Below are 72089 nucleotides of genomic sequence, written 5' to 3'. Positions count from 1 at the left end.
AAAGCTAACCACTGTGCCACCGTGCCGCCCTTGATGAAGCAGCTAAAGATGGTTGAGCTGAGGGCACTATCCTGAGGAACTCCTGCAGTGACGTCCTGGATCTGAAATGATTGACCTCCAACCATCACAACCATCTTCCTTTGTGTCAGGTATGACTCCAAGCAGTGGAGACTTTTCTCCTGATTCCCATTGAGCCCAGTTTTGCTCGGTCCCCTTGATGCCACACTCTCACCTCTGGAGTTCGGATCTTTTGTCCATGTTTGAACTAAGGCTTTAACTAGAACATACTGCTCTAAGAAATCCACCCGAGTGCACTCTGTGAACTCATCTTCCAATCTGGCTTTGCTAATCTGATTCACAGCTGATGCAGCACAGGATTAGCAATACAGCTGGTGGAGGAGTGTATGACTGTTGGTGTGGTCCAGCCGATAAAATACAGCACATGTATGTCTGACACAACTAATACAGTACAGTAATATCAGTGTGACACAGTTGATATAAGAACAAAGAACAATACAGCACAGGAACAGGCCCTTCGGCCCTCCAAGCCCACGCCGCTCCCTGGTCCAAACTAGACCATTCTTTTGTATCCCTCCATTCCCACTCCGTTCATGTGGCTATCAAGATAAGTCTTAAACGTTCCCAGTGTGTCCGCCTCCACCACCTTGCCCGGCAGCACATTCCAGGCCCCCACCACCCTCTGTGTAAAATACATCCTTCTGATATCCGTGTTAAACCTCCCCCCCCTCACCTTGAACCTATGACATCTCGTGAACGTCACCACCGATCTGGGAAAAAGCTTCCCACCGTTCACCCTATCTATGCCTTTCATAATTTTATACACCTCTATTAGGTCACCCCTCATCCTCCGTCTTTCCAGTGAGAACAACCCCAGTTTACCCAATCTCTCCTCATAGCTAAGCCCTTCCATATCAGGCAACATCCTGGTAGACCTCCTCTGCACTCTCTCTAAAGCCTCCACGTCCTTCCGGTAGTGTGGGCAGCATGATACAGCAAATACAGTACAGCAGTGTCAGTATAATACAGCCGATTCAGTCTAGTACCTTGTACTAGTGAAGCCACATTTAGAATACTTGTGCAGTTTTGTTCTCCTTATTTAAGGAAAGATATATCATTGGAGGCAGTGCAGAAGCAGTTTACGAGGGTGATCCCAGGAATGGAGGGACTGGCATATGAGGAAAGATTGGATAGGTTAGGTTTGTACTCCTTGGAGTTGAGAAGAATGAGGGATGATTTGATAGAAACATATCAAATTCTTAGGGGATTAGACAGGGTAAATGTTGGAGGATGTTTCCACTCATGGGAGAGTGTAGGACTAGGGGGCATAGTCACAGAATAAGGGGGTGCTGATTTAAGACAGATTTGGGGAAGATTTCTTCTCTCAAAGAGTGGTGAATCTTTAGAATTATTTATCCCAGGAAGCTGTGGAGTCTGAGTCTTTGAGATAATCCTAACTCCAGTCTGCTGTGGGCTGTTAGTAGAAATCGGATCACACACACAAAAAAAAACGAATGGTTAGGAAATATGTCACCACTCATTCTTAAAAAAACAAACAAGCAATTCAGAATAACTTTTTATGACAGGCGTTGGGAGAAAAATCAGTGTGGTTTGAACTGATCCCCACCTCCTCACCACCTCCTGTCCGTATCACTTCATATCCTTCCTTAGATGAAATGCATCAAATTTTACGCTATACTCCAGTTTTGGCTGAAGCTGAATGTTGTAAAAAGTTGTCACATCCCTTTTCTTTATGGTACTCTGTTGATAAATGCCAGGCTCCTGCAAGTCTTTTTAACTACTTTCTCAACCTGCACTGCCACCTTCAACAATTTGTGCGCATTTACCACAGCTCCTCCCTCCCAAATCCTCTGCTCCTGCTCCCCCCTTCAGACTTGTGCCTATTATCTTATGTCAATTCTCCTTGATCTTTCGACCAAAGGGTATCAATTCACGTCTCCATGTAATCATTTTTATCTGTCACATGTCTGTCCATTGGGGTGGCATGGTGGCAGAGTGGTTAGCACTGCTGCCTCGCAGCGCAAGGGACCTGGGTTCGATTCTGGCTTGGGTCACTGTCTGTGTGGAGTCTGCACGTTCTCCCCGTGTCTGCGTGGGTTTCCTCCGGGTGCTCCGGTTTCCTCCCACAGTCCGAAACACGTGCTGGTTAGGTGCATTGGCCATGCTAAATTCTCTCTGTGTACCCAACCAGGTGCCCGGAGTGCGACGAGGGGATTTTCACAGTAACTTCATTGCAGTGTTAATGTAAGCCTACTTGTTATATGAATAAATAAACTTTAAAACCATTCCAGCGGCCCAGTTTATGCTCTCTTAAAGCTTCATCTTCTTCAGGTCTCACAGTACATTCAAGTTTTGTGCCATCTGCAAATTTTGAGATTGTCCCCTGCTAGGGTTGCCATCCAACCAGGACTGGCCTGGAGTCTCCAAGAATTGAGGATCCATCTCCAGGACACTGCTGTGCTCAGCCTCGGAGAAAGAAAACTTCGGGGAAAGTTTTACAAATGCTTTTCTTTGTCATTTTCTTTGAAAATTTCTTTTCACCAGAAAGGAAAAGATTTAAAATGGGATTGGGGCAGGGAGGGAGGGGGGTAGGGGGCAGTCACGAAAGGCCCTCTGGCTGACAGTCAGGCATCATCCAATTGGGTAACGGGTATTTTTACTTTCCAAGGATGGGTGTTTTGGCCAACTAATGGCTGGAACATGGGGGCAAGTCACATGATGAAACCCACCAAAGAGCTCACCAAGACTCCTCAGATAGCATCTTCCACACCCATGACTGCTACCGTCTAGAAGGACGAAGGCATTGGATGCATGGCCACACCAACACCTCCAGCTTCTCCTTCAGGTCTCTCACCATTCTGACTTGGAAATATATCAGTTGTTCCTTCACTGTTGCTGGGTCAAAATCCTGGCCTAGTGGTATTATCGCTTGACTACTAATCCAGAAACTAATATTCTGGAAACAGGTTTGAATCCTGCCACGGCAGGTGGTGGAATTTGAATTCAAGAAAAAAAATCTGGAATTAAGATTCGACTCACAATCAGGAAACCATTGTCGATTGTTGGAAAATCCCATCTGGTTCACTAATGTTCTTTAGTGGAGGAAACCTGCCGTCCTTACCCAGTCTGGCCTACATGTGACTCTAGAGCCACAGCAATGTCTGAAATTGCCTAGCAAACCACTCAGTTCAAGGACAACTAGGGATGGGCAATAAATGTTGGCCAGCCATGATGCCCATATTCCATAAATGAATAAAGGAAAAGAACAGCATTGTCGGTGTATCTATTCCTCAGGGATTGCAGCAGTTGAAGAAGGCAGCTCACCACCAACTTCTCAAGGGACAATTAGGGATGGGCAATGAATGCTGGCCTAGTTGGCAAAGTCTACATTCCTTAGAGGGAAAAAAGGCCACTCAGTTCAAGGGCAATTCAGGGTGAGCAACGAAGAATGAGGAAGAATAAAGCATCAGAATGGATGGCCGTGGAGTACGTACTTCCCCATGTGACCTCTGGCTCTTTCACCAATCAGCCTCAGTCTGTATCCCCTGATTACTCACTCTTCCACAGTTTCTCTGAACTCCTCTATTGACTCTCTGAACTTTCTCCATCCCATAGGAGAACAGCAAGTTAGGATGAATCAATAAATTTTGCTTCATGCAGGAAGTGTAGAACTTCCTGGGATTTTTCCATTCCAACCAAATCACTTTCCCGAATGAACCTACATTTCCTTCATTGCAACATGATAAATACAATACTGCATTGAACTGCCAAACATTGGAATGTCCCTGGGTTCTGTGAGCCCCTACACAAATGCAAGTCTTCCTTGAAATATATTCAATTCATAGAATCCCTACAATGCAGAAGGAAGCCATTCAGCCCATCGAGTCTGCACCAACCACAATCCCACCCAGACCCTATCCCCATAACCCCATGTATTTACCCTAGCAGGTCCCCCTGACACTAAGGGACAATTTATCATATTCAATGCTCCTAACCTGCACATCTTTGGACTGTGGGAGGAAGTCGGAGCACCCAGAAGAAATCCATGCAGACACGGGGAGAATGTTCAAAATCCACACAGTCACCTGAGGTCAGATTTGAACCCGGGTCCCTTGCTCTGTGAGGCAGCATTGCAAACCATTGTGCCGCTGTGCCGCCAAACCTAACAGGCTGGACAGACTAGATGCAGGGAGGATGTTTTCCCTGTTTGTGGAATCTAGAACCAGGGGGCACAGTCTCTGGATATGGGGTAGACCATTTAGGACTGAGATGGGGGGATATTCATTTTCACTCAAAGGGTGGAATTCTGTGGAATTCTCTGCCACAGAAGGCTGTGGAGGCCAAATCACTGAATATATTGAAGAAAAAGATAGTTTATTTTAGATTTTAATGGCATTTAGGGGCATAGGTAGAAAGGGGGAATTTGACATTAATTTGACATATGTTTTCCCCGAGAACTGACCTTCAGAGGAAGCAAATCAGGAGCAAGAGATCACTCTCCCAGAAGGACAAAGAATGTCATAAAACTTGGGAAATGACTGGTCCTTGCCTGAACTGGTCTTGTACACCCGAAAGTGGAACTCCAGTTTGGACCAGTACCAGTCATTTCCCACATTTTGCTGGTTTGTCTTTTGGGGAAGGACCCCCAGGGGAAAGGCCACTGTCTAAGGTCCTCCTATTGTGGTAGGTGGAGGGGTGAGAACCCGTGTAAAACTGTTCAGGAAGTATGTTTGACATGTGATGTTAGTGTACCTTTAAGAAAGTTTTTTTTAAAAACACGATTTCTGCAGATCTCATAGCTTCCGTGATGTCATTGTTGCCAGCTTGACTGGAAATGTCCTTTTATTGAGACTTAAGTGGCTTAAATGGGGTTGTTTGTGTTTACTCTGGGATTATTTTTACGATCCTGCATTGTTAGGAGGACGGTCATCTGTTTTTGGACAGTTTTTTTTCAGTTTGGAGCTGCAGGGTTGGGTTTTAGAAAGGATAGCAAGCTAAAAAGAAGTGTTTGTCCTCTCTCTCCGTCATTTTGAAACTTCTGTTGGTTAGCAGAAAACAAGGACCTTGATTTCCTGAAGAGTGAAATTCTGCTATTGCTGGGGGCTGGATCAGAGTCTCTCTGTCATTTTGGGAAGCTGTCTTGTCTTCGAACTGTTCTGAGTCTCAAGCACATTTGACTGCAGAATTCAACTAACAGCCTCAATCCCAGTATCACGTGAGCCTTGGTCTATGTGGTGTTGAACCTGTTTAAAGGGTTGTTTATGGAGGTTGGTTTGATTGGGACAGCTTATATATATATTCATTAAGAGTTTTACACTATTGTGGTTGTTTCATTTTTGTTTGTAATCGATAAAATCGATAAAAGGTGACCAAAGAGGTGGATGAGGGTAAAGCAGTTGATGTGGTGTATATGGATTTTAGTAAAGCGTTTGATAAGGTTCCCCACGGTAAGCTATTGCAGAAGATACGGAGGCATGGGATTAAGGGTGATTTAGTGGTTTGGATCAGAAATTGGCTAGCTGTAAGAAGACAGAGGGTGGTGGTTGATGGGAAATGTTCATCCTGGAGTTCAGTTACTAGTGGTGTACCGCAAGGATCTGTTTTGGGGCCACTGCTGTTTGTCATTTTTATAAATGACCTAGATGAGGGCGTAGAAGGATGAGTTAGTAAATTTGCAGATGACACTAAAGTCGGTGGAGTTGTGGACAGTGCAGAAGGTTGTTGCAGGTTACAGAGGGACATAGATAAGCTGCAGTGCTGGGCTGAGAGGTGGCAAATGGAGTTCAATGCGGAAAAGTGTGAGGTGATTCACTTTGGAAGGAGTAACAGGATTACAGAGTACTGGGCTAGTGGTAAGATACTTGGCAGTGTGGATGAACAGGGGGATCTCGGTGTCCATGTGCATAGATCCCTGAAAATTGGCACCTAGGTTGATAGGGTTGTTAAGAAGGCGTACGGTGTGTTAGCTTTTATTTGTAGAGGGATTGAGTTTCGGAGCCAGGAGGTCATGTTGCAGCTGTACAAAACTCTGGTGCGACCGCACTTGGAGTATTACGTACAGTTCTGGTCACCGCATTATAGGAAGGATATGGAAGCATTGGAAAGGGTGCAGAGGAGATTTACTAGGATGTTGCCTGGTATGGTGGGAAGGTCTTATGAGGAAAGGCTGAGGGAATTGAGGTTGTTTTCGTTAGAGAGAAGAAGGTTAAGAGGTGACTTAATAGAGGCATACAAGATGATCAGAGGATTAGATAGGGTGGATAGTGAGAGCCTTTTTCCTCGGATGGTGATAGCTAGCACAAGGGGACATAGCTTTAAATTGAGGGGTGATAGATATAGGACAGATGTCAGAGGTAGTTTCTTCATTCAGAGTAGTAAGGACGTGGAATGCCCTGCCTGCAGCAGTAGTGGACTCGCCAACATTAAGGGCATTTAAATGGTCATTGGATAAACATATGGATGATATTGGAATAGTGTCGGTTAGATGGGCTTTAGATTGGTTTCGCTGGTCAGCGCAACATCGAGGGCCGAAGGGCCTGTACTGCGCTGTAATGTTCTATGTTCTAAAAGTTCTAGCTAAATTTCTTACTGTACATGTTGACTATATTCTTAAAATAAACTTTGTTTAATAAAAGCTCCCTAATGGGTCATTTGAATCATACCTGAAGTGAAGCCTATCATGCTTATCCTAGCCAAATTCAAGATACAAAATTTATGACCCAGGCGGCCTCCATAAAACACTTTGGAGTTTCTGACCTGAACCATAACAGACATGAATATGTTGCAAATATAATCTATAATTGTAGTCAGGCACTTCATATTGTATTGAAAGGCATCCAATTATATTGCAAGTTAAGTATATTTTTGTATTTTACGGGATGTGTGCATCGCTGGCTCGGGCCAGTATTTATTGTCCATCCTAATTGCCCCTTGAGAAGGTGGTGGTAAGCTGCCTTCTTTAACCGCTGCAGTTCATGTGGTGTAGATACACCCACAGTCCTGTTAGGGATGGACATCCATGATTTTGACCCCGCGAAGGAATACAGTGAAGGAACAACAATATTTTTCCCAAGTCAGGATGGTGAGTGATTTGGAGGGGAACCTCCAGGTGGTGGTGTTCCCAGGTATCTGCTGCCCTTGAATTTCGAGATGGTTGTGGTTTTGGGAGGTGTTGTATAAGAAGGCTTTATGGGTTCCTGCAGCACATCTTGTAGATGGTGCACGCTGCTGCCACTGTTCCTTGGTGGGTGGTGGGGGGATTGAATGTTTGTCGATGGGGTGCCACTCCAGTGGGGCTACTTTATTCTGGATGGTGTTGGGTTTCTGGAGTGTTGTTGGAGCTGCACTCATCCAGGAAAGTGGAGAGTATCCCATCACATTCCTGACTGTGCATTGCAGTCATGATGTGGAGATGCCGGCGTTGGACTGGGGTAAGCACAGTAAGAAGTCTCACAACACCAGGTTAAAGTCCAACAGGTTTATTTGGTAGCAAATACCATAAGCTTTCGGAGTTTGCTGCTCCTTCGTCAGATGGAGTGGTCTCTGTTCTCCAACAGTGCACAGACACAGAAATCAAGTTACAGAATACTGATTAGAATGCAAATCTCTACAGCCAGCCAGGTCTTAAAGGTACAGATAATGTGGTTGGAGGGAACATTAAACACAGGTTAAAGAGATGTGTATTGTCTCCAGACAGAACAGCTGGTGAGATTATGCAAGACCAGGGGCTAGCGATAGCCAAGTTCCGCACACATGAGGACGGCCTAAACCGGGATGTTGGATTTATGTCACATTATCAGTAACCCCCACAGCTTGCCCCTGGTCTTGCAGAATCTCACCAGCTGTTCTGTCTGGAGACAATACACATCTCTTTAACCTGTGTTTAATGTTCCCTCCACCCACATTGTCTGTACCTTTTAAGACCTGGCTGGCTGTAGAGATTTGCATTCTAATTAATATTCTGTAATTTGATTTCTGTGTCTGTGCACTGTTGGAGAACAGAGACCACTCCATCTGACGAAGGAGCAGCAAGCTCCGAAAGCTTATGGTATTTGCTACCAAATAAACCTGTTGGACTTTAACCTGGTGTTGTGAGACTTCTTACTGTGCATTGCAGACAGGGGGCAGGCTGTGGGAATTCAGGAGGTGAGTTACTCCTCGCAGGATTCCTAGCGTTTGACCTGCTGTTGTAGCCACAGTATTTATATGGCTAGTCCAGTTCAGTTTTTGGTCAATGGTAACCCCTAGAATGTTGATAGTGCGGGATTCAGCGACGGTAATGCCATTGAATATCAATTGTCTTTGAGTCGGCAATGGGGATGGCCAGGCACCTTCTTGAACTGTTGCAGTCCATGTGGTGTAGGTACTCCCACAGTATTCTTAAGACATTGATACATTTGAACTGGTCGGTAATGCACTGTTACGAATTTGGTAAAGCAAAAATTAAAAACCGCTCTCCTTCCCAACTGGGTGTTATCCCCCCCAGAGACCACTTTCCCCACATCCCAAAATCGCAACACATTCACGCACTGGGCTCCATGAAACAACTGGGACAAAGTGATTATTAAACAGGTAACACTTGGGACGTGCTCTCTATCTCCTGGTTCACTGCCTTCTTTTTGCTCCCAGTTCCTCCTTTTGTTTCAACTGTCACTGCGAGAAGTAATTTATATCAACTGTCACTGCTGGAAGTAATTTATATCTGGGGCAATCGGTGACAGTTCTTGTGCTGAGTGCCTGCAGCTAACCCTGAAAATGCTCATTTTGCAAGCCAGCAAATTACCTGCTTATCTTCTGACTGTCTCTCTTTCGGATTGTCCTCCGGCAGTTCCTATCCTAATTGAAAACTATTTTTGTCTGTTGCTGTTACTGCACGTTGCGCCCAGATGTCCCGCTCACCTGCTGCTGTCTCTGAGCTAGTGGCTGTGCAATTATTTTCCATCTCCTCGCCTGTACTCGCTTCCAGCTTCTCTTGACCGCCTGTTTCTGCGATGCGGGGGGCACATTCGGAACTGGCCCGTCGGTATTCCAGAGGCTGCTGACTTGCTTCCTCTCTCTCTCAGTGACCCAGTGTTGTAGCTGCTGTTTCTTAGTAACCCAGTGCTGGGGCTCTTCTTCTGTCTCAGTAACCCAGTGTTGGAGCTCTGTCCTGTTGTGTCTCAGCACCCAGAATTGGAGTTCTGTCCTGTGTCTCTGTAACCGTGTTGGAGCTCTGTCCTGTAAGTCTCAGCAACCCAGAGTTGGAGTTCTGTCCTGTGTCTCTGTAACCCAGAGTTGGAGCTCTGTCCTACTGTGTCTTTGTAACCCAGAGTTGGAGTTCTGTCCTGTGTCTCTGTAACCCAGAGTTGGAGCTCTGTCCTACTGTGTCTTTGTAACCCAGTGTTGGAGCTCTGTCCTGTGTCTCTGTAACCCAGTGTTGGAGCTCTGTCCTACTGTGTCTTTGTAACCCAGTGTTGGAGCTCTGTCCTACTGTGTCTTTGTAACCCAGTGTTGGAGCTCTGTCCTGTGTCTCAGCAACCCAGAGTTGGAGCTCTGTCCTGTGTCTCTGTAACCCAGTGTTGGAGCTCTGTCCTGTGTCTGTGTAACCCAGTGTTGGAGCTCTGTCCTGTGTCTCTGTAACCCAGAGTTGGAGCTCTGTCCTGCTGTCTCAGTGTCGGGAACCTGTGTCCGCTGTTTCTCAGTAACCCCGCATTGGAGCTGTGTCTCAGTAACCCGGTGTCGGGGCAGACGATATGACAGACTTGGTTCCCGTTGATTCTCAGAGTACAATTTCTCGGATTAAAGCCACGCAGCGGCTCTGCCCTTATTCCACCCAGGATCAGGTAACAAGGATGTGTTCACGGGGCGTTCCGCACCGCTTAGGAGGCCGTTCTGATGAGCCGGTTGACTTGCCTCTGAGAAGCCGGTTGAACTAAAGGCATGTGGCTTGGCTCCTCACACCCAGAATGCCTGTGAGCTGGTCCAGCCTGTTCCACCTGTTGCCTCTGGCGCACAGAATGCACGCTGGCTGGCTGCCAGGAAGCTACAAGCCCAGCTCAGGTACTGTCGGAGGGGACAGGGGGATGGGCAACTGGAGAGGGAACTCACATAGTGAAGAGACATACCTGATAGTATTGGGCAGGAGGACAGCAGAGAGACGGAGCTGCTATTCTCCCTTAACAGCACAGAGACTGCACATCAGGGAAATTGTGCGAGAACTGTATAACCACCCCCTCCCCTGGTTGGGACACAATAAAAGAAAGATTTTGCAGTGTTTCTCCCTTCAGCCCATCGATGTCTCAAAGTGCTTTTGCAGACAACAAAGTACTTTTTTGAAATGCGGTCACTGTTGTAATGTCGGATAGGCAGCAACCAATTTATACACAGCCAGCTCTCGGAAACTGCATCCTGATAATGACCAGATAATCTGGATGGCACAGTGGTTTAGCACTGCTGCCTCACAGTACCAGGGACCTGGGTTTGAATCCGGCCTTGGGTTACTGTGTGAAGTCTGCACATTCTCCCCGTGTCTGCATGGGTTTCTTCCGGGTGCTCCGGTTTCCTCCCACAGTCTGAAAGACATGCTGGCTAAAGTTTAAAAAAAAAATTATTTATTAGTCACAAGTAAGGCTTACACTAACACTGCAGTGAAGTTACTGTGAAATTCCCCGAGTCGCCACACTCCAGTGTCTATCTGGGTCAATGCCCGATATTAACCTAATGTTAGGTGAATCAGCCATGCTAAATTCTCCCTCTACCTAAACAGGCACCAGAGTGTAGCGACCAGGGGATTTTCACAGTAATTTCAATGCAGTGTTAATGTAAGCCTACTTGTGACGCTAATAAATAAACTTAAACTTAAAGACTGTCTGCGTGGAGTTTGCACGTTGTCTCCATGCATTTCCTCTGGGTGCTCAGGTTTCCTCCCATACTCTAATGATGGGTGGGTTAGGTGGATTGGCCATGCTAAGTTACCCCTTAGTGTCAGGGGGATTAACAGGACAAATACATGGGGTTGCAGGGATAGGGCCAGAGTGGGATTGTGGTTGCTACAGACACAATGGGCCAAATGGCCTCCTTCTGCACTGCAGGGATTCTATTGTTCTATTCTATTATTTTGAGGGATAAATATTTTTCCAAGATGCCTCTCTGCGCCCCTTCTTCAATATCAAACCATAATGGTTGGGTTGTCTTGTGAGGAAAGGCTGGACAGGGGATAGGCTTGTATCTGCTGGAGTTTAGACGAGTAAGAGGCCACTTGATCAAAACATAAAAGATCCTGAGGCATTTGATGAAGGGTCATCCAGACTTGAAGCGTTGTCTCTGTTCTCTCTCCACAGAGGCTGTCAGACCTGCCGAGATTTTCGAGCATTTTCTGTTTATTATTTCAGATTCCAGCATCCGCAGTAATTTGCTTTTATCAAAGATCCCAAGGGGTCTTGATGGGTGAGAAGTGGAGAGGATGTTTCCTCTTGTGGGGGAATCTAGAAGTAGAGGTGACCACAGATGTAGTGGCATAATGGTGTTGTCATAGAGTCATCACGTCACGCAGTGCAGAAAAGGCCCTTTGGCCCATCGAGTCTGCATCAACAGTATCTACCACAAAAGGCGTGTCCTGTTTTCCTGCACTTGTCCCATATCCTTGAATGTTACGATGTTTCAAGTGCTCATCCAAATATTTTTTAAAGGTTGTAAGGTTTCTACCCTTGACGACCTTCCCAGGCAGTGTGAGTGAAAAAGCTTTTTCTCAAATTCCCTCTGAATCTCCTTATCCTTACCCTAAGACAATGCCTCCCTCATGATTAACCCCTCAACCAAGGGGAACAGCTGCTCCCTCCTCAACCTTTCCATATCCCTTCTGTCACTGGACTGATAATCCAGAGACCCAGGGCAAGATCCTGGGACCTGGATTAAAATCCTACCACAGCAGATGGTACTTCTGAGGATGTGGAGAGCATGGCCTTAAAGATTGACAGAGGCAGAAATCCTCACCTTAAAAAGTACTTGCAAATGTACTTGGAGTGCTCCAACCTACAAGGTTGCAGATCAAAGTCGGGTTAAACCGGATACTTCATTTTCAGCTGGCAGGGGCACAATGGGCTGAATGGCCTCCTCCTGTGCCATAAACATCTACGATTCTGATAGTACTGGACAGGATGGAGAGGGTAGTGGAACCTGTGTTACATGGCTTGGACGCTGAACTGGGTAAATAGGGGTGGCGCGATGGCACAGTGGTTAGCACTGCTGCCTCACAGTGCCAGGGACCCAGGTTCAATTCTAGCCTCGGGCCACTGTCCGTGTGGAGTTTGCACATTCTCCTCGTGTCTGCGTGGGTTTCCTCCGGGTGCTCCGGTTTCCTCCCACGCTCCAAAGCTGTGCGGGTTAGGTTGATTGGCCATGCTAAATTGGCCAATCAGTGGGATTAGCAGGGTAAATGTGTGGAGTTATGGGGGTGGGGCCTGGGTGGGAATGTGGACAGTATAGACTCGAATGGGTCGAATGGCCTCCTTCCGTACTGCAGCGATTCTAAATTGGATTGAGGTGGGGGTGTATATTGCAGAGAGATGGGAAATCTGCACAAGGGATTGGGGGGGGTAACATAGCAGAGCTGGGAATACTGGAATGGGGAGGAGGTATGGAGGGGGGGGGAGTGTTACCTTGCAAAGAGGATGAGCTGAAAACACTGGCAGTGGTGTCAGGCAGGTGACAGTACATGGGAGAGAGAGGGAGACAGAGAGACCTCAGACATGCCAACCCCACAGTCAAATGTATCAAGAAACTACTACTTAAAAATCAAGAGATGTTTTCATAAACTTCACGAGTTTCCATATCTTTCTCACATAAGCCAACATAGATTGATAGTTGGTTTTTAAGACAAGGGATGAGGAGAATTATTTTCTCTGAGGTGAGTCTCTGGAAATCTCTTCCTCAAAAGTAGAAGGTAAGCAGAGCCTTTGAATTTTTTTAAGGCAGAGTTAGATAGATTCTTGATTAACAAGGGGCTGAAAGGTTATCAGGGGTCGGCAGGAACGTGGCATTGAAGTCACATTCAGATAAACCATGACCTTATTGACTGGCAGAATAGGGGTGAGGGGCTGAGGGCCTACTCCTGCTCCTAACTCGTATGTTCATATCGTTTCGCTCAAGGTAGATGCAACATGTGATTCATAGTATGCATATGTTATGCAAAAGTTGGGCACAGGGAAATGTATAAACTATTTGTTATTATAATACTGCAACTATTAGGGTGGTTAGTGGTTAGCACTGCCTCACAGTGCCAGAGACCTGGGTTCGATTCCACCTCGGCTGACTGCCCGTGTGGAGTTTACACGTTCTCCTCATGTCTGCGTGGGTTTCCTTCGGTTTCCTCCCACACTCTAAAGATGTGTGTGTTCAATTGATTGGCCATGCTGAATTGCCCCTCAGTGTCAGAGGATTAGCAGGGTAAATGCGTGAGGTTGTGGGGATAGGGCCTAGGTGGGATTGTTGTCAGTGCAGGCTAGATGGGCTGAATGGCCTCCTTCTGCACTGTAGGGGTTCGATGATTCTATTAATTTGAATAGTCTTTCTACAAAAGAAGGAAATCTTTTTTCTATCACTCCCATTGTGTGAATTGAATGTTGATTTTCCTGCAAAACTGTAATGGTTACACCTTGTAAAGTTATCAACAGCGTGAACCATCCCAAAAGCAAACAAGGCACTATATTCTTTCTGCATTTGTTTTGCATAACGATATGAATTTTGTTTGTAAAGAACATGGAAGGTATTTTGGCCAAATGGTGAAACAGGTTGATCAGGAATGAACAAAGGAACATAGGAAGGTAGAATTTAGGAGCAGGAGTTGCCCTTCGAGCCTGCTCCGCCATTCAATGAGATCATAGCAGATCTGGTTGTGGTCATAAATCCACTTTATCGTCTGCGTCCCCCATAACCTCTGATTCCCTTATCATTGAAAAATCTAACTCTGCCTTGAATAAATACAATGACTCAGTCTCCATTACTTTCAGTCGAAGGGAATTCCACACGTTAATGATAGACCTCTTAATTGCAAGTGGAAATACCCTTCTGGTATCTAGCCTTGCAAATCCCCTCAGGATCTTATATGTTTTAACATGATTACCTCCTCATCTAAATTCCAATGGGTATAGGCCAAACCTGCCTGACCTTCTTTCTCAAGACAAGCCCCTCCTCCCAGCAATCAGTCAAGTGTACCTTCTCTGTACTGCTTATAAGTTTTATAAATTTATTTATTAGTGTCATGAGTAGGCTTATATTAACACTGCAATGAAGTTACTGTGAAAATCCCCTAGTCGCCACACTCCGGCACCTGTTCGGGAATACTGAGGGAGAATTTAGCATGACCAATGCACCTAACCAGCACGTCTTTCAGACTGTGGGAGGAAACCAGAGCACCCGGAGGAAACCCAAACAGACACAGGGAGAACGTGCAAACTCCACACAGACAGTGACCCAGACCGGGACTCAAACCTGGGTCCTGGAGCTGTGAGGCAGCAGTGCTAACCGCTGTGCCACTGCGCTGCATTGCTTCTTATGCAATTAAATGTTTTTCAAAGTAGAAGACCAAAGCTGGCCACAGTATTCCAAATGTGGTCTCACCAAGTTCCTGTACAGTTGTAGTAAAACCTTCTTAGTTTTATATTCCATTTTCCTTGCAATAAAGCCCAATGTTTCATTTGCCTTCCTGATTACTTGCTGTACGGCATACTAACTTTTTGCAGTTCATGTACCAGGACACCCAGATGCCTCTGTACCACAGAGTTCTGCAATCCCTCTCTGTTTATATGAACATAGGCAGGAGTAGGCCACTCAGCCCCATGAACCTGGTTTGCCATTCAATAAAATCTAAACTACAAGGCCGTATTCCTGCCTACCCCTGATAATCAATCACTCCCTTGTTAATGAAGTATCTATCTATCTCTGACTTAAAAATATTCAAAGACTCTGCTTCCACTGCCTTTTGAGGAAGAGAGTTCCAGAGTTCCACCACCTTCTGAGGGAAAATAGTTTCTTCTGGTTTAAATGCGGTCTTGGGCAGAGCCGGAGTCAGACCAAGCTGTGATACAACCAGAAAGAATGCTTTCCATGGTGCATCTGTAAAAGTTGGTGAGAGTCGTAGCTGACATGCCAAATTTCCTTAGTCTTCTGAGAAAGTAGAGGCGTTCGTGGGCTTTCTTAACTATAGTGCTGTCATGGGGAGACCAGGATAGGTTGTTGGAGATCTGGACACCTAAAAACTTGAAGCTCTTGAGCCTTTCTACTTCATCCCTGTTGATGTAGACAGAGGTGTGTTCTCCTTTACGCTTCCTGAAGTCGATGACAATCTCCTTCATTTTGTTGACATTCAGGGAGAAATTATTGTCGCCACACGGGCGACACGGTAGCACAGTGGTTAGCACTGCTGCTTCACAGCTCCAGGGACCTGGGTTTGATTCCTGGCTTGGGTCACTGTCTGTGTGGAGTTTGCACATTCTCCTCGTGTCTGCGTGGGTTTCCTCCGGGTGCTCCGGTTTCCTCCCACAGTCCAAAGATGTGCGGATTAGGTTGATTGGCCATGCTAAAATTGCCCCTTAGTGTCCTGAGATGCGTAGGTTAGCGGGATATGGGGATAGGGCCTGGGTGGGATTGTGGTCGGTGCTGCCTCGATGGGCCAGATGGCCTCTTTCTGCACTGTAGGGTTTCTATGATTCACACCAGTTCACCAGAATCTCTATCTCATTCCTGTACTCTGTCTCATCATTGTTTGAGATCTGACCCACTACGGTGGTGTCGTCAACAAACTTGAAAATCGAGTTGGAGAGGAATTTGGCCGCACGGTCATAGGTGTATAAGGAGTACAGTAGGGGGCTGAGAACATAGCATTGTGGGATACCGGTGTTGAGGATGATCATGGAGGAGGTGTTGTTGTCTATCCTTACTGATTGTGGTCTGTGGGTTAAGAAGTTCAGGATCCAGTCACAGGGGGAGGAGTCGAGGCCCAGGCCACGGAGTTTGGAGATGAGTTTTGTAGGAACAATGGTGTTGAAGGCTGAGCTATAGTTAATAAATAGGAGTCTGACATAGATGTCCTTGTTATCTAGGTGTTCCAGGGTTGAGTGCAGGGCCAGGGAGATGGCATCTGCTGTGGACCTGTTGCGGTGGTAGCGAACTAGGCGGTAGGCGATCCAGGCAATCCGGGAGGCTGGAATTGATTCGTGCCATGACTAACCTTTCAAAGCACTTCATAATGATGGATGTCAGAGCCACTGGACAATAGTCATTAAAGCACGCTGCTTAGCTTTTCTTTGGTACTGGGATGATGGTCGTCTTCTTGAAGCAGATAGTGACTTCAGATTGTTGTAAACAGAGGTTAAGGATGTCTGCGAATACCCCCACTAGTTGATCCGCACAGGATCTGAGAGCTCATCCAGGTACCCCATCCGGGTCAGTCGCTTTCCGTGGATTGACTTTTGAGAAAGCTGCTTTGACATCTGTAATGGTGACCTCAGATACAGGCTCATCCAAGGCTTCCAGGGTGGAGGGCATGCTCTCGCTGACCTCTTTCTCAAAACGGGCATAGAATACATTGAGCTCATGAGGGAGCTGTGCGTTGGAGCCAGCGATTTTACATGCCTTCATCTTATAGCCTGTTATGTCTTGCAGACCTTGCCATAGTCGGCAGGGCAAACCATCACGCAAACCAGCCTCCCATCTATTGACTCTGTCTACACTTCCCGCTGCCTCGATAAAGCAGCCAGCGTAATTAATGACCCCACGCACCCCGGACATTCTCTCTTCCATCTTCTTCCGTCGGGAAAAAGATACAAAGGTCTGAGGTCACGTACCAACCGACTCAAGAACAGCTTCTTCCCTGCTGCTGTCAGACTTTTGAATCGACCTACCTTGCATTAAGTTGATCTTCTTCTACACCCGAGCTTTGACTGTAACACTACATTCTGCACTCTCTCATTTCCTTCTCTATGAACGGTATGCTTTGTCTGTATAGCACGCAAGAAGCAATACTTTTCACTGTATGTTAATACATGTGACAATAATAAATCAAATCAAATCAGGATGGTGCCTTATTTTTAAACAGTGACCCTTAGTTCTTGATTCTCCCATAAGAGGAAACATCCTCTCCCCATCCACCCTGTCAACAGCCCTCAGGATCTTAAAGTTAAATATGTACAGCTTTGCTCGTCTTCCTGCCAATTTGAAAGTCTGGATTTAGTGTACAATGTTTGAGCTAATTGATGGTTACCATGATTTGAATACCGGTTTTGCACTCATGTGCAGATTACAAAGACCCTATTATCATGGAGCAGTACATGTGGGCTTCTTGCAGCCACTTCCACTGATCGTGGCATGACATTCAGTGATGCCTGGGTTAGGGAGCCAAAGAGAGGATGCAGAGGTTCTCAGATGTGGTGCCAGAGGTCCTTGTGGAGGAGGTCCAGAGTGGGAGGTATTTCCAGTGCTTACGGCCATTATCTTCTTCCCTTCATTCTCTCCTGAAGCAACTGGTGCTGCTTTGTTGCTTAGTCTCACGTCCTCTTTCCATTTTTTTCCCTGCAATAATATACTTTATTCGTAAAATACCCAAAAGAACATTATAACATTTTTCAAAATGGCCATCACACAAAGTGTGATGATTCTTAAGTATTGCACAGACATCATGTTACACTCTGTGGTACTTCAGTGCAATCAGAGGAACAATACTGACAAAATGGGCGTTATAAATCATAGAATCCCTACAGTGCAGAAGGAGGCCATTTGGCCCATCAAGCCTGCTCCGACAACAACCCCACCCAGACTTAATCCACGTAACCCCACGTATTTACCCTACTAATCCCCCAAACCTCCACATCTGGGGACACTAAGGGGCAATTTAGTGTGGGCAATCAACCTAACTTGCATATCTTTGGCCTGTGGGAGGAAACCGGAGCACCCGGAGGAAACTCACGCAGGTATGGGAAGAATGTGCAAACTCCACACAGTCACCCGAGGCTGGAATTGAACCAGGGCCCCTGGCGCTGAGAAGCAGCAGTGCCAGCCACTGTGCCGGTGCAAAATTAGTTGTCTACAAAGATCAAGTTGCACTCTGAGGTGCTTCAATACAATTGTGGTACATGTGATATTCACCGCATACATTCATAGAAACATAGAAACCCTACAGTGCAGAAGGAGGCCATTCGGCCCATCGAGTCTGCACCGACCACAATCCCACCCAGGCCCTACCCCCACATATTTTACCCGCTAATCCCTCTAACCTACGCATCCCAGGACTCTAAGGGACAATTTTTAACCTGGCCAATCAGCCTAACCCACACATCTTTGGACTGTGGGAGGAAACCGGAGCACCCGGAGGAAACCCACGCAGACACGAGGAGAATGTGCAAACTCCACACAGACAGTGACCTGAGCCGGGAATCGAACCCGGGACCCTGGAGCTGTGAAGCAGCAGTGCTAACCACTGTGCTACCGTGCTGCCATGTGAGTCATACAGCCCGAGGGGGTTCTGTACAATTCCCCTGACCTCAGTTCACTGTGGTTGAGAGGTCTTAGACAGCGACCTTCCCCATTGCACCTCTGTGGCAGCTGCTCCAAGCTTTAGTGCGTCCCTCAGCATGTAGTCCTCGAATGTGTCAGTCTACAACACTCAGCTGGCGACAATTGCTTGCACTGGAAGACCAACAAGCTTCAGGCAAAGCGAAGAGCGTCTTTCACCGAGTTGACGATCGTCTAGCAGCAGCTGATGCTTGTCTCGGTGTATGTATCCATTTCCCATTCCTTGATAACACAAAGGGAGTCCCCGAGCAAGATACACCATGACCAACCACCTCCTCCTTTCTCCTGCAAACTCCTAGAAGGTATCCAGTAAGGTGGAGTAAAGTTAAAGTTTATTTATTAGTGTCACAAGTAGGCTTATATTAACACTGCAATGAAGTTGCTGTGAAAATCCCCTAGTCACCACACTCCGGCGCCTGTTCAGGTACACTGAGGGAGAATTTAGCATGGCCCAATGCACCTAACCAGCACGTCTTTCAGACTGCGGGAGGGAACCAAGCACACAAAGGAAACCCACGCAGACATGGGGAGAACGTGCAGACTTGGCATCGACAGTGACCCAAGTCAGGAATCGAACCCAGGCACTGTGAGGCAGCATAGAATCCTACAGTGCAGAAGGAAGCCATTCAGCCCATCGAGTCTGCACCGACCACAATCCCACCCAGGCCCTGTCCCCATAACCCCATGCATTTACCCTAGCTAGTCCCCCTGACACTAAGGGGCAATTTAGCATGGCGAATCCACCTAACCTGCACATCTTTGGACGGTGGGAGGAAACCGGAGCACCCGGAGGAAACCCACGCAGACATGGGGAGAACATGCAAACTCCACAAAGACAGCAACCCAAGCCGGGAATCGAACCCGCCCCCGGTGTTGTGAGGCAGCAGTGCTAACCACTGTGCCACCGTGCTGCCCAAGCATAGGCCTCACTCATTTTTCATAAAGTCCTAACAAAGTTTCTTAGAAAGTCTCTTGCTGTGCTTCTGAAGCCCACTTCATTCTTTTGGAGCAATGTTAATAATAAAATGGTGAGTATCCCTTTAATTTGGTGTCATTTTGAGTGTTGCTTGAAATCGCCTTCAAGGTTGTGTTTACTCACAAACAGTCAGCCTACTGTTAAGAAGACGAGGGTTACTTGAAGTGTAACCGCCACTAAAATGCTGTACAACCTCTTTAATGAAAAAATAATATTTTCCTCCATTCTTAAAGACACACTCACACACTCTCACACACACCTCAGCTTAGCATCCCTTGCTGTCCAACTCTGTCCAACTTTACTGCTTAAATTATTTGGCAGAAAACCGCACTGTACGGTCCAACAGCCTATCCTCGGAACAGAATATTGGAAAGGGTGGCTCACGATGAGCAGATAGATTTGTGCATGGCAGACACAGGCCACATCAAACTCCACAATGGGAGTCGGGTTGCCAGCTCTGGTTTGATGTATTCCTAGTAGTATCATTACATGACCCTCTCGCCTATAACCGCTCCACTCCACCACTCAATTATTGGTCTCCCGACACACCATCTTCACGCACTTCCATCCTCCTATGGCCATTTGGAAAATAACTGTATTCTACTTTGCCTAACTGGCTGGTTCTTCACTGCCTGTGAAGCAACTATTTGCCACGTCTTTAATTTTTTTTGCAACAAAAACATGTTTGTTGATACCGCAATCCATTTCTTTTGCTGGAAGCAGTATCCTGGAGACAACCTCTCGTGGCTTAGTGGTATTGTCACTGGACATATAATCCTGAGACCCAGGGTGATGGTCGAGAGACCCCGGTTCGACTCCCACCATGGCAGGTGGTGGAATTTGAATTCAATAAAAAATATCTGCAATTAAAAATTTAATGATGACAATGGAACCATTGCTGTTTGTTGTAAAAATTCCATCAGGTTCACTAATGCCCCTTTAAGGAAAGAAATCTGCCGTCCTTACCCGGTCTAGGTGGCACAACTGCTGCCTTACAGCACCACGGACCCGGGTTCAATTCCGGCCTCTGCTCACTCTGTGTGTGGAGTTTGCATGTTCTCCCCGTGTCTGTGTGGGTTTCCTCCGGGTGCTCCGGTTTCTTCCCACAGTCCAAAGGTGTGTGGGTTAGGTTGATTGCCCCGAATGTCAGGGGGGTTCATAGGGTAAATATGTGGGGTTATGGAAGAGGGCCTGGTGGGATTGTGGTCGATGCAGACTCGATGAATCGAATGGCCGCCATCTGCACTACTGGGATTCTATTCTATTCTATACATGTGACTCCAGTCCCACAAGAATGTGGTTGACTCTTAACTGCCACTCAGTTCAAGGGCGACTAGGGATGGGTAACAAATGCTGTTCTTGCCAGCTATGCCCACATGCCATGAAAAAACAAAGAGGAAAAACTCAAGTGGGTGCAAGATAAACAAGGTGTAATGGGAGACAGTGACATGAAGAGCATGTGAAAATCTTGTAAGAGGCTTTTTTGGGGGGGGAAGTCGTCAGCAGGAAGCCTGGTCAAGCCTTGAAAAGGCTCAGTTAGTAACACTGCCATCTCTTTTGATTTGATTTATTTATTATTGTCATGTGTATTGGCATATAGTGAAAAGTTTTGTTTTCTGCGTGATATATAGAGATGAAGCATACTGTTCATAGAATACATAGGGGAGAAGGAGAAGGTGCAGAATGTAGTGTCACAGTCATAGCTAGGATGTAGAAAAAGGTCACCTTAATATAAGGTAGGTCCATTCATTTACAGTAGTGAGGGAGTGATGGTTTGTCAAGAGATACTGAAAAAAGAATCCCGTCTGCCCTCTCGGATGGATGCAAAACAGCCCAGGCCCCATTTGGAACAAAAGTGGGGGATATCTCCGGGTGTCCTGTCTAATAAAAGAGGTGACGTTGTCATAGTCCCAGGTGACAATAGGCTGCTCTCCCCTTTGAGGGGGAGAGCTGACTGGTAGTGAGTTAACCCAACAATCACACACCTCAGGTGAGGGGCAAGGTTGAGAAAGCAGGGCCTTCATGAATAACACGTAGGGCCGTCTTGTGCCTCAGTCAGCTGCTGCATTTCTCGACATGACAACAACAAGTATGCTTCAAAAGATTAATTTGTTGGATGCAAAGTGTTGCAGGGTATCCTAGAGTCGTAAAAGGTGCCATGGGAAGAGCTCTGTTGAGAAATAGAAAAAGGCAAAGTTTCCTGATTTTTAATTGCTGCTTTTACATCATAACCCTGCAGCAAATTCCAAGTACAGGAATGATAATAAGGATAGATTATTTCCCTTGCGGGGGATTCATTTTCGTGAGCATGCATCATCCTTTAAATACCACAGACCTTGGTCTCGATAAGAAAGAATGGTTCAAATTTTACCATCGCTATGGCAGCGAGGCCATCAGCTTTCACCATTATTAAGGAGTAGACAGATACTTCTTGAATCCTGATGCACGCGGCTAAATAAAAGGAAAGACTTGCACTTACATAGCAGCCATCGTGACCTCAGGTTGGCGCAAAGCATTTTGCAGTCAATAAGTACCTTGGAAATGTAATCACTGTTGCAATTTAGGAAATGCAGCAGCCAATTTATGTAAAGCAAGTCCTCACAAAATAAATGTGATAACCATATAGAACATAGAACATAGAACATAGAACAGTACAGCACAGAACAGGCCCTTTGGCCCACGATGTTGTGCCGAGCTTTATCTGAAACCAAGATCAAGCTATCCCACTCCCTATCATCCTGGTGTGCTCCATAATCTGTTTTTAATTAAATTTATTACGAGATTGATATTGGTCAGGACTCCATGGATTCTACAGGCACCTGGTGCGGAGGAGAGCGGGGAAGGCGGAAGACCTCCTCGTGAACCTACTCCTGGGCCTGGCTAAACTTGCCATAAACAGGTCCAGGCAGCATGCGACCGAGGGGGGTCGTCTGATCTGATTGTCTGCCCCTCTATCGTGGCTACATTCGCAGCCGGGTGTCCCTGGAGATGGAGTATGTGGTGTCCGAGGGCACTGTGGATATCTTCCGTGCCCGCTGGGCACTGCAGGAATTGGGGTATATTATCGGCCATTTTAATCACATTTTAGTTTGATGTTTTAAGTTTCCTTTCTACTTTGATTTTGTTTTGGGCCGTTCCCTTCTCTTTGGGCGGCACGGTAGCGCAGTGGTTAGCACTGCTGCTTCACAGCTCCAGGGACCTGGGTTCAGTTCCCGGCTTGGGTCACTGTCTGTGTGGAGTTTGCACATTCTCCTCGTGTCTGCGTGAGTCTCCTCTGGGTGCTCCGGTTTCCTCCCACACTCCAAAGATGTGCGGGTTAGGTTGACTGGCCATGCTTAAATTGCCCCTTAGTGTCCTGAGATGTGTAGGTTAGAGGGATTAGTGGGTAAATATATAGGGATATGGGGGTAGGGCCTGGGTGGGATTGTGGTCGGTGCAGACTCGATGGGCCGAATGGCCTCTTTCTGTACTGTAGGGTTTCTATGATTTCTATGATTTCTTTGGGGGCTACCCCTTTTAATTTGTCCCTCAGTTAATTTGATTTCATTGACTTGTTTAGTCAGAAAGATTGGCTTCAGGGATAATTTACTTTTTGCTATCCTTTCTCAGGATGTGGGCGTCACTGCAAAGCCTGCATTTGTTGCCCATCCCTAATTGCCCTTGAAAGGAATATTTCCGAGGGCATTTAAGAGTCAGCTGTGGGCCTGGAGTCCTGAAATCAAGAAGCAGCTCTCTCCAACTTGCCCTATTCCTCCACCAGCTTCAGTGAGCTGAGTGACTCAGCATGGAGGCACATGAAGTTGCAGTAGTTACTGATTGAACCCCCACTAAAAAGAGGACAAAAGTTAGGGCTGGTCCTTCTGAGTGCACGTTTCGCACTGTGATAAGGCTGGCACTGAAAATTAAATTTCACAAGTGTGCAGCTGCATTCCTTCAGTTTTTAAATATTGTTGATGATTTAAAAAAATAAAGTTTACTATTTCTTTCAGTCTCTTTTAGCTCCCTCTCATTATCCCACTTTTCATTCTTGTTCCTTATTTGCCTTTTGTCTGTGATCTAACACTGAGATAACTATTTCAAATTACACTTCCTGGTTCCAGGTATTTATATATCAATGAGAGTTTTTCAATCTGATTGGTGGAGGAGCCATGCTGTTGCTTGCCCTGCTCTCTCTCGTCCACATGGACAGACATACACACACACACACACACACTTGCCCACGTTCACACCCCACACACTCACAAACACACATTCACACATGTGGCAGGCGTCATGGTGGCACATTGGTTAGCACTGCTGCGTCACAGCACCAGGGACCTGGGTTTGATTCTGGTCTTGGGCGACAGTGTGGAGTCTGCATGTTCTCCCCGTGTCTGCATGGGTTTCCTCTGGATGCTCCGGTATCCTCCCACAGTCCGAAAGGCCTGCTGGTTAGGTGCATTGACCATGCTAAATTCTCCCTCAGTATACCTGATCAGGCACCGGAGTGTGGCAACTAGGGTATTTTCACAGTAACTTCATAGCAGTGTTAATGTAAACCTACTTGTGACACTAATACATAAACTATTAAAAAACACAGTTCAAAGATGTGCAGGTTAGGTGGATTGGCCATGCTAAATTGTCCCTTATTGTCCCAAAGTGTGTAGATTAAGGGGATTAGCAGGTAAATACATGGGATTACAGGGATAGGGCCTGGGTGGGATACTCCGTCAGAGAGTCAGTGCAGACCCTTTGAGCTGAATGGCCTCTTTCTGCACTGTAAGACATTCTCACACATACAGACACACACACACATTCACATACGCACCCACACACAGACACATCAACTCATAAACACACATTCAGAAACACAGCAGGCGGCATGGTGACACAGTGGTTAGCACTGCTGCCTCACAGCGCTAGGGACATGGGTTTGTTTCCCGGCTTGGGTCACTGTCTGTGCCGAGTCTGCATATTCTCCTCACGTCTGCGTGGGTTTCCTCCAGGTGTTCCAGTTTCCTCCCACAGTCCAAAAGACATGCTGGTTAAGTTCTCTGACCATGCTAAATTCTCCCTCAGTGTACCTGAACAGGTGCCGGAGTGTGGCGACTTGGGGATTTTCACAGTAACTTCATTGCAGTGTTAAGGTAAGCCTACTTGTGACACTAATAAAAAAAAACGTAAAAATACATATGTATACACCAATACACTGTAGAGGGCACAGCACCGTTTCAAACTCCTGATGACAGTAAGTTGCTGCACAAAGCTGATGAAAAGTCTGTGGGCAGTTTTAAACATGGTGAACGGTGTGTGTTCTTACTTTGACACTAGCAGCAATACTTTGGTCAATGTCTTTCTCAACACATATTTCTAAAATGTCATAACGTTAGAAACGCATAGTGTTGCACCTTTTGAAGTAGCTCAGATTTCAAACCCTGGGCCTCGACTCCTGTTATACAACCCGCACCATATTCAGTTTTGTTGACATCAATAGCAGTGCGTATCAGGCATGTGGAATGACAGGCATGAGACCCAGACAATGTTCAGACTTGGGCTGGTAAGTGGCAAATAACATTCGTACCACAGAAGTGCTAGGCCACGACCAACTCCAACAAGGGAGAATCTTAACCACATCCCGTGACTTAATGAATAAAATCACAGAATGCCTACCATGCAGAAGAAGGCCATTCGGCCCATCGAGTCTGTACTGACTCTCCGACAGTACATCACATCCAGGCCCACCCCCCGCCCTATCTCCGTAACCCCACGCATTTGCTATGGCCAATCCACCTAACCTGCACATCTTTGGACTGAATAAAAATGAAAAGAAATTCTGATTTTTGAGGTTGAGGGATAAAAATTGCTCCCGGTTCTTATTCGGCAGAATGCCATGAGGATCTTTTACATTCACCCAAGTGGACAAATAGGGACTCAGTTTAGCATCTCATCCAAAAAGGCTGCAACGCTGACAGTGCAGTACTCCTTCCATATTGCCCTGGTACGTCAGCCTTGATTTTTATCCTCAAACTCTGGAATGAGACCTGAATCTTGTCACTGAGTGGCACAGTAGCACAGTGGTTAGCCCTGTTGCCTCACAGCACCAAGGATCTGGGTTCAGTTCCGGCCTTGGGTCACTGTCTGTTTGGAGCTTGTACGTTCTCCCTATGTCTGCGTGGGTTTCTTCCGGATGCTCTGGTTTCCTCCCACAGTCCGAAAGACGTGTTGGTTAGATGCATTGGCCATGCTAAATTCTCCCTCAGTGTACCCGAACAGGCGTCGCAGTGTGGCAACCAGGGGATTTTCGCAGTAACTTCATTGCAGTGTTAATGTAAGCCTACCGGTGACACTAATAAATAAACTTTGAAACTAAACTCAGCCGTGTGAGTGTGACCAACTGAGCCATGGCCAACAGTGGTCTGGCCAGTCATGTGGAAGGGCGGAATGTCTGATGTTTCCGTGGGTAAACAGTTAGCGGTTGATCTTCCACTCTTTCTTTGACAAGCCATATGTGAAATAATACTCTTGGGCGCACACAAATGATTATTGTATTCGCACGCAGGAGTATTGTTTGTATGTGTGAGAGAATGACAAAGGAGGTGTTTATTGACTGATAAAATTGAACATAAGTAAATGCACGTTGACTAATACCAAACAGTTAGATAGGAGTGGTCATTAGACTTAAATTGCAAATCAGCAAATTCTAGTGTTCAACACTTACTCAAACAAACCTTATATTTTGTCCTGCCCATTCCTACTTCACAATACATTAGGCGAGCCATGAATAGAAAGCATAGACATTGAGAGTACCATGTGCAGTTTTGGTCTCCTTACTTAAGTGGTACAGATTACATTGTAACCAGTTCAGAGACCATTCACTAAGCTGATTCCTGGATGATGAAATGTTGAGCAGGTTAAAGTCTGTATCCATTGGAGATTGAAAGAAAGAAAGGTGATCTTATTGAAACATGAAAAAGCTTCTGAGAGGGCTTGGCAGGGCAGATACTGAGAGGATGTTTCCCCTCCTTGGGTATCTAGAACTACGGGATGCAGTTTCAAAATGAGGGCCTCTCATTTAAGACGGAGATGAGGAGGAATTTCTTCTCTCAGAGGGTCATTAATCTTTAGAATTCTCTACTCCAGAAAGCAATGGAGGTTGGATCATTGAATATATTCAGGGTAAAATGGACTTTTGTTTAACAAAGGAGTGTGTGCGTTTGTGTGTGTGTGTGTGTGTGTGGGGGGGGGGGGGGGGGGGAGGGGGGCTGTGTGTGCGTGTGTGGGGAGGGGATGGAGATGAGGGGTTTGTAGGGGGCATATAGGTTCAAGGTGTGAGGGGCAAGATTTAAAGGAGATATACAAGGCAAGTTGTTTACACAGAGGGTGGTGGGTGCCTGGAACGCGCTGCCAGGAGAGATAGTGGAAGCAGATACGATAGTGACTTTTAAGGGGTGTTTTGACAAATACATGAATAGGATGGGAATAGAGGGATATGGTCCCCAGAAGGGTAGGGGGGTTTTAGTTCCTGTGCTGTAATTCTGTAGTTCCTGTGCTGTGAAATTCTTTGATGGTAGGCAGAATGGAGGCCACAGTCAGATCAGTCAAGATCTTATTAAATGGTGGAGAAGGTGCAAAGGCCAAATAGCCTACTTCTGCTCCCATTTCTTAGGAAATTATACAACCTTAAGTGAGACCTATGCAGACTGTGGTGGTAAAAGAAACAATTACATCTGCACAAATTGTCAATCTAACCTAAGGTCCTCCTGCAATAGCCCACGCCAAATAAGGATTTCCTAATTGAGAGATATGGACTTTAGTTAACGCTGACTTCATGAAATGGTGAAAATGCTGTTCAAGGTGGCTGTTAAGGATTGGGTGACCTTTTCTGAATTTTAGATAGACAAAGGATTAACGCATGTCTGAACATGTCTCTGTAAGTGATGGTGGGTGGAATGGTCTCCCTTGAATGGACATGCCTTGTCTTTCATCCACCCTCGCTCCGAGGGTTGGCCGCATGGTGAACAATCTTCTTCCACTGATTTCTAATCTCCCCTACCCTCGCTGCGAATCCCATTGAGAGTCCAGTCCATGTTTTAATATTATCCATCCGTGCGTCTTGGGTCTTGCTCAATGTTCAGCACCATTCACGACGTCTCAGATACTGATGGAGTCCATGCCCAAATGCAGCAAGTTCTGGTCAATATCTAGGCTTGGGCTGACAAGTGACAAGTAACGTTTGTGCTACACAAATACCAGGCATTGACCATCTCCAATCGGTGAGAATCTAACCATCTCCCCATAACATTCAATGGCATTACCATTGCTCAATCCCTCAATGTCATCATCCTGGGGATACCACTGACTAGGAATTGAAATTGAATAACAATATAAATACTGTGGTGAGAAGGGCAGCTCAGAGGCTAGGAACCCTGTGGTAAATTCACCTCCTGACTCCTCAAAACTTGTCCACCATCTACGGGCAAACGTGTTGGAATATTCTCCACTTGCCTGGATGAGTGCAGCTCCAACAACACTCAAACAGCTTGACACCATCCAGGACAAAGTAGCCTATTGGTTTGGCACCCGATCCAAAAACATTCACTTCTTCCACCACTGATGCACAGTGGCAGCCATGTGTACAATTTACAAGTTACACTGCTGGAACTCACCAAGGCTCATTCGACACCACCTTCCAAACCCACCTAGGAGGATAAGGGCAGCAGACACATGGGAATACCACCACCTAGAAGCTCTCCTCCAAGCAACACACCATCCTGACTTTGAACCATATCACTGCTGTTCCTTCACTGTGTTTTGTCTATTCATTTGTGGGATGTTGCCACCATTTGGCCAAATCAGCATCCCTTTCCCATCACCAATTGCCCTTGAGAAGATGGTGGTGAGCTGCCTTCTTGAACTGCTACAGTTCATGTGGTGTAGGTGTACCAGCGTGCTGTTAGGGAGGGAGGGAATTCCAGGATTTTAACCCTGCAACAGTGAAGGAATGGCTGATAAATTTCCAAGTCAGGATGGTGAGTTACTTGGAAGGCAGCTTCCAGGTGGTGGTGTTCCCATGCGTCTGCTGCCCTTAATTCTAGATGATGGCAGTTGGGGGTTTGTAGGGTGCTGAGGAGACTTTGGTGAGTTCCTGCAGTGCATCTTGTAGATAGTACACGCTGCTGTCACTATGCATCAGTGGTGGAGGGAATGAATGTTTGTAGATACAATGCCAATCAAGTGGGCTGCATTGTCCTGGATGGTGTTGAGGGTCTTGAGCATTGTTGGAGCTGTACTCATCAAGATAATTGGAGGGGATTCATTACACTCCTGACTTGTGCCTTGTGGACAGGCCTTGGGGAGTCAGAGGTGACTCACCACAGGAACCTTAGCCACTGATCTGTTCTTGTAGGACAGTATTTAGATTGCTAGTTTAGTTTAGTTTCTGGTCAATAGTAACCCCCAGGATGGTGGGAGTGAGGGATTCAGCGATGGTAGTGCCATTGAATATTGAGTGGTGATGGTTAGCCAGCACCAGGAACCCAGGTTCAATACCCGGCTTGGGTCAAAGAACAAAGAACAAAGAAAATCACAGCGCAGGAACAGGCCCTTCGGCCCTCCAAGCCTGCACCGACCATGATGCCCGACGTAACTAAAACCCTCTACCCTTCGGGGACCATATCCCTCTATTCCCATCCTATTCATGCATTTGTCAAGACACCCCTTAAAAGTCACTACCATATCCGCTTCCACTACCTCCCCTGGCAACAAGTTCCAGGCACCCACTACTCTCTGTGTAAAATATCTGCCTCATATATCTCCTTTAAACCTTGCCCCTCACACCTTAAACCTGTGCCCCCTAGTAATTGACTCTTCCATCCTGGGAAAAAGCTTCTGACTATCCACTCTGTCCATGCCTCTCATAATCTTGTAGACTTCTATCAGGTCACCCCTTAACCTCCGTCGTTCCAGTGAGAACAAACCAAGTTTCTCCAACCTCTCCTCATAGCTAATGCCCTCCATACCAGGTAACATCTTGGTAAATCTTTTCTGTACCTTCTCCAAAGCCTCCACATCCTTCTGGTAGTGTGGCGACCAGAATTGAACACTACATTCCAAGTGCGACCTAACTAAGGTTCTATAAAGCTGCAACATGACTTGCCAATTTTTAAACTCAATGCCCCAGCCAATGAAGGCAAGCATGCCGTATGCCTTCTTGACTACCTTCTCCACGTGCATTGCCACTTTCAGTGACCTGTGTACCTGTACACGCAGATCCCTTTGCCTATCAATACTCTTAAGGGTTCTGCCATTTACTGTATATTTCCTATCTTTATTAGACCTTCCAAAATGCATTACCTCACATTTGGCTGTATTAAACTCCATTTGCCATCTCTCCGCCCAAGTCTCCAACCGATCTATATCCTGCTGTATCCTCTGATGGTCCTCATCGCTATCTGCAAATCCACCAACCTTTGTGTCGTCCGCAAACTTACTAATCAAACCAGTTAAATTTTCCTCCAAATCATTTTCCTCCAAATCCCAGCACTGATCCCTGAGGAACGCCACTTGTCACAGCCCTCCATTCAGTAACGCACCCTTCCACTGCTACCGTCTGTCTTCTTTGACCGAGTCAGTTTTATATCCACCTTTCCAGCTCACTTCTGATCCCATGCGACTTCACCTTCTGCACCAGTCTGACATGAGGGACCTTGTCAAAGGCCTTACTGAAGTCCATGTAGACAACATTCACTGCCGTACCCTCATCAATGATCTTCGTCACGTCCTCGAAAAACTTGATCAAGTTCGTGAGACATGACCTCCCCTTCACAAAACCATGTTGCCTCTCACCAATACGTCCACTTATTTCCAAGTGGGAATAAATCCTGTCTTGAAGAATCCTCTCCAATAATTTCCCTACCACTGATGTAAGGCTCACCGGCCTGTAATTACCTGGAGTATTCTTGCTACCCTTCTTAAACAAAGGAACAACATTGGCTATTGTTCTCCGTCACTGTCTGTGCGGAGTCTACACGTTTCCCTTTGTCTGCATGGGTTTCCTCCGGGTGCCCCCGTTTCCTCCCAGAGTCTGAAAGACATGCTGGTTAGGTGCATTGGCTATGCTAAATTCTCTCAGTGTACCTGAACAGGAATGTGGCGACTGGGGGATTTTCACAGTGACTTCATTGCCTACTTGTGAAACTACCAAGTAAACTTTAAACTGAGGCTTTGCTGCAGTCGGGGTGACAGTGTTTCTGACGAAATGTTAAACCAAAGGCCCATTTCGTCTCTCAGGCGCACATAAAAGTTTCCATGGTAGTACTTTCAGTAAGAGCATCTGAGGACCCGGCCAATACTGTTGCTTCAAAACATCACTTTATAGTCTGTGGGACATTGCCGAATGCATATTGGCCACTGTTTTTCTGGCATTACAACATCAACTGTACTGCGAAAATGAATTCTTCAGGTTCTTCTTTGGGAAGTCCAGAGCCCATGAAAGGCACTACAGAAATGCAACTACTTCCTTTCCTTAAGGAGGTAGGTATTCGCTGTCCCCGGTTTTCATGGACAAATACGTGGACCCTCAGATCTTAATATTAGTCAATAAATTGGGTTTCAGTTGAATTGATTAAACCACCTTTGGATGTTACAAAAGTCACTGAATATATTAAAGTCACACAAAGCAAAAAGCTGCCTGGAAATGAGATAAGGGATAGAATCTAATAGCGGTGCAGTGAAAACACTTGGAAACCAGGTGGGGGAGATGACAGAAAAGAAAGGGAAGACTGTCAGGTATAACTTAAATTGAAGTCCTTAATATGATACTTATTCCATTTGTGAACTTCTGGACTGGTTTCGATGGCCCGAGAGTGTTGGAAAGGAATTTTGCTCTTTATATTTTGGGTTTGCCTCTTTCCAGAGATATGTCTGCAAGAGAGTTACATGTGGGTTGTTTGCTAACACTAATGTGAAGTACGTTGGACCACTTTGACTATCTTACACACTATATCTAAATACAACTAGCCGTTATTGTGTGAGGGTTGCGGTGGTGGTGGGTGGATTGGTGTGGAGGGGGGTTGATAAAGGGGTCAGTTGTGATCATTTAGCCATCATGGGGTGAGGCAGGCTTGATGGACCGACTGATCTTTTCATCTCCTCCCTAACCTTGTAACATCTGTGCTGAGTAGATACTCCAAACTTGCGGTTTCCCAATGCGGAAGGAACGTCAGGAGAGATCCGAATTATCGCGGAGCATTTCATTGGAAAAACGAGCACCATCTCTCAAAAAGGTTCAGGTCTAAGTATAGTCTAAGGGTACAGGGTCATAATCTAAGGATAGGGGATAAACCTTTTGGAACTAAGATGAGGAGAAATTTCTTCACCCAGAGCGTGGTGAGCCTGTGGAATTCACTACAGAAAGCAGTTGAGGGCAAAATATTGTATGTTTTCAAGAAGGAGGACATAGCACTTGGGCAAAAGCGATCAAAAGATATAGGAGGGGAAGGTGGGGTCAGGCTATTGAGTTGGATGATCAGCCATAATCATAATGAATGGTGGAGCAGGCTCGGAGAGCCGAATAGCCTACTCCTGTTCCGAATTTCTGTTTCTATGTCTCTCAGTGGGCTGTAATCACACAGGAGAGTGAAGTCGGGGAGTAATTGGTCAATGAGGAAGCTTCTGGTGTAAATCGAATGATAATCTTATGATATTCAGGGGAAATGATAAGTTGGACACAGAGTAACTACTTCTGTCGTGTTGAGTCCAGGACTATGGAACGTGGACATAAGTCAGAGCCAAGACTGTCAGGAGTTAGCGTGAGAATTTGTACATACAAAAGGTGGTAGAATTTTTCAACTCTCTTCTGTAAACGGTGATTGATGGAAGGCCAGCTGTCAATTTTAAAACTAATATTGATGAGAGTTTTGTTAACCAAAGGTATGAAGGAATATAGAGCAAAAGTGGGTATAGGAACTTGGGTAACAGATCAGCCATGATTTCAATGAATCATGAAACAAGCTAGGGGGTCTCCTCCTGTTCCTATATTATCATAGAATGGTAGAATCCCTACAGTGAAGGAGGAGGCCATTTGGACCAATGAGTATGTAACCAGGCCCATCCCTCCCCATAACCCCTCGCATTTTACAATGGTGAATCCACTTAATGTACACATCTTTAGACATTAAGGGGCAATTTAGCATTGCCAATCCACCTAACCTGCACATCCTCCCGTACTTGAGGATGGATGTAGTTAAATTGGAAGCTGTTCAGAGGCGGCTCACTAGATTGATTCCAGAGATGAGGGGTTTGCCTTATGAAGAGAGGTTGATCACTTTAGGCTTATACTCCTTGGAGTTTAGGAGAATGAGAGATCAAATTGAGGTGTACAAGACGATAAGGGGGAATTGATAAAGTAGACGTGGAGAGGATGTTTCCTCTTGTGGGGCAATCTAGAACAAGTGGTCATGGTTTTAGGATAAGAGGTGGCAGATTTAAAACAGAAGAGAGGAAATTACTCCTCTCAAAGGGTGGTGAGTCTGTGGAATTCACTACCCCAGAGTGTGGTGGATTGAGTAAATTTAAGGAAGAGGTAGACAGCTTTTTAATTAGTAATGGGTTTGAAGGGCTATGATGAACAGGCAGGTAAGTGGAGTTGAGTTCAGCCATGATCGTATTAAATGGTGGAGCAGGCTCGAGGGGTCTACTCCTGCTCCTAGTTCTTGTGATGACCTTTGGACTGTGGCTGGAAACCTGGGCACCCGGAGGAAATACACAGGGAGAACGTGCGAACTTCACACAGTCACCCAAGGCCGGAATTGAACCCGGGTCCCTGGCGCTATGAGGCAGCAGTGCTAACCACTGTACCACCATACTGCTCTTACACTTGTGATTTTCTCACATCCTCTGAAACCTGTTTAATCAGTAACCTGCAACGTAACAAAGTCTTCTCCATTTTATTTCTTTGTCCTCAAATGAAGTTCTTGGTAAAGGTTTTCTGAAACCCCTGTTTTAAAGAATTCTCTGTGAAATTACACAGTACGCTATTGAAGCAACATCGTCAGCAAACAAAGAAGAACACCCCTTCATACATTTATCAACAGCACCTTGGCACTCCAGTAGTTAATTCACTAACTGAAGCAATTTCAGGCAATGTGACATCAGGCACTATCTCAAGGCGATCATTTATTTTCCAAAACATAAGCATTTTTCTTATAAAAGAATTAAAAAGAAATTATGTCACAATTTCAAACATGCCATTTTATAACACTGAGTGGAACTGAATTGTCCGTATACTGTTCCCTTCCCAGGGAAGGATTTATCAAACTCAATTTGATGTGTGGTCATCACAGTTGTCACTTGGACGATCTTCACTGACACCTCAGGTCAAAGACAGGCACCCCTATCCGGGCAAAATTGGGGAACAGATACCCCTCCCTTGTTGCATTTGTCCTAACTCACTGGAATCTCTGACTGAGTCACACTTCACTCAGACACCACAGACGTTTATTCTGTGAAAACTTTCTGATTCGAGATCGCCTCATTTGGAAAGGCTGAAATCTTTTTCTCTCGGACTCTTGCATGTAACTTGTTCAGGACATTTAAATGTGGTTCCTAGCTGGCATGGGACTTTACAACTGAAATTGCCCCAAATCTGGCACTTTAATGTTTGTGAAACGCCACGGGATAGCTGGCAATGGAGCGTGACATTTTGGATACCGAACGCGATGGAACATTTTGAAATGGAACACAATATATTGAGAATGGAAAGTCAAGGCATTGGTGTAGTAGGAAGCTGCCCATAAAACGTTGGTTGGAATAGATTTGGTAATTTCACTCAAGGCAGTCCATAGTGTGGCATAGCAAAGTGATACAGTGGTGGTGGTCATAGAATCATAGAATACCTATAGTGCAGAAGGAGGCCTTTCAGCCCATTGAGCCCACATCGACAACAATCCCACCCAGGCCCTATACCCGTAACTCAACACCTGCTAATCCCCCTGACACTAAGGGGCAATTTAGCAGGGCCAATCCACCTAACCCGCACATGTTTGGACTGTCAGAGGAAACCAGAGTACCTGAAGGAAATCCATGCAGACATGGGAAGAATGTGCAAACTCCCCATTCACCCGAGGCCAGAATTGAACCTGGGTCCCTGATGCTGTGAGGCAGCAGTGCTAACCACTGTGCCACTGTGACATGGTGTAGGTGGGCAGTTTGGAAGGTTGTTCGAGTGGGGGAGGGGTGGAGGGGTGAGTGAGGGGGGTCTTCTGAAGTTGGGGCAAAGGCACTTTGTTGGGGCAGAATAAATGTCGCCTCGCCCCATATCTGACCTTCGTGATGCCCAAGTGACGTGATCTGAGTTGCAGCAGAGAAGGAAGGTGGCACGTTTCCCATGCTAACCATTTTAGCAAACGTGAAATATATTTCAAGTTCTTTCAAAACAACCCAAACTGATCTGTGGCAGGGTTAAAGTTCACCACAGCACCCATGCGATTACGAGCTACAGTGCAGTTAGTGAAGCGACGATCGATCCGGCAGGTTCTCGGCTGGGCACCAGCCTGGGTAGCTACTCCCGGTGCTCGGTGGGTTCTCGGACGCCGTTGCGAGCTGTGAGGTGGGTGTAGGCACTCTCCTCCCGGGAGAAGATCTCAAACTTCTTGTTGAGCTGCGAGCGCAGGTAGCGATAGTCCTGCTGGTCCAGGCTGTGGCCACAGATCATGTAGAGGGTGAGGGTGGTGGACAGCAGCAGGCGGTCGAGGGACAGGCTGGGCAGCACCCACAGGATGACCAGGAACTCCAGGAAGACCGGGTGGCGCAGGTGACAGTACAAGCGCTGGGCTTTCTGTGATTTCAGTACCATGGGGTCCCCAAGAGCGAGACAGCAGTAATACACCTGCGGGACAGAAGGGAGGGGATCAACAAAGTCAGGCAGTGGCATAATAACCTAACATTTTGAAGTCGATGCAGAATAATGTATAACAGGGTGCAAAGCCAGTGTACAAATAATCTTCATTGGTTTTCGGGTTTAATTAATGTCAGCGCACCACCCCCACAGTGTTTTTGGATCTTCTGCGACCCATCTTGTCTCAACTTTCAATTAACGACAACGCTCTTACTAGTCAAGAAATTATTCAGGAGAAATTTGTGCAACCAAGATTCTTTTCATTAGAACTAAGCAAGAGGACGAGATTATATGGGATATAGAGGGATATGGGCCAAACGCAGGCAATTGGGACTAGCTTTGGGGTTTAAAAAAAAGAGTGGTATGGACAAGTTGGGTCGAAGGGCCTGTTTCCATGCTGTAAACCTCTATGACTCTATGTGACAGAAGACCTCAAACCTCGTGAGTGGCCTTGATGTACTGGGCCAGGAAAATTCCACTGGGCGGTGACTTGGAATGACTTGAGGTGAAATTCTGACCAGCAGCAAATGAACAAAGTTTGAAATGATTATTTATTTTATTCTGTACAGGGTTGTTCGGATGCTCAACGTTTCCAGAAACAGAGTCGGAAACAAAATGCCATGTAGCTGTTTATAAGAAAACGGATAAATGATTGACAAAGTAAAATTTATTGATGAAAGGGGAGGGGAATGAGACTAATGAATAGCTTATTCTTAGAGAGGAGCCAAGTCGCCTCCCTCTGTATTGTAAAAGTCTAAGATTCCATTTTCATTAGAATCATAAATGAGATTAGAAAGCCACCCTGCCCATTGAGCCTGCTCTGTTAGAAGACCATGGCTGAGCTGATTGCATCCTTAACTCCACTTTCCTGCTGTCCCCCAAAACACTGAATCCACTCTGACAGAGTCTCAGACACGGAATCCACCCTGACCGCGTCTCAGAGGCTGGTGTTTTAGTGGCTGACTTCCCCATGGTCAAGGGTAATAAGAGATGGCCGATAAAGTCTGGATTTTATGGGCGACACCCAAGTCCCAGTAAACAAAATGTTTTAAAAATTGGCAGTGCCCACATCGATGTGTTTGTTTCGGGCACTAACTGGCCTTATGAAAGGGAAAGTTGTTAAACAGCCTCAGCATCTGCACAGTTGCTCTGCTGTTTGCTGTTTGGGACCACAATCTGGCCTCTCAATCTGCTGGTTTCTTGTTACTACTTAGAATAAAGCCCTGAGAAGATTGAACAATAATGTAGGAATGGAATTGTTTACCACATTTCTGAATGTCACCGCAGTCGCACGGGAGCCTTAACGGAAATAGAAAACATAGACAAGAGGAGCAGGAGTAGGCCATTCAATCCTTTGAGCTTGCTCTGTCATTTAATATGATCATAGCTGATTCTCTCTATCGCAACGTCATACTCCCCTTGATACCGTTAAGAGTCTGGAAATCTATCTATCCCCTTCTTAAATATATTCAGTGACTTGACCTCCACAGTCTTCGAATCATACAATGCAGAAGAGGCCCTTTGGCCCATCGAGTCTGCACCGACACATTAGAAACACCTGAACTCCCACCTAATCCCATCTACCAGCACTTGGCCCATAGCCCTGAATGTCATGACGTGCATGCAGTAGGGAATTCCACAGGTTCACTGCCCTGTGAGTGAAGATGTTTCTCCACATCTCAGTCCTAAGACGTGCTGGTTAGGTGCATTGGCCATGCTAAATTCTCCCTCAGTCTACCCGAACAGGAGTCTGGCGACTAGGGGATTTTCACAGTAACTTCATTGCTGTATTAATGTAAGCCTACTTGTGACACTAATAAATAAACTTTAAAACTAAATGGCCTCCCCTATATCCTGAGACTGTAACCCCTTGTTCCAGGCCCACCAGCCAGAGGAAACAACATCCCTGCATTCAGTCTGTCCAGCCCTGTCAGAAACACCATAGTGGGTCGGATCTCAAACAATGACGAGACAGAATACAGGAATGAGATAGAGAATCAGATGCAGCAACAATAATCTCTCCCTCAATGTCAACAAAACGAGGGAGATTGTCATCGACTTCAGGAAGCGTAAAGGAGAACATGCCCCTGTCTACATCAATGAGGATGAAGTAGAAAGGGTTGTGGGCTTCAGGTTTTTAGGTGTCCAGATCACCAACAACCTGTCCTGGTCTCCCCATGCCGACACTATAGTTAAGAAAGCCCATCAACTTTCTCAGAAGACTAAGGAAATTTGGCACGTCAGCTACGACTCTCACCAACTTTTCAGATGCTCCAAAGAAAGTATTCTTTCTGGTTGTATCGCAGCTTGGTATGGCTCCTGCTCTGCCCAAGACCGCAAGGAACTACAAAACGTCATGAATGTAGCCCAAACCATCATGCAAACCAGTCTCCCATCCACTGACTCGGTCTAAACATCCCGTTGCCTCGGCAAAGTAGCCAGCATAATTAAGGACCCCACGCACCCTGGACATTCTCTCTTCCACCTTCTTCTGTCGGGAAAAAGATACAAAAGTCTGAGGTTATGTACCAACCGACTCAAGAACAGCTTCTTCCCTGCTGCTGTCAGACTTTTGATGGACTTATCTTGCATTAAGTTGACCTTTCTCTACACCCTAGCTATGACTGTAACACTATATTCTGCACTCTCTCGTTGCCTTCTCTATGAATGGTATGCTTTATCTGTAGTGCGCAAGAAACAATACTTTTCACTGTATACTAATACATATGACAATAATAAATCAAATTTTATGTTTCAGTGAGATGCCCACTCATTCTTCTAAATTCCAGTGAATTCAGGCCCAATCTCTCCTCACACGACAATCCTGCCATCCCAGGAATTAGTCTGGTGAACCTTCGCTGCACTCCCTCTATGGCAAGTATATCTTTTCTTAAATAAGGAGACCAAAACTGCACACAATACCCCAGGTGTGGTCTCAACAAGGCCTTGTACAGCTGGAGCAAGACATCATTGCGCCTATACGGAAGTCCTCTTAACAGTGAGGTCAACATACCATTTGCCTTCCTAAGTGCTTGCTGTACCTGGCACGCTAGCTTTCAGTGACTGGTGTACAAGGACAACCCAAGTCTCTTTGTATGCTGACATTATCCAATCAATCAGTATTCTCAGCCCGAAGTGGATAACTTCACACTTATCCATGTTATATTGCATCTGCCATGTGTTTGCCCACTCACTCAACTTGTCCAAATCACCTTGAAGCCTCTTAATATCATCCTCACCACCAAGTTTCGTGTTGTCAACAAACCTGGAAATATTAAATTTGCTTCTTTCATCCAAATTTTTGATGCATATCGCGAATAGCTGGGTGTCAAGCACTGATCCCTGTGGGACCCCCACTAATCACTGCCTGTCACTTTGAGTAAAGTCATGCCTCATACCTTCATTGTTCCCTTTGTTTATTTTAAGTTTATTTATTTTATTTATCAGTCACAAGTAGTCTTACATTAACATTGCAATGAAGTTACTATGAAAATCCCCTAGTCTCCACACTCCGGCGCCTGTTCGGGGTAAGGGTTTCGATTTAGGGCCTAAGTTTTAGATTGGACTTCTTCACTTTACATCCTGATGAAGAATTCTACCATGTTATGATCACTGTTCCCTAAAGGACCCCGCATACTAAGATTATTTATTAACCCATTCTCATTGCATAATACCAAATCTAAGTTAGCGTGTTCCCTTTTTGGCTGCTTGATCTACTGGCTACAAAAACCATCTCGTTCACACGTCAGGAATTCATCCGCCACAGTATTGTTGCTAATTTGGTTTGCCCAATCTGCGTGCAAGTTAGAATCTCCATTAACTATGATAGCACACTTCTCACATGCTTCTCTAATTCCGGCCTAATGCCATCTCCTACCTTACACGACTGTTGGAAGAAGACAACTCCCACTAATGTTTTCCACCTCTTGTTGCTTGTTAGTTCCATCAAGATTGATTCTACACCTGGATTTTTTGAGCCAATATCCTCTCTCACTTTTGCACTGATTTCATGGTTAACAATGCCACCATACCTCATTTCTCTTTTTGCCTGTCCTCCCGAAATATCGAATACTCTTGGATATTCAGTTCCCAGCTTTGGTCACCCTGAAGCCATGTCTCCATAATGGCAATCGTATCATACCGATTTATATCAATTTGTGCTGTGTACTTTATTGCGGATGCTCCATGCATTCAGATACAGTGCCTTTAGACTTGCCTTTTTTACATTTTTACACATGGTGTTTTGGACCATGGCCCTATTTGCTGCTAGCCCTCATCTCCTCTCGCTTCCACTTTTGCTTTATACTTTTTTGTCTCCCATTTCCAGTTCTGTTTCCCTCTTTTGTGTCTCTCTGCTCAGTCTGACTGCGCTCCTGTTCCTCGCTGCCTGTCTGGCTCCCTCTCTCCCCTGCACCTTCTCCAGAATGAATGGTTCTGCTGAATTGAAGTCCGACAACTGGACAAAGTTGACCACCTCCCACTCGGCAAGGAGGCCGAGACTCACCTGCTTGAGACCCATGAGCTCAGCATAGTCGAAGATGAGGATAATACTGAAGATGATGAGCCAGGCGATGACGTGAATGATGAAACAGACCAATGGGAAGCAGGAAATCCAGGGCTCCCTGGACACGCTCCACAGGAAGGGAGCAGCATGGATAGGTTGCCAGTAGCGCATCAACAGCTGAGGAAAGAGGAGAACCATTTAGACCAGGGAGGTGCCAAGTGGGAAGACAAGAGATTGATGGAGAAATAGAGGGAACAGTCTCTTCAACAAAAAGAAGAGAACCATTCAGTCTGGAGAGGGTACAAGGGATAAAAGACGGGGGAGAAAGAGAAGAGAGAGAGACAGACAGAGACAACGAGAAACAGCATCCCAACTGTGGGAGGAGTGAATCATTTATGCAGAGAGACAAAATGACAAGTGAGGAGAATGAACAGAATCAGTAACCAGAGCAAGATGATAATCACTCAGACTGTGGAAATACAGCAGAAAGGGAAGAGAGAGGAACAAGTCAGAGACAGGTAGAGGGAGAGGAGACAGAGAGGTAGAAGCAGAATAGAGAGCGAGGTACAGAGAAACATACATAGAAAATAGAAGCAGGAGTTGACCATCCGGCCTTTCGAGCCTGCTCTGCCATTCATTTCAATCATGGCTGATCAACAGTTTCAATACCCTGATCCAAGTCAAGATACTACCAGCAATCCCATGCCCTTTAACTTTACATATTAATCTGCTTTGAGAGACCTTGTGAAAACCTTCAGAAAGTATAAATAAACCATATCCAGCAGGTAGAGGGAGATGAGAAAGAGACATTGAAGAGAATCAAGGTCCAGGGAGAGGGGAGAGTGAGGTCCAGGGAGAGGGGGGAGAGTGAGGTCCAGGGAGAGGGGGGAGAGTGAGGTCCAGGGAGAGGTCCAGGGAGAGGGGGGAGAGTGAGGTCCAGGGAGAGGGGGGAGAGTGAGGTCCAGGGAGAGGGGGGAGAGTGAGGTCCAGGGAGAGGGGGGAGAGTGAGGTCCAGGGAGAGGGGGGAGAGTGAGGTCCAGGGAGAGGGGGGAGAGTGAGGTCCAGGGAGAGGGGGGAGAGTGAGGTCCAGGGAGAGGGGGGAGAGTGAGGTCCAGGGAGAGGGGGGAGAGTGAGGTCCAGGGAGAGGGGGGAGAGTGAGGTCCAGGGAGAGGGGGGAGAGTGAGGTCCAGGGAGAGGGGGGAGAGTGAGGTCCAGGGAGAGGGGGGACAGTGAGGTCCAGGGAGAGGGGGGAGAGTGAGGTCCAGGGAGAGGGGGGAGAGTGAGGTCCAGGGAGAGGGGGGAGAGTGAGGTCCAGGGAGAGGGGGGAGAGTGAGGTCCAGGGAGAGGGGGGAGAGTGAGGTCCAGGGAGAGGGGGGAGAGTGAGGTCCAGGGAGAGGGGGGAGAGTGAGGTCCAGGGAGAGGGGGGAGAGTGAGGTCCAGGGAGAGGGGGGAGAGTGAGGTCCAGGGAGAGGGGGGAGAGTGAGGTCCAGGGAGAGGGGGGAGAGTGAGGTCCAGGGAGAGGGGGGAGAGTGAGGTCCAGGGAGAGGGGGGAGAGTGAGGTCCAGGGAGAGGGGGGAGAGTGAGGTCCAGGGAGAGGGGGGAGAGTGAGGTCCAGGGAGAGGGGCGAGAGGTCCAGGGAGAGGTCCAGGGAGAGGGGGGAGAGGTCCAGGGAGAGGTCCAGGGAGAGGCGGGAGAGGTCCAGGGAGAGGCGGGAGAGGTCCAGGGAGAGGCGGGAGAGGTCCAGGGAGAGGTCCAGGGAGAGGCGGGAGAGGTCCAGGGAGAGGCGGGAGAGGTCCAGGGAGAGGCGGGAGAGGTCCAGGGAGAGGCGGGAGAGGTCCAGGGAGAGGGGGGAGAGGTCCAGGGAGAGGGGGGAGAGGTCCAGGGAGAGGGGGGAGAGGTCCAGGGAGAGGGGGGAGAGGTCCAGGGAGAGGGGGGAGAGGTCCAGGGAGAGGGGGGAGAGGTCCAGGGAGAGGGGGGAGAGGTCCAGGGAGAGGGGGGAGAGGTCCAGGGAGAGGGGGGAGAGGTCCAGGGAGAGGGGGGAGAGGTCCAGGGAGAGGGGGGAGAGGTCCAGGGAGAGGGGGGAGAGGTCCAGGGAGAGGGGGGAGAGGTCCAGGGAGAGGGGGGAGAGGTCCAGGGAGAGGGGGGAGAGGTCCAGGGAGAGGGGGGAGAGGTCCAGGGAGAGGGGGGAGAGGTCCAGGGAGAGGGGGGAGAGGTCCAGGGAGAGGGGGGAGAGGTCCAGGGAGAGGGGGGAGAGGTCCAGGGAGAGGGGGGAGAGGTCCAGGGAGAGGGGGGAGAGGTCCAGGGAGAGGGGGGAGAGGTCCAGGGAGAGGGGGGAGAGGTCCAGGGAGAGGGGGGAGAGGTCCAGGGAGAGGGGGGAGAGGTCCAGGGAGAGGGGGGAGAGGTCCAGGGAGAGGGGGGAGAGGTCCAGGGAGAGGGGGGAGAGGTCCAGGGAGAGGGGGGAGAGGTCCAGGGAGAGGGGGGAGAGGTCCAGGGAGAGGGGGGAGAGGTCCAGGGAGAGGGGGGAGAGGTCCAGGGAGAGGGGGGAGAGGTCCAGGGAGAGGGGGGAGAGGTCCAGGGAGAGGGGGGAGAGGTCCAGGGAGAGGGGGGAGAGGTCCAGGGAGAGGGGGGAGAGGTCCAGGGAGAGGGGGGAGAGGTCCAGGGAGAGGGGGGGAGAGGTCCAGGGAGAGGGGGGAGAGGTCCGGGGAGAGGGGGGAGAGGTCCGGGGAGAGGGGGGAGAGGTCCGGGGAGAGGGGGGAGAGGTCCGGGGAGAGGGGGGAGAGGTCCGGGGAGAGGGGGGAGAGGTCCGGGGAGAGGGGGGAGAGGTCCGGGGAGAGGGGGGAGAGGTCCGGGGAGAGGGGGGAGAGGTCCGGGGAGAGGGGGGAGAGGTCCGGGGAGAGGGGGGAGAGGTCCGGGGAGAGGGGGGAGAGGTCCGGGGAGAGGGGGGAGAGGTCCGGGGAGAGGGGGGAGAGGTCCGGGGAGAGGGGGGAGAGGTCCGGGGAGAGGGGGGAGAGGTCCAGGGAGAGGGGGGAGAGGTCCAGGGAGAGGGGGGAGAGGTCCAGGGAGAGGGGGGGGAGAGGTCCAGGGAGAGGGGGGAGAGGTCCAGGGAGAGGGGGGGAGAGGTCCAGGGATTGAGATACAGGCAGAGGGTTAACATACAGTGAGAGGGGAGAGATACAGGGAGAGAGGTACAGGGAGAGGGGTAGAGATACAGTGAGAGTGGAACAAAACACAGGTATCAGGAGATTCAGGGAGAATGGGGAGAGATACAGGGAAAGGAGGACAGATACAGAGAGAGTGGACAGATACAGGGAGAGTGGGGAGAGGTACATGGAGAAGGGAGAGGCACAGGGAGAGAGATATTTATATATAGGGACAGGGGAGGCATATACAACGAGATGAGAGAAAGCAATAGGCAGACATAATAATATATCATTCCTTATTTAACAACCTGTAATATTGGAGAGATCAATTTTTCATGTCTACGTAACAGTTTGAACTGAGACTGTGTAATGTTCCAGCTGTCTAACACACTGATATGTGACAGTGTAATATTCCAGTGTCTCACACTCTGATATGGAACAATGTCATATTCCAGTGTGTAACAATCTGATATGGGACAGTGTGATACTCCAGTGTCTAACAATCTGATGTGGGACAGTGTGATATTCCAGTGTGTAACAATCTGATATGGGACAGTGTGATATTCCAGTGTGTAGCACTCTGATATGGGACAGTGTGATATTCCAGTGTGTAACAATCTGATACGGGACAGTGTGATATTCCAGTGTGTAACACTCTGATATGGGACAGTGGGATATTCCAGTGTGTAACACTCTGATATGGGACAGTGTGATATTCCTGTGTGTAACACTCTGATATGGGACAGTGTGATATTCCTGTGTGTAACAATCTGATATGGGACAGTGTGATATTCCAGTGTGTAACACTCTGATATGGGACAGTGGGATATTCCAGTGTGTAACACTCTGATATGGGACAGTGTGATATTCCTGTGTGTAACAATCTGATATGGGACAGTGCGATATTCCAGTGTGTAACAATCTGATATGGGACAGTGTGATATTCCAGTGTCTGACACTGATATCCAGACTCTTTCGAGCAGAATGTAATCTGCGTTAGAAGTTTTGATTCCAGTTATCACAAGGATTGATTTTTGCGTTTCTTTCCTTACCTGGAGAAAGGCGGATGTGCAGAACACGTAGACAGATCGCTGGAGGACCCCGAAGCAGGCTTGGGTCCATCCCCTCACTGTCTCCGTTGCCATGAGGCTGTGTTGCAGAATGAAGAATGCGAGTAGTGCCAGGTTGCAGAGGAGAGCCTGCTGTATCTTCGTGTCTCTGAAGGCTGACTGCCATTCCATGTGCACGTGAACATCTATTAAAATAGCGAGCTCAGTCAGGCAAGCAACATGACACTCTTCTCAGCAGGAGACAATTTAGAAAAGGGATGCAAGATTACACCAATAGTATGGCTAACAACTGGCAGAAGCAAACCCATGGCACCTGGTTTAATAATGCCCTGCAGGGGAAGGAATCTGCTGTCCTCCCCCAGTCTGGTCTGTGTGTGACTCCAGATCCACAGAAATGTGGTTGATTCCCAAGTGTCATTCCAAGTTGCTTAGAAAGCCACCTTGTTGTATCAAATAATTATTAAAAATTGGAAGAATAAAATTGGATGGCCCTCCCGGTATTGACCCAGTCTGTTGGGAATTGCCCTGAGTGTCCTCATCATTGATGGCAAATTCCCTTAAGTCTCATGGCAACGGGTCAAAAATGAGCAAGGAAACCTCCTGCTGATTATCGCCTACCACCCTGTTTCAGCTCTCCCCAAAGCCTGTCCACCATCTACAAGGCATAAGTCAGGAGTGTGATGGAATACTCTTCACTTGCTTGGGTCACTGCACCTTCAACAACACTCAAGAATTTCGACACCATATGGGACAAGTGGTGTCCAAGCTTGATTGCTCTCCATCCACAAACATTCACTCCTTCCACCACCGAAGTACAGTGGAAGCAGGGTGTGCCATATACAGGTTGCACTGCAGCAAGCCGCCAAGGCTCCTTCGACAATGCCTTCAACACTCGAGACTGCTCTCACCTCAAAGGACCAGGGCCATGGGAACAGCAACATGTGCAACCATTGTCGATTGTCATAAAAACCTATCTGGTTCATGAATATCCTTTCGGGAAGGAAATCTGCCATCCTTACACGGTCCGGCCTACATGTGACTCCAGATCCACAGCAATGCTGTTGACTCTGAAATGTCCCCTGAAATGGAGGGCAGTCAGGGATGGGCAATAAATGTTGTCCCAGCTGGCGATGCCCACATCCCGTAACTGAAATAACAAAAAGGCTCCCCTCCAATGACTGGGAATTATATTGCCGTTCCTTCACTGTTGCTGGTTCAAAATCCTGGAACGTTCAGACAGTATTGTGGATGTAGCTGCGGTCCAAGAATGGCAATTAGGGATGGGCAACAAATGCTGAACTATAAAACGATCATGTGAAAGAAAGATTTAAAAAAAACAATGAACCAATAACACTCCATGATGAACAGCTCTTGGAAGAACACTGAGGTTAGCTATGGAACCGAATGTTGTTTGGATGGTGACTTCAATTTCCATCACAAAGAGTGGCTCAATAGCACCACTTCTACCTGAACTGGCCAGACCAGGCTGGAGCCAGCTGGTTAGAGAACAAACAAGACTGAAAAACCTACTAGACCCTGTCAGTGGTTCCCAAAGGTGCGGCACCCCACACTGGTGCGGCGAGAGAGGATGGCGGGAAGGTTCAAGGGCAATCAAAGAAACATTTAAACATTCATGTATAGAAACACGTAGAAGTTTCCAGATTTCATGCCATTTCTCTTTGTGTTAAGACTTAACACCAGTGTGGTGCGCCGCACCCTTTGGGAACCACTGGAAGTTGCAGATCCATTGTCCATGACAGTATTGGTAGGAGTTACCACCACACAGTCCTTGTGGAGATAAAGTCCCATCCTCACACTGAGCACTCCCTCTAGTACGCTGTGTGGAACTCCCAAAGTGCTGAACGTTCACTCCCTTTACCACTGACGCACAGTGGCAGCCATGTGTACCATCTACAAGATGCACTGCAACAACTCACCAAGGCTCCTTTGACAGCACTTTCCAAACCCACGATCACTACCATTTGGAAGGACAAGGGCAGCAGATACATGGGAACACCACCAACTGGAGGTTCCCCTCCAAGTCACTCACCATCCTGACTTGGAAATATATCAACCGTTTCTTCACTGTCACTGGGTCAAAATTCTGGAACTGCCTCCTGAACAGCACTGTGGGCGCACCGACACATGGACTGCAGTGGTTCAAGAAATCGGCTCACCACCACATTCTCAAAGACAATGAGGCATGTGCAATAAATGCTGGCCTAGCCAGTGACACCCACATCCCATAAATTAATTTAAAAAACGTATTAGTTCACACTCTGTACCACCCAACAATAATAACCTACAATGTGCACAAACTGGTAGTAACAGTCTGCACTCTGTACAATCTGGGAGTAATAATCTACACTCTGTACTCCCCGGGTGTAATAATCTACACTCTGTACTCCCCGGGTGTAATAATCTACACTCTGTACTCCCCGGGTGTAATAATCTACACTCTGTACTCCCCGGGTGTAATAATCTACACTCTGTACTCCCCGGGTGTAATAATCTACACTCTGTACTCCCCGGGTGTAATAATCTACACTCTGTACCACCTCAGTGTAATAATTAACACCTTGTAATATCCGACAGTAACAGTCTATGCTCTCTACCGCAAGACAGTAATGGTCCTCGTGCAATGTGACTCCTGAATGTCTCATTCCCTGGAGTATATCTGAATTGTAACAGTGTACATTCAGCATCATTAGCCAGACATCTCCATGGCTACACTCGTCCTTTCCCACTTTCTCACTGAAACATCAATGCCAAGTATTAGAATTCCGGGGGGGTTAAATGTCATTAATAAAAGACGATTTGGCAGCCTAGATATGTCCCTGCGTTGGCCACCTGGAGGTTGTGAGCTACAGTTCCATTTTGGGATAAAGAGAAACCAAAGTGAATAAATCATTCACTTTATGAGCTGGCCCCAGATAGAATGACCATGAACAGCAAGTTTTGTTGTGCCTTTGACAGAGGGACGCGAGGGCCATATGGATACAGTAGGTCAGGTGCCCTAAAAGCTCAGTCAAAAGGCAGGTTTGAAGGAGCGTCATAAAGGAGGAGGGAGAAGGAGAGGGACAGAAAAGGTTAAGGAGGGAAGCTTAGAGCCTTGGCAGGTGAAGGTACAGCCACCCACTAAGGAATGGAGAGACCTTGGTGGGTTGGGGAGATTACCAAGATAAGGTTCCGCAAAACCACAGGGAAGTCTTGGACCAGAGGTGGGCCACATGAGTGGGCCTCCTTCATCTCAGTGGGCCAGACTGAAATCGGGCTTGTTCACTAACCATCTACCCGATGAATAAGATTAAATATGTTTAACACATGCCAAATATTTCGTAACAAGCTATAGAAAATGCTTAAGCATTTATATATTAATAGAACTATGAACTGTAAATGGTAAAAACAAAATAAATATTTATTTTGGACACAGAGGGAGTGCACGGCTCACACAGTCAATGTTGTGAGCAATCAGCACGCACCTCACCGCTTGCCCTTGTTTTACATGTGTTCCACTTCAGTCCTCACAGTCAGAAAAACACTATGCGGACGGAACCCAGTGGAAGGTGGCAGCCCTGCGTGTGGGCAATGGCACAAAATGTCTTGTGGGCTGCACTCAGAACCCAGCATTGGCCCCCGGGCTGCAGGTTGCCCACCACTGGTTTGGACACCAGGCTCAGAATTTTAAATTCAAGGCATTATTGAAATCTGCTATAGATAAATGACTTGGACGTGGGAATAGAGTAAAACTGTAAACTTTTGATACCAAGCTTGGAGTAAACAATGAGAACAGTACTAACTGACTGCAGCAAGATTCAGACAGGCCGGCAGAATGGGCAAACAAGTGGCAGATGGAATTTCAGACAGAGAAGTCTGATCAATAGGAGTCTGACACCTATGTCAGACTCCTATTTATTGACTACAGCTCAGCCTTCAATATTATTATTCCCTCGAAACTCATCTCCAAACTCCGTGACCTGGTCCTCGGCACCTCCCTCTGCGACTGGATCCTGAACTTTCTAACACACAGACCACCATCAGTAAGGATAGGCAACAACACCTCCTCCATGATCATCCTCAACACTGGTGCCCCACAAGGCTGTGTTCTCAGCACCCTACTATACTCCTTATACACCTATGACTGTGTGGCCAAATTCCCCTCCAATTCGATTTTCAAGTTTGCTGACGACACCATCGTAGTGGGTTGGATCTCAAACAATGACGAGACAGAGTACAGGAATGAGATAGAGAATCTGGTGAACTGGTGCGGCAAAAATAATCTCTCCCTCAATGTCAACAAAACGAAGGAGATTGTCATCGACTTCAGGAAGCGTAAAGGAGAACACGTCCCTGTCTACATCAACGGGGACAAAGTAAAAAGGGTCGAGAGCTTCAGATTTTTAGGTGTCCAAATCACCAACAACCTGTCCTGGTCCCCCATGCCGACACTATAGTTAAGAAAGCCCACCAACGCCTCTACTTTCTCACAAGACTAAGGAATTTTGGCATGTCAGCTGCGACTCTCACCAACTTTTACAGATGCACCAAAGAAAGCATTCTTTCTGGTTGTATCACAGCTTGGTCTGGCTCCTGCTCTCCCAAGACCGCAAGGAACTACAAAAGGCCGTGAATGTAGCCCAATCCATCACGGAAACCAGCCTCCCATCCATTAACTCTGTCTACACTTACCGCTGTCTCGGCAAAGCAGCCAGCATAATTAAAGACCCCATGCATCCCGGACATTTCTCTTCCACCTTCTTCCTTCGGGAAAAAGACACAAAAGTCTGAGGTCACATACCAACCGACTCAACAACAGCTTCTTCCCTGCTGCCATCAGACTTTTGAATGGACTTACCCTGCATTAAGTTGATCTTTCTCTACGTCCTAGCTATGACTGTAACACTACATTTTGCACTCTGTGGGGAGTGCCAGATATCCCGGCGATTGAATAGAAAAGCAGGGAAGTAATGCCGAACCTTCTGGATCTTTGAGAGGGTGCAGAGGAGATTCACCAGAGTGGTTCCAGGGATGAGGGATGTTAGCTATGAGCTTTGGCTGGAGAAACTGTGGGAGGGAGGGAGGTGGGGGTGGGGGGGAATGTTCTCCTTGGAGCAAAGGAAGTCGTGGGGAGATTCGATATCATAGAATCATAGAAACCCTACAGTGCTGAAAGAGGCCATTTGGCCCATCGAGTCTGCACCGACAACAATCCCACCCAGGCCCTATCCCCATATCCCCACATATTTACCTGCTAACCCCTCTAACCTATGCATCTCAGGACTCTAAGGGGCAATTTTTAGCATGGCCAATCAATCTAACCCGCACATCTTTGGACTGTGGGAGGAAACTGGAGCACCCGGAGGAAACCCACGCAGACACGAGGAGAATGTGCAAACTCCACACAGACAGTGACCCAAGCCGGGAATCGAACCCAGGACCCTGGAGCTGTGAAGCAGCAGTGCTAACCACTGTGCCACTGTGCTGCTGATATAGTGAATGAGGTGTCACATGTAGACCAGACCGGGTAAGGATGGCAGATTTCCTTCCCTAAAGGACATTAGTGAACTAGATTGGATTTTACGACAATGGTTTCATGGTCACCATTACTAAAGCTGGTTTTATTAATTGAATTCAAATCCCACCACTGCTTTGGTGGGATTTGAGCCCGGGTCCCCAGACCATTAGCCATGGGCCCTCTGGATTACTAGTCCAGTGACAATACCACGAGGTCATCATCTTCCCTGTAGGTAGACAAAGAAAAGCTGTTTCCATGAGGCATTGTACAAGGACTAGTGGATACAGATTGAATGTTCTGGTTAAGAGATACGGGTGGGTGTGAGGAAGAACGTTTTTACACAGTGACTGGTAATGGCTTGGAACTCGTTGCCCATGAGACATGGAACTCGCGGCCCATCAGAGTGGTGGAAACAGAGATGATCAATGATTTCAAAAGGAGAATATTTTCTTGAAGGAAATAAAGTTCAGTGCTCAGGGAATAGAGTGGGGCGATGGGGCGAACTGGGTTGTTGGGGGGGTGGGTGGGCGTGGAGGAGGGCTGGCATGAACTTGATGGGCTGAATGGCCTCTTTTTGTGTTGGACAGGCAGCTTGACAACACAGGGGTAATAGACGGGTTAAGTCAGAGAGTGGTAATTTCGATCTAGAGGTCTTGTGGCAAAGTGGGTAGTGTCCCAGCCTCTGAGCCAAATGCTCTGAGTTTGGGTCCCATCCCATGACATTTCCTAGAATCTACAGTACAGAAGGAGGTCATTTGGCTCTGACAACAATCCCACCCAGGTCCTGTCCTAGCCCTGAAGAGTCAAAGAGGTTTACAGCATGGAAACAGGCCCTTCGGCCCAACTTGTCCACGCGCCCTTCTTTTTTTTAAAACCCCTAAGCTAATACCAATTGCCCACATTTGGCCCATATCCCTCTATATCCATCGTACCCATGTAACTATCTAAATGCTTTTTAAAAGATAAAATTGTACCCGCCTCTACTACTACCTCTGGCAGCTTGTTCCAGACACTCACCACCCTGTGTGTGAAAGAATTGCCCCTCTGGACACTTTTGTATCTCTCCCCTCTCACCCTAAACCCATGCCCTCTAGTTTTAGACTCCCCTACCTTTGGGAAAAGATATTGACTATCTACCTTATCTATGCCCCTCATTATTTTATAGACCTCTATAAGATCACCCCTCAGCCTCCTACGCTCCAGAGAAAAAAGTCCCAGTCTATTCAGCCTCTTCTTATAACTCAATCCATCAAATCCCGGTAGCATCCTAGTAAATCTTTTATGCACTCTTTCTAGTTTAATAATATCCTTTCTATAATAGGGTGACCAGAATTGCACACAGTATTCCAAGTGTGGCCTTACCAATGTCTTGTACAACTTCAACAAGATGTCCCAACTCCTGTATTCAATGTTCTGACCGATGAAACCAAGCATGCCGAATGCCTTCTTCACCACTCTGTCCACCTGTGACTCCACTTTCAAAGAGCTATGAACATGTACCCCTAGATCTCTTTGTTCTGTAACTCTCCCCAATGCCCTACCATTAACTGAGTAAATCCTGCCCTGGTTCAATCTACCAAAATGCATCACCTCGCATTTGTCTAAATTAAACTCCATCTGCCATTCGTCAACCCACTGGCCCAATTGATCAAGATCACATTGCAATTGGAGATAACTTTCTTCACTGTCCACCATGCCACCAATCTTGGTGTCATCTGCAAACTTACTAACCATGCCTCCTATATTCTCATCAAATCATTAATATAAATGACAAATAACAGTGGACCCAGCACGGATCCCTGAGGCACACCGCTGGTCACAGGCCCCCAGTTTGAAAAACAACTCTCTACAACCGCCCTCTGGCTTCTGTCAAGAAGCCAATTTTGTATTCATTTAGATACCTCACCCTGGATCCCATGAGATTTAACTTTATGCAACCACCAAAGGCCTTGCTAAAGTCCATGTAGGCAACATCAACTGCACTGCCCTCACTTACCTTCTTGGTTACCCCTTCAAAAAACTCAATTAAATTTGTGAGACATGATCTTCCACTCACAAAGCCATGCTGATTGTCCCTAATCAATCCTTACATCTCTAAATGCCTGTAGATCCTGTCTCTCAAAATACCTTCCAACAATTTACCCACCGATGTGAACCTGGCTAACTGGCCTGTGGTTCCCAGGCTTTTCCCTGCAGCCCTTTTTAAACAAAGGCACAACATTTGCCACTCTCCAATCTTCAGGCACCTCACCCGTGACTATCGATGATTCAAATATCTCGGCTAGGGGACCCGCAATTTCCTCCCCAGCCTCCCACAACGTCCTGGGATATACCTCATCAGGTCCCGGCGATTTATCTACTTTGATGCGCTTTAAGACTTCCAGCACCTCCTTCTCTGTAATATGTACACTCTTCAAGACATCACTATTTATTTCCCCAAGTTCCCTAACATCCATGCTTTTCTCAACAGTAAATACTGATGAGAAATATTCATTTAGGATCTCACCCATCTGTTGTGGACCCGCACATAGATGTCCTTGCAACCCCATATATTTACCCTCCTAATCCCCCTGACATTAAGGGATGAGTTATCACAACCAATCAACCTAATCCGCACATATTTGGAGTGTGGGAGGAAACCAGAGCACCCCGGAGGAAACCCACGCAGATACGGGGAAAATGTGCAGACTCCACACAGACAGTGACCCAAGGCCAGAACTGAACCCAGGCCCCTGGCACTGAGAGGCAGCAGTGCTAACCACTGTGCCACCCCTGATGGCCAAGGAAGGTGCATTCACAATGCGATCAAATAGGTTGAATGTCAACCTCCAAATCATCCCAAATACATCAATGGCTGGTGGCAAGAGTGGGAGAGCCTCTTGGTCAGCCATGCTTGATGTGGAGTGGCGCCCCTCAAGCTAGTGACAGACTCGCGACATATCCTAGAAATGACTAGCTATGGAAATGGACAAAAGTCTGCCTTAGTGTACCACAGGTGCAGGAAGAGAATTGGAATTGGAATGTCGACATCTGGAGGTTGACATGTTTTTGCGCAATTTCCTGAGGGTCAGGATGTGGCTGAGAAAGAGGGGTGGGGGGGAGCGGTAACCAAAAACAGATCATTGAGGTACTCCAGTGGTAACGTTGCGGGAGGAAGAGGGGCCTTTGTAGGTGCTCTTTGGGTTACAACTGAATGGTTAAGATGTCGGTGAGGGGGTAGCACTTGGCTGGACAACAAACGAGAGGGGGTTGGAGAAGGATGGTGTGGTGAACTGCAGAGATAGACTGAGGAAGGACAGGGCATCAAGGTCACGGCCAAGTAGGGTGTCATTTGTGCCTTCGACTGGGGCTGTTTGGATGTCTTGGCAGTGACGGGAAACCTGATTGGATAGGTTTAAACATGGATTTGGGAGTTGACTAGATTGTCACAAAATTCCAGCTGGCTCACTAATGCCTTGAGGGAAAGGATGCTGCCCGCACTTTGGCTCGAATTGCACAGGACTCCATTGCCACACTAATATGGACTGACGCTTAAAGCCTGAGGTCAACCTGACAAGCAATAAATATTGCCTTGCCGCAGTGTTGCAGACAGCCCAGGAATGAATTACAAATGAAGCCTTTCGAAATCATGTACGTTTGTGAGATGAGATGAGGTTTGTTAGATTTCGCCATGGCATCACACAAATTGCTTCGATTCCACCAGGCGCCTGGATAGAAATGAAGGGTAAGCCTGTGAGTGTGGGCCCTTACATAGTTAAGAGCAGAATATGCAAGGACAACGGAGTGTCGAACAGCAGAGAGGGGGGAGCGAGAGGAAGAAACAGGGAGAAGAGGGATCCAATTGCCTGCAATCTTTCCAATTCCGCGTCCATCTTTGTCTCATCAAATTGCGCAAACAGAGCCTTAAAATGTAGGAAAATGAAGAGGTAGGGTTTTTGGTTTTATAAATGGAGGAAGAGAGTTTCGAAACAAAGCCAGCAAGTTATGCTAAACCTTTATAAAATAGCAGTTAGGTCCCAGCTGGGGAATTGTGTCTAATTCTGGGCACCGCACTCTAAGCACATAAAGGCATTGGAGAGGGTACGGAGGAGATTTGGTGAAACAGTTGCAGGGATGAGGGATTACAGTTAGGAGGGAGAAGCTGAGGTTGTTCTTTTTTGATCAGAGAGGGTGAAGTGGGGATCTGATTGAGGTTTTCAACAGGGTTTAGACAGAGTAAATGAAGAAGAATAAAATGGCTGAAGGATTCAAAACCAAAGGTTTGAAGTGAACCTGAGATGACGTGAGGTTAAAAAATTATTTCATGTGAATGCACTGCCTGATCGGGCGGTGGATACAGGTTCAATAGTCATCTTCAAAAGGGAACTGGATAAGCAACTGAAGTATAAGAAAACAAATGACCGAGATATGGGGAAAGAATTGGATTACTCTTCGAAGTTGGGCTGAATGGTCTCCTTCTGTGCAGTTCTAGTCTCTGATTCTCGGAGCATCAGTTAAAGTCCCTTTGGAAACGTAGAAGGATTTTGAAAGGTGGACAGATAAGTGGAGATTGTTTTTTTGGGGGGCAGTGGGGGAGGCCAAGAGAGTGGGCCAAGGTGCTGTCACCAACGGTGGGATGAAGCAGTGTGTGTGATATACAGAAGACTGGAGTCAGATATTGCTCAGGAGGAGCATGAGGAATTATTTTTTTTATTCATTCGAGGGATGTGAGCTTTGCTGGCCAGGCAGGTATTTATTGCCCATTCCTGGTTGCCCCTTCAGAAGGTGATGGTGAGCTTTCTTCTTGAACTGCTACGGATCACGTGGTGTAGTGCTAGTGCCATTAGGGACAGAGTCCCAGATTTTGATCCAACGACAGTGAAGGAACGGCCGATATATTTCCAAGTCAGGATGGTGAGTGACTTGGAGGTAAACTTCCAGGTATGATGTTCCCATGTGTCTGCTGCCCTTGTCTTTCTACATGGTAGTGTTTGTGGGTTTCGAAGGGACTACCTAAGGAGCCTTGGTGAGTTCCTGCAGTGCATCTTGTAGATGGTACACACTGTGTGTCAATGGTGGAGGGAGTGAATGTTCGTTGGTGAGACGGTAATCAAGTAGGCTGCTTTCTTCTGGATGGGGTCGAGCTTCTTGAGCGTTGTTGGAGCTGCACCCATCCAGGCAAGTGGAGAGTATTCAGTCACACTCCTAACTTGTGGACTGTGAACAAGCTTTGGGCAGTCAGGAGGTGAGTTTCTCGCAGCAGGATTCCTAGCCTCTGACCTACTATAGCCACAGTATTTATATGGCTAGTCCAGTTCAGTTTCTGGTCAATGGTAACCCCCAGGATGTCAATAGTGGATATTCAGCAATGGTAATGCCACTGAATGTCATGGGACAGTGGTTAGATCCTCTCTTGTTGGAGATGGTCATGTGGAATGAATGTTACTTGCCACTTGTCAGACCAAGCCTGGACATTGTCCAGGTCATGTTGCATTTGGACATAGACTGCTTCAGTTTCTGAGGAGTCGTGAATGGTACTGAACATGGTTCAATCATCAGCAAACATCCCCACTTTCTGACCTTATGATGGAAGGAAGGTCAGTGATGAAGCAGCTGACGTTGGTTGGGCCTAGGACACATAGAAACTAGAAGCTGGAGTAGGCCATTTGGCCCTTCAAGCCTGCTCCGCCATTCATGTTGATCATGGTTGATCATCAAATTCAATATCCTGATCTTGCCTTCCCCACCCATATCCCTTGATCTGTTTAGAATCCCTGAGGAATTGCTGCAGGGATGTCCTGGGGCTGAGATGATTGGCCTGAAGTGATTGACAACCATTTTCCTTTATGCCAAGTCTGAATCCAACTGGCAGGCAATTTTCCCGATTCCCACTGACTCCAGTTTAGCTCAGGCTCTTTGATGTGGTCAAACGATGCGTTGATGTCGAGGGCAGTCCCTCTCACCTCACCCCTCTGGAGTTCAGCTCTTCTGTTCATGTTTGAATCAAGACTGTAACGAGGTCAGGAGCGTATTAGCCCTGGTAGAACCCAAACCAAGCTTCTGTGAGCAGGAAGTCAAAATAAGTAAGGGATGGGCTAGGTTCTGGAGAGATTTGAATGTGAGTTTTAAACTCAAGTGTGCTGGCGGGATTTGGTGGGTGTGTTGGGGAGGGGGGATTTGGTGAATGCGCTGGGGGGGATTTGGTGAGTGTTGGTGGGCAAGGTGTCAATTCAGTTCCGAGGGGAGAGGCACTGAGTGCAAAATTCGATCTGGGCGGTCCTGGGAATAAGTTGCAAGCTCAGTTCAGGAATGTGCTTCGAGCCTGCTGCTTTCCTCCAAGCTATGGTTAGCAAGAGGAACTGGGTTTCAGTTTAATTGCTTGCTGCCAGTAATGCGTGGTTGGGAAAGTACCTTCGACACTGAAGGAAACAAAGCATTCCACGTACTAACCGGGGTGAAATTCCTAAAATCCTACAGTGCAGAAGGAGATCATTCGGCCCACCGTGCTTGTGTTTCAAAGACCTATTGGTTGGTCTCACTACCCCCACCCTTCTCCCACATCTCTGCACTCTTTTATTTTCAGTGCCTTCTGAAAATCGTACAGAATCCCCACAAATCCAGTGTCAGACCCCAGGCCTGTCGGTCTTTTGGAGGGTCTGGGTTCCTCGCCCAGTTCCTTGTGTTCAAATGGCATTAGGTAGAAAATTACAGCTGAGAGAGAGGCCATTTGTCCCAAATGACCTCATGCTGATGGATTAGGTTGGGGAGGAAGCCCACATATCAGAAATGTCCTTCCAATCCTTCCTCCCTTGCACTTCCCCAGCTTCCATCCTCAAATACATGAATATTTCTTGTCTCATTAGGCCAACAGTATGAGCTTTATTATTGGGACATAGATTTAAAGGTTTTGGACAGAATGGCGAGGGGGATGGTGGTGGTTGGGGAGGGAGGTGGTGGCGAGGGGGGAAGAAGGGACATGGGGAGGGAAGAGGGGGCATTGGGGCTGGAGGGGATGTGAGGCAGATTTTTTTAACACAGCAAATGGTCATGTCATGGAATTTGCTGCCTACAAGGCTGGTGGAAGCGGAATCAAGGACCTCGAAAGGAAATTGGATGGGCACTTCAGGGAAATACACTTGCAGGGCTACAGGGAGAGAGTGGGTAAATGTGACTGGCTGGACAACAGAGAGCCGGCATAGACCCGACTGGCCTCTGTGCCATTCCTCTGTGCAGCAGCAAGTTCCCCACTCTCTGGCTGAAGAAGTTTCTGCTGATTTATTACTGACTCCTGGGTATTTCTGGCCTTCAGTTTTTGACCCATCCCTCCCCGCCCCCCCCCTCCTCCACAGGTAGAAACATCTCCCCTCCTCCTGCTCTAGCCAAACCCTTTCAGATTTAAAAGGAGGGTTACAAGAATGTTACCAAGAAAAGTGTAGCTACGAGGAGAGATTGGATAGGTTGGGGTTATTTTCCTTGGAACAAAGAAGGCTGAGGGGTGACTTGTCAGAGGTGTACAAAATGATGAGGGAAAGAGATAGATTGGACAGGATAAAATTGTTACTCTCGGTGGAGAATTCTAGAACCAGGGAACATAGATTCAAGATAAGTGGCAGGTGTGAGGGGTGGGGGGGGTGGTGGAGAACATGAGGAAGAACTTTTTTCTATGCAGAGGAGCTCAGTGTCTGGAATTCGCTGTCCAACTTGGTGGTGGAGGCAGAGACGCTAAACTCTTGTAAAAAGTACCTGGAACTGCACCTTAAATGCTGTAAGCTATAGGGGTGTGGGGTGGGTGTCGGACGGTGGGATTTAAAGGACATCTGGGTGTCCTTGGGCTGGCATGGACAAGGTGGGCCGAATTGCCTCATTCTGTGCTCTGGCTTTTCTGTGGTTTTACACGTTCAAAAACTTCCAGCTTCACTTTCTCAGAGAAATGAGGTCCAGACTGTTCTGTCTTTTCAAATGGTGACAAGACCACAGTTCTGCTGTGACCCCTTGCAGTTTACTTTGTGACTTTCTGTATGCATTCCTCATTTATATGTTTTAGATTTATTGAAATGAATGCGGATTGACTGTGCTGCAGTTGACCTTTGATAATAACTGGAGCTGTTGATTGCTGCCACCATTTACCCCCCCTTCCCCTGCCTGTGGCCAGTGTCGGGTCCTATGGTCAGTGCTTTTGTATGCATCTGCTTGGCGCTGCCGTGTGGACTGGGGGAGGGGGCAGCACGTGGCACAGTGGTTAGCACTGTTGCCTCACAGTGCCAGGGACCCAGGTTCAATTCTGGTGTGGGGATCACTGTCTGTGTGGAGTTTGCACATTCTCCCCGTGTCTGCGTGGGTTTCCTCCCACAGTCCAAAGATGTGCGGGTTAGGCTGATTGGCCATGCTAAATTGCCCCCTTGTGTCAAGGGGATTAGCAGGGTAAATATGTGGGGTTACGGGAATAAGGCCTGGGTGGGATTGAGAACAGTGCAGACTCGATGGGCCGAATGGCCTCCTTCTGTAGTGTAGGGATTCTATGAATGCTGGCAGGCAGCGCCGTGCTGGATTTGTAAATACACTGTGCTGCCTGCCCCTCCCACACCCAGAGGGGCAAGATTTTAAATCCATTTGTAGTCTCACATCTCAGCTCTGTGGTGCTGCCCCTCCCTAAAGGCCTTTGATACCCTCTTCTTAAAATTCATCTCTTTGCCCCAACGTTTTGATCCAGCTACCCCCTCCCACTGCACCCCCACCTCTTGTTTATTTCGTGTGACGTGAGTGTCATAGTCAACACCAGCAACTGTTGTCCCCCCCCTTCCCCCTCTTCCCACTCCCCAATTGTCCCTTCAGAACGTGGTGCTGGGCTGCCTCCTTAAACCACTGCAATCCAGGTCGTGTCGGTACAACACCATTTGGAAGGGAGTACCCGGACTTTAACCCAGCGACAGTAAAGGTACGCTGATATATTTTGCAGTTAAGATTGTGTGCGACCAGGAGGGGAACCTCCAGGTGGTGGTGCTCTCATACGCCTACTGTCCTTTCCTTTCTAGATGGGATAGGTCACGGGCTTGGAAGGTGCTGTCAAAGGAGCCTGTGTGAGTTGCTGCAGTGTATCTAAATAGTACACACAGCTGTCACTGCGCGTTGGTGGTGGAGGGAGTGAATGTTTAAGGTGTATGGAGTGGCAATCAAGCCAGTTGCTTTGTCCAGAATAATGAGCTTCTCGAGTGCCTCTGAAACCCATTTCTTGGCCTGGTGTCTTTTTGTTTTGGGTTACAGTGAGGTTGATTGTGTCGTTCTTCTCTGTTAAAGATGTAATATAAACACCCGTAATTGTTGTTGGAAACAACAGTTCAGAATGTGTCCAGTGTTCCCTTTGCAACAGCAGCGTTGGCTCAATATCAGACTAATGCTGCCCCTTGTAGTATTTCCAGCTCATTGTCTCCCATGATACTCGAGAGACTGAGTCTGGCACCTGCTCAGTGTTGCCCCCTGTAGTGCTGGAATGTAACTGTTTGGAAACTGCTCAGTGTCTCCCTCTACAGTGCTGAAGGGTCAGTTTCTTGTATCTGCTCAGTGTCTCCCCCTGCAGCGCTGGAGGATGACTGTCTGATATCTGTTCAGTGTCTCTCCCTGCAGTACTGGTGGGTCGGTGTCTGGTATCTGCTCAGTGTCTCCCCATGCAGTACTGTAGGGTCGGTGTCTGGTGTCTGCTCAGTGACTCCCCTTGCAGTACTGGAAGTCAGTTACCGGTTTGTGCTCAGTGTCTCCCTCCGCAGTGCTGGAGGGTCAGTGTCTGGTATCTGCTCAGTGTTGCCCCCTGCAGTGCTGAGGGTCAGCTCAGTGTCTCCCCTTGCTGTACTGGAGATTTGGTGTCTGGGAGCTGCTCAGTGTCTCCTCCTGCAGTACTGGAGGGTCAGTGTCTGGAACCTGCTCAGTGATGCCCCCTGCAGTGCTGGAAGGTCAGTGTCTGGTATCTACTCAGTGTTTCCCCCTGCAGTGCTGGAGGCTCAGTGTCAGGTATCTACTCAGTGTCTCACGTAACAGACTACTACGTACAGTGAAAGCACATGGGATTGCAGGTAATGTCTTGAGATGGATAGAAAGTTGGTTAGCAGATAGGAAGCAAAGAGTTGGCATAAATGGGTCCTTTTCTGATTGGCAGTCAGTGACGAGTGGGGTTCCGCAGGGATCTGCGCCAGGACCCCAACTGTTCACATTATATATTAATGATTTGGAAGAGGGAACTGAATGTATTATCTCCAAATTTGCAGATGATACAAAGTTGGGTGGGAGGGTGAGAAGGATGCAGAGATGCTTCAGCGCGATTTGGAAAGGCTGAGTGTGTGGGCACCTGCATGGCAGATGCAGTATAATGTGGATAAATATGAGGTTATCCACTTTGGTAGCAATAATAGAAGACAGATTATTACTTGAATGGGCGTAAATTGAGAGGTGAATACTCAACGAGACCTTGATGTCATGCATCAGTCGCTGAAAGTAAGCGTGCAGGTACAGCAGGCAGTAAAGAAGGCGAATGGTATGTTGGTCTTCATAGCGAGAGGATTTGAGTGTAAGGATAAGGATGTTTTGCTGCAACTGTATAGGGCATTGGTGAGGCCACACCTGGAATATTGTGTGCAGTTTTGGTGTCCGTATCGGAGGATGTCCTCACTACAGAAGGAGTACAGTGAAGGTTTACCAGTCTGATTCCTGGGATGGCAGGTCTGTCATGTGAGGAGAGAATAAGTCGATTAGGATTATATTCACTAGAGTTAAGAAGAGTGAGAAGGGATCTCAGAAAATTTGAACAGGGTTAGACAGGGTAGATTTGGAAAGAATGTTCCCAATGGTGGGGGCATCCAGAATTAGGGGTCATAGTTTGAGGATAAGGGGTAAACCTTCTGGAACTGAGGTGAAGAGAAATTTCTTCACCCAGAGGGTGGTGAATGTGTGGAATTCACTACTACCGAATGTAGTTGAGGCCAAAACATTGTCTGATTTCAAGAAGAAATTAGATATAGCTCTTAGGGCTAAAGGAATCAGGGGACATGGGAGGAAGGGGGAAATCAGGATATTGAATTCAATGATTAGCCATGATCAAAATGAATAGCTGAGCAGGCTCAAAGGGCCACATGGCATACTCCTACTTCTAGTTTCTATGTCTCCCCTTGCAGTATTGGAGGTTCAGTATCTGGATTCAACTCAGTGTCTCCCCCTGCAGTACCGGAGGTTCAGTATCTGGATTCAACTCAGTGTCTCCCCCTGCAGTGCTGGAGGGTCAGTATCCGGTATCCACTCAGTGTCTCCCCCTGCAGTGCTGGAGGGTCAGTATCTGTGTCTCCCACCCGCCGCAGTGTGCAGTTCCGCCGGGCCGTGCTCGCGTCTCCAGGCCCCAGTCCCCCTTCCTAGCCCAGTCTTACCTGCTGGCTCCGGCCTGCGGCTCTCCCGGTAAATCTGCCGAAGGGAAACAAACGCCACGAACTCGGCCGCGCTCCACGAGACGAAGACGAAGTTGGCCAACGACACCGCCACCAGCGCGGCGGAACGGACAACCGCCATGGCAACGGCCCAGCAGCACTACCGGGTTACCAGGTCGGCCGCAGTGCGCAGGCGCCACGGTGGCGGATCGGGCCCGCAATGCGCAGGCGCAGCGCTGGCGGATCGGGCCCGCAATGCGCAGGCGCAACGTTGGAGGATTGGGCCCACAGAGCGCAGGTGCAGCGCTGGCTGATAGAGCGCTTTTACCCTCGCCGTGCATTCTGGGAGCTAGCCCTCTCAAATATCCCGTGCTGGGCGGGCGGCAGAGAAAGCGCCTTGGACAGATTTACCAATGTGCCCACCTGTGTATATGATTATGCATTTAGCCTTTTTTTTTGCTTGCCTTCTTCAGCCGGGGCATTGAGTTTAAAAATTGGCAAGTCATGTTGCAACTTTATAGAGCCTTAGTTAGGCGGCATTTGGAATATAGTGTTCAATTCTGGTCGCCACACTATCGGAAGGGTGTGGAGGCTTTGGAGATGGTACAGAAAAGATTTACCAGGTTGTTGCCTGGTAATAAGGGCATTAGCTATGAGGAGAGGTTGGGGAAACTTGGTTTGTTCTCACTGGAACAGTGGAGGTTGAGGGGCGACCTGATAGAAGTAGACAAGGGGCCATAAGTTTAAGGTGCGAAGGGCAAGTTTTAAAAGAGATGTACGAGGAAAGTTTTTTACACAGGGTGGTGGGTGCCTGGAACTCGCTGCTGGGGGAGGTAGTGGAAGTTGATACGATAGTAACTTTTAAGGGGCGTCTGGACAAATACATGAATAGGATGGGAACTTAGGGATATGGTCCCTGGAAGGGTAGGGGTTTTTAGTTCATTCGGACAGCATGGTAAGTGCAGGTTTGGAAGGCCGAAGGGCCTGCTCCTATGCTGTAATTTTCTTTGTTCTTTTACATGCCAGCTGGTACCCTCTGACTGCTGTTAAGAACAAAGAACAATACAGCACAGGAACAGGCCCTTCGGCCCTCCAAGCCTGCGCCGCTCCCTGGTCCAAACTAGACCATTCTTTTGTATCCCTCCATTCCCACTCCATTCATGTGGCTATCTAGATAAGTCTTAAACATTCCCAGTGTGTCTGCCTCCACCACCTTGCCCGGCAGCGCATTCCAGGCCCCCACCACCCTCTGTGTAAAATACGTGCTTCTGATATCCGTGTTAAACCTCCCCGCCTCACCTTGAACCTATGACCCCTCGTGAACGTCACCACCGACGTGGGAAAAAGCTTCCCAGAGGCACTCTAAAAGAAGAGTAAACCTATGAACATTGCACTCTCATATCAGTATGTGTTTATGTACTCTCACACCTGAATGTCAAGGCATTATTCAGCAGAATGGAAATTTCACCTTTAAAGTTTAAAGTTTATTTAGAGAGAAAATGCTGGAAAATCTCAGCCGGTCTGGCAGCATCTGTAAGGGTCTTCTGGATTCGAAATGTCAGCTCTTTCCTCACAGATGCTGCCAGACCTGCTGTGATTTTCCAGCATTTTCTCTTTTGGTTTCAGATTCCATCATCCACAGTAATTTGCTTTATTAAAGTTTATTTATTTTTGTCACAAGTAGGCTTACATTAACACTGTAATGAAATTACTGTGAAAATCTCCAAGTCGCTACACTCCGGCACCAGTTCGGGTACACTGAGGGAGAATTTTAGCACGGCCAAAGCACCTAACTGGCACGTCTTTTGGACTGTGGGAGGAAATCGGAGCACCTGGAGGAAACCCACGCAGATACAGGGAGAACATACATCCTCCGCACAGAGAGTGACCCACACGGGAATGGAACCCGGGTCCGTGCTGTGAGGCAGCGAGGCTGGGAGGGAGGATTTTATCATTATGCTTTAACGGGAGGTGGGTCTCTCTGTGCCAATTCCTCATTGCCTTTGAGCTGAACTGCTTGCTAGGTTATTTCAGAGGGCAGTTAAGAGTCAAACCCATTTCTGTGAAGTTCAACTCTCATGTTAGCCAGATTGCGTAAGGAGGGTAGATTTCCTTTGCTGGAAGTTTTGGTTGTGGCAAAGGTGAGCTTTTTCAAGGAAAGAACTAAGTGATGAAAAATAAGGAAGAAGAAGCTGAAGACTTACTAAAAACAATAAGAAGTCTCACAACACCAGGTTAAAGTCCAACAGGTTTATTTGGTAGCACAAGCCACAAGCTTTCAGAGCACTGCCCCTTCGTCAGGTGAGTGGGAGTTGTGTTCACAAACAGGGCATATATAGACACAAACTCAATTTGCAAAATAATGGTTGGAATGCGAGTTTTTACAGGTAGTCAAGTCTTAAAGGTACAGACAATGTGAGTGGCGAGAGGGTTAAGCACAGGTTAAAGAGATGTGTATTGTCTCCAGCCAAGACAGTTAGTGAGATTTTGCAAGCCCAGGCAAGTCATGGGGGTTACAGATAGTGTGACATGAACCCAAGATCCCGGTTGAGGCCGTCCTCATGTGGCGGAACTTGGCTATCAGTTTCTGCTCAGCGGTTCTGCATTGTCGTGTATCATGAAGGCCGCCTTGGAGAACGCTTACCCGAACATCAGAGGCTGAATGCCCGTGACCGCTGAAGTGTTCCCCAACGGGAAGAGAACACTCCTGCCTGGTGATTGTCGAGCGGTGTTCATTCATCCGTTGTCGTAGCATCTGCATGGTCTCCCTAATGTACCATGCCTCGGGACATACCTTCCCGCAGCGTATCAACGTTGGCCGAGTGCAAGAGTATGTACTGTGTACCTGGTAGATGGTGTTCTCAAATGAGATGATGGCATCCGTGTTGATGATCCGGCACGTCTTGCAGAGGTTGCTGTGGCAGGATTGTGTGGTGTCGTGGTCACTGTTCTCCTGAAGGCTGGGTAGTTTGCTGCGGACAATGGTCTGTTTGAGGTTGTGCGGTTGTTTGAAGGCAAGAAGTGGGGGTGTGGGGATGGCCTTGGCGAGATGTTCGTCTTCATCGATGACATGTTGTAGGCTCCGGAGAAGATGTCGTAGCTTCTCCACTCCGGGAAAGCACTGGACGATGAACGGTATTCTGTCCGCCGTGTCCCGTGTTGTCTTCTGAGGAGGTCAGTGCGGTTTTTTGCTGTGGCGCGTCGGAACTGTCGATCGATGAGTCGAGCGCCATATCCTGTTCTTATGAGGGCATCTTTCAGCGTCTGGAGGTGTCTGTTGCGATCTCCCTCTTCTGAGCAGATCCTGTCTATACAGAGGGCTTGTCCATAGGGGATGGCTTCTTTAGCATGTTTAGGGTGGAAGCTGGAGAAGTGGAGCATCATGAGGGTATCTGTGGGCTTGTGGTACAGTGAAGTGCTGAGGTCACCGTCCTTGATGGAGATGCGTGTGTCCAAGAATGCAACCGATTCCGGAGAGTAGTCCATGGTGAATCTGATGGTGGGATGGAACTTGTTGATGTCATCATATAGTTGTTTCAGTAATTGTTCACCATGAGTCTAAAGGAAGAAAATGTCATCGATGTATCTAGTGTATAGCATCAGTTGAAGGTCCTGTGCGGTGAAGAAGTCTTGTTCGAACCTGTGCATGAAGAGGTTGGCATATTAAGGTGCGAATGTGGTCCCCATGGCTATTCTGTGTGTCTGGATGAAGAACTGGTTGTTGAAGGTGAAGACATTGTGGTCCAGGATGAAGGGGATGAGTTGTAAAATGGCACCTGGAGATTGGCAGTCATCGGCATTGAGTATTGAGGCAGTTGCATACAACCCTGCCACAGCAACCTCTGCAAGACGTGCCGGATCATCGACATGGATGCCATCATCTCACATGAGAACACCATCCACCAGGTACATGGTACATACTCTTGCAACTCAGCCAACGTTGTCTACCTGATACGCTGCAGGAAAGGGTGTCCCGAGGCATGGTACATTGGGGAGACCATGCAGATGCTACGACAACGGATGAATGGACACCACTCGACAATCACCAGGCAGGAGTGTTCTCTTCCTGTTGGGGAACATTTCAGCAGTCACGGGCATTCAGCCTCTGATCTTCGGGTAAGCATTCTCCAAGGCGGCCTTCACGACACACGACAACGCAGAATTGCTGAGCAGAAACTGATTGCCAAGTTCCGCACACATGAGGACGGCCTCAACCGGGATCTTGGGTTCATGTCACACTATCTGTAACCCCCATGATTTGCCTGGGCTCACAAAATCTCACTAACTGTCCTGGCTGGAGACAATACATAGAACATAGAACATTACAGCGCAGAACAGGCCCTTCGGCCCACGATGTTGCACCGACCAGTTAAAAAAAAAAACTGTGACCCTCCAACCTAAACCAATTTCTTTTCGTCCATGAACCTATCTACGGATCTCTTAAACGCCCCCAAACTAGGCGCATTTACTACTGATGCTGGCAGGGCATTCCAATCCCTCACCACCCTCTGGGTAAAGAACCTACCCCTGACATCGGTTCTATAACTACCCCCCCTCAATTTAAAGCCATGCCCCCTCGTGCTGGATTTCTCCATCAGAGGAAAAAGGCTATCACTATCCACCCTATCTAAACCTCTAATCATCTTATATGTTTCAATAAGATCCCCTCTTAGCCGCCGCCTTTCCAGCGAAAACAATCCCAAATCCCTCAGCCTCTCCTCATAGGATCTCCCCTCCATACCAGGCAACATCCTGGTAAACCTCCTCTGCACCCTCTCCAAAGCCTCCACATCCTTCCTGTAATGTGGGGACCAGAACTGCACACAGTACTCCAAGTGCGGCCGCACCAGAGTTGTGTACAGTTGCAACATAACGCTACGACTCCTAAATTCAATCCCCCTACCAATAAACGCCAAGACACCATATGCCTTCTTAACAACCTTATCTACTTGATTCCCAACTTTCAGGGATCTATGCACACATACACCTAGATCCCTCTGCTCCTCCACACTATTCAAAGTCCTCCCGTTAGCCCTATACTCAACACATCTGTTATTCCTACCAAAGTGAATTACCTCACACTTCTCCGCATTAAACTCCATCCGCCACCTCTCGGCCCAACTTTGCAACCTGTCTAAGTCTTCCTGCAAACTACGACACCCTTCCTCACTGTCTACCACACCACCGACTTTGGTGTCATCAGCAAATTTGCTAATCCACCCAACTATACCCTCATCCAGATCATTAATAAATATTACAAACAGCAGTGGCCCCAAAACAGATCCCTGAGGTACACCACTTGTAACCGCACTCCATGATGAATATTTACTATCAACCACCACCCTCTGTTTCCTATCCGCTAGCCAATTCCTGATCCAATTTCCTAGATCACCCCCAATCCCATACATCTGCATTTTCTGCAGAAGCCTACCATGGTGAACCTTATCAAACGCCTTACTAAAATCCATATATACCACGTCCACTGCCTTGCCCCCATCCACCTCCTTGGTCACTTTCTCAAAAAACTCAATAAGGTTAGTAAGGCACGACCTACCTGCCACAAAACCATGCTGACTATCACCTATCAATTCATTACTCTCCAAATAACTATAAATCCTATCCCTTATAATTTTTTCCAACATCTTGCCGACAACAGAAGTGAGACTCACCGGTCTATAATTCCCGGGGAAGTCTCTGTTCCCCTTCTTAAACAATGGGACAACATTCGCTAACCTCCAATCTTCTGGTACTATACCAGAGGCCAACGACGACCTGAAGATCAGAGCCAGAGGCTCTGCAATCACTTCTCTTGCCTCCCAGAGAATCCTTGGATAAATCCCATCCGGACCAGGGGATTTATCTATTTTCAGACCCTCCAGAATATCCTGCACATCCTCCTTATCAACTGTAATACTGTCTATTCTACTCCCTTGCAACCCAGTGTCCTCCTCAGCTATATTCATGTCCCCTTGCGTGAACACCGAAGAGAAATATTGGTTCAATGCTTCACCAATCTCCTCCGGTTCCACACATAACTTCCCTCTGCCATCTATAACTGGCCCTAAACTTGCCCTAACCAACCTTCTGTTCTTGACATACCTATAGAACGCCTTAGGATTCTCTTTAACCCTATCCGCCAAAGTCTTCTCATGTCCCCTTTTAGCCCTTCTAAGCTCGCTCTTCAACTCCCTCTTAGCCAATCTAAAGCTTTCTAGTGCACTACCCGAGTGCTCACGTCTCATCCGAACATAAGCCTCCTTTTTCTTTTTAACCAACAAAGAAACTTTTTTGGTGCACCACGGTTCCCTAGCCCTACCAATTCCTCCTTGCCTGACAGGGACATACCTATCACAGACTCGCAGTAGCTGCTCCTTGAAAAAACTCCACATGTCGGACGTTCCCAGTCCCTGTAATCTCCTAGTCCAACCTATGTTTCCTAATTCTCTCCTAATAGCCTCATAATTACCCTTCCCCCAGCTAAAACCACTGGCCCGAGGTTCATGCCTATCCCTTTCCATCACTAAGGTGAACGTAACCGAATTGTGGTCACTATCACCAAAATGCACACCAACTTCCAAGTCTAGCACCTGGTCTGGCTCATTTCCCAGCACCAGATCCAATATAGCCTCACCTCTAGTTGGCCTGTCTACATACTGAGTCAAAAAACCTTCCTGCACGCTTTGAACAAAAACTGACCCCTCTAACGAGCTAGAGCTATAACAATTCCAGTCAATATTAGTCAAGTTAAAATCCCCCATAACAATTGCCCTATTACTTTCACTCCTAAGCAGGATTGACTCCGCAATCCTTTCCTCAACCTCTCTAGAACTTTTAGGAGGTCTATAAAAGACTCCCAACAGGGTGACCTCTCCTCTCCTATTTCTAATCTCCGCCCATACTACCTCAACAGATAAGTCCTCATCAAACCTCCTCTCTGACACTGTGATACAATCTCTGACCAATAATGCTACCCCTCCCCCTCTTCTACCTCCTTCCCTACTTCGACTAAAACATTTGAACCCCGGGACCTGCAGCATCCATTCCTGCCCCTGCTCTATCCATGTCTCTGAAATAGCCACAACATCGAAGTCCCAGGTACTGATCCACGCTGCAAGTTCACCCACTTTATTGCGAATACTCCTGGCATTGAAGTATACACATTTCAAACCCTGCTCCACCCCACCTCTGCAATGCCGTGCATTGCAGTCCCCATCCATGCATCCCTCACTTTCAGCCCCACTACTCAGGATCCCTCCCCCCCCCCCCCCCCGAGTCAGTTTAAACCTCCCTGCATGGCCTTAGCAAATTTACCCCCCAGGATATTGGTCCCCTTCTGATTAAGGTGTAGACCATCCTTCTCATAGAGGTCACACCTTCCCCAGTACGAGCCCCAATTGCTTAAGTACCTGAACCCCTCCCTCCTGCACATCTCTTTAACCTGTGCTTCACCCTCTCTCCGCTCACATTGTCTGTACCTTTAAGACTTGATTACCTGTAAAAACTCGCTTTCCAACCATTATCTTGCAAATTGAGTTTGTGTCTATATATATCCTGTTTGTAAACACAAATCCCACTCACCTGATGAAGGGGCAGTGCTCCGAAAGCTTGTGGCTTGTGCTACCAAGTAAACCTGTTGGACTTTACCCTGGTGTTGTGAGACTTCTAACTGTGTTTACCCCAGTCCAACGCTGGCATTTTCACATCATGACTTACTAAGAACACAGGGAACAGGAAGTGCAGTGGGCATTTTGGATATTAAAGCTTGCTCCACCATTCATTACATTGGCAAGTTGATCTTCTACCTCAACCCCAACTTTACTTGCCAGCTCCATATGTCTGATCTTCCTTAGTGGCCCCGAAATCGATGGAGATCCATCCAGAATATGCTGAATACCCACAGCTCTCTTGGGTCGAGAATTCCAAAGATCCACAACCCCATTGAAGGAGAAACTTCTCTTCATGTATGTCTGAATGGGTGATCCCACTCTGAATTTCCGAAGTATGTTCCAATACTGAAAAACTATTGTCTCCAGTAGGAATGCCCAAAACAAGGAGGCATGACGAAATGAGAGTAAAGTTGTTCAGCTGTGATATTAGGACATGTCTCAGTTCAAGGGCAAATAAGGATGGCCAACAACAGCTGGCCCTGCCAGCAATGCCCACATTCAATGAAAGATTTAAAAAAAAATGCTTGTACTGAGAGTAGGGCCTCCACCACTTCACTTTCAGGGTCGTTTCTGACTACCAGTCTTGTATACAACACAGAATGCATTTGGAGGTGTAATCAAGCAGTTTTTATTAAGGCAAGCACAGAGCAATGTTATCAGCTACATACACACACTTCATGCAGAGTAAACAACCTTGTACTATGCAGGTACGTTGCTTTGTTACATGTGCTGATCAGTGCAATATCCACAGCAAGACTCAGGCTTGCATCAGAGCATCGGGTCGACCTAATCACACTCACTGAGCAGCTGATAGCTACAAAGTCAGAGTGAAGGAACTGTACAACAACATTTTAACAAGTCCACAGGCAGGAAAGATCTTTTCATTTATGTTCCCAGATGGTAGGTTTTGTCTACTCGAGTCGTGGATTGAACATGCCTTTCTTTCCCCAAGCAGAGGCTGAATGTTACAAGGTGTGGGTGTTACCCTGTGCCATGTGAACAGCCATGCTTAAATTCCCTGCTCCCTTTGAGGACCTACAGTCACAAACAGCAAGGGCTGGAGATAAGGAGGTGGTGGGGGGGTTGGTGCTGGTGGTGAGGGGTGCGCGACGGTGGTGTGCATTTAAATTCAGCTGATAATTGCGAAACACACCTGATTGTTGGGAATGCCAGATTAAAACATCACCCGATATTGCTCTCAGTGTGTACCCAACACTGAATCAAATTTTGTTAGTTTCCCAATGGGCTGGTTGTGTTATCTTCACCCAAGGTGGGCTACAACATTGTTACTCTGGGGGCGATGGCCCAGTGGCACTGCTGCCGGAATAGTAATCTAGGGACTCAGGTTCACATACTGCCATGCTGGGATTTGAATTCATTTAAAATTGTGGAATTTAGAAGCAAATGATGACCATGAAACAATTGTCCTAAAACGCCATTTGGTTGACTAATGTCCTTCTGGGAAGGAAATCTGCCGTCCTTACCTGGTCTGGCCTGCATGTGACTCCAGCCCCAAAGCAATGCTCTCTGAAATGTCCTAACAACCCATTCAGATGTATCAAAGCACCTTCTCATGGGCAATTAGGGATGGGCAATGAATGCCCCATTATTCATTGAATGAATTTAAAAAATGAGTTGTTTAAAGTTTATTTATTAGTGTCACAAGTCGGCTTTCATTAACACTGCAATGAATTTACTGTGAAAATCTCGTGGTTTCCACACTCCATGTTCGGGTACACTGAGGGAGAATTTAGCAGAGCCAATGCACCTAACCAGCACGTCTTTCAGACTGTGGGAGAAAACCGGCGCCCCCGGAGGAAACCCATGGAGAATGTGCAAACTCTGCACAGACAGGGTCCCACTCCTTTGGTGGGAGGCTGGCTGGAATGCTGTATTTATAATCCACTCAGTATTTACTTATCACTGACTTCATTGGAGAGTTGAAACGAGTGTGTCCAAACCCAACATTAAACCTGATCCCTTTGGCTTGTTGACTGATGCGTTGGACTAAATTGTTGCAATAATTCACTGATTTGGCAATGTGTCTATGTCTGTATGATTATCCAGTTTAGCCTTTTATTACATCCCTGTAGGAATCCTTCGACTGCTTTAACCCGCGACACTCTAAAGGAATAGTAAACCCATTAACTTAGCACTCCCATATCAGTCTGTGTGTATGTGTGGTCACCCCTTTAATGTCAATGCAATAAGAGCTGAATGGGAATTTCCCCTTAAGTGGAAGGAAGGATTCTACCTTTGTTATTTCATGGGAGGTGGACCTCTCTGGCCAGGCCAACAGTTGTTGCCCATTCCTTATTGCCTTTGAACTGAGCTGCTTGCCAGGATATTTCAGAGGATCATTAAGAGTCAACTACATTTCTGTGGGTTTAACCTCTCATGTAGGCCAGACCAGGTAAGGATGGCAGATTTCCTTCCCTGAAGGATTATCTGTGTTTTTTTAAAAAACAATATTGATGATAGTTGTCATTGTCACCATTAATAGTTTATTCCAGATTTATTAATTATTCGAACTCAGGTACCTGGAGCACTAACCCAAGTCTCTGGATTGCTAATTTAGTGACACTGCCACTCGACCACCAACTCCCCCAATCGTGAGTCCATGTTGAGGGCAACTGATGATTATTGGAAAGGCAGAGGTCCACTGGCCATGATATTGGTCGAAAAAGAGTAGTCAAAACAATCGATCACCAGGCCTCAAGAAATCCCATATTTTAACAGCACAGTGGTAAATACAATGGTGATACAAATGAGTGACATACAACACATTGACACAATGAATCACTTTCTGCTTTAAAGAATACAAATGGGCCAAGACCCGCGTTAAAATAGAAGCCACAAAAATGCCGCAGAACATACAAAGCACCAATATTGTTAACTGTAGCCTGTTAACCAATATACATAATCTTTCTGGACTTTGTTCATTGTTGTCAGTGTTGTTTGCTCAATAGGATATCTCAATATTTGATCATCTTGCTGGTCAACGATATTAGATTATAGAAAGCAGAATTGGAACATATGTTAGAGTAGTGTTAATCATTATTCAAACTAAGTGTCCATGCAGCATTGCTAAGTTGCGTCAGTTTCCTTGAGGGACCGCATTTTCCGTGGAGAATTGTGCGGAGTGCATCTGGATTGGCAACAGAGGAAGTGCCTCACTAGCAGGATTTATGGGAGGGAGAAACGGGGCTGGTGCGTGCGGGTGTGTGGGAGAGGCGGTGAGGGGCTGCAGGGTTCTGGGGAATGAACCGTATTTGCACAAAGTTTAATGTATCAGTTCCACCAACCTGCAAGAGAAAGAAGAGGTAAATAGAGGAGAGGGGTTCATGAGAAGAAATAAACAGCAAGTAGCAAACCATCTA

At 47.3% G+C, this 72089-nt stretch overlaps 2 protein-coding genes across 2 annotated transcripts in view; both read right to left on the bottom strand.

Moving 5' to 3' along the window:
- LOC144497836 (RING finger protein 225-like) overlaps positions 1 to 9179 on the bottom strand; it is a 22771-nt gene extending 13592 nt beyond the window's left edge. The window contains exon 1 of the mRNA XM_078219277.1: positions 8938 to 9179. Coding sequence (XP_078075403.1) covers positions 8938 to 8980 — 43 coding nt within the window. The 5' untranslated portion in view covers positions 8981 to 9179. The remainder of the gene's footprint in view (positions 1 to 8937) is intronic.
- Positions 9180 to 33455: 24276 nt separating this feature from the next.
- Positions 33456 to 61211, bottom strand: LOC144496877 (nurim-like). The gene is made up of 4 exons (XM_078217462.1): positions 61046 to 61211; positions 44129 to 44331; positions 39937 to 40113; positions 33456 to 35423 (listed from the first exon to the last, which is right to left on the bottom strand). The coding sequence occupies exons 1-4, from the start codon at positions 61182 to 61184 to the stop codon at positions 35097 to 35099; spliced, it is 846 nt and encodes a 281-aa protein (XP_078073588.1). The 5' UTR covers positions 61185 to 61211; the 3' UTR covers positions 33456 to 35096.
- Between the last annotated feature and the right edge of the window lie 10878 nt (positions 61212 to 72089).

This window comes from Mustelus asterias, chromosome 8 (genome assembly GCF_964213995.1).
Source record: "Mustelus asterias chromosome 8, sMusAst1.hap1.1, whole genome shotgun sequence".
NCBI classification, from domain to species: Eukaryota; Metazoa; Chordata; class Chondrichthyes; order Carcharhiniformes; family Triakidae; genus Mustelus; species Mustelus asterias.
The sequence above is the reverse complement of the archived record's forward strand: the minus strand, read 5'-3'. Positions and strand labels throughout refer to the sequence as shown.

Bases quoted from the DNA above. Each gene is read 5' to 3' on its own strand.
- LOC144496877 (XM_078217462.1), bottom strand. From the start codon at position 61,184: ATGGCGGTTGTCCGTTCCGCCGCGCTGGTGGCGGTGTCGTTGGCCAAC. The intron at 44,332-61,045 runs GTAAGACTGGGC...CTATTTTAATAG, and splicing joins CCGCAGGCCGGAGCCAGCAG to ATGTTCACGTGCACATGGAA. The intron at 40,114-44,128 runs GTAAGGAAAGAA...CTCTTTCCTCAG, and splicing joins GCACATCCGCCTTTCTCCAG to CTGTTGATGCGCTACTGGCA.